The sequence below is a fragment of the Ixodes scapularis genome, unplaced genomic scaffold (assembly GCF_016920785.2).
Source record: "Ixodes scapularis isolate PalLabHiFi unplaced genomic scaffold, ASM1692078v2 PGA_scaffold2__306_contigs__length_199485367, whole genome shotgun sequence".
Taxonomy (NCBI): Eukaryota; Metazoa; Arthropoda; class Arachnida; order Ixodida; family Ixodidae; genus Ixodes; species Ixodes scapularis.
In genome coordinates, this window is record NW_024609857.1 from 110,716,768 (window position 1) to 110,788,856 (window position 72,089).

At 46.0% G+C, this 72,089-nt stretch overlaps 1 protein-coding gene and 1 pseudogene across 1 annotated transcript; both read right to left on the minus strand.

Moving 5' to 3' along the window:
- Window positions 1-4,345: 4,345 nt before the first annotated feature.
- Window positions 4,346-18,885, minus strand: LOC115312508 (phosphopantothenoylcysteine decarboxylase subunit VHS3-like). Its single transcript, XM_040212923.2, has 2 exons — window positions 18,696-18,885; window positions 4,346-4,533 (listed from the first exon to the last, which is right to left on the minus strand). The coding sequence occupies exons 1-2, from the start codon at window positions 18,883-18,885 to the stop codon at window positions 4,346-4,348; spliced, it is 378 nt and encodes a 125-aa protein (XP_040068857.2).
- An 11,526-nt stretch (window positions 18,886-30,411) lies between these two features.
- On the minus strand, window positions 30,412-33,421 carry LOC115312518 (annotated as a pseudogene).
- Window positions 33,422-72,089: the final 38,668 nt, after the last annotated feature.

Here is a 72,089-nt window from a genome sequence, read left to right on the forward strand (position 1 = left end):
GATGGTTGCCAAGTTTGGGATGAACTTCCCATAGTAGTTTGCTAACCCCAAAAAGGAGCGCAACTCTGCTTCGTTCTTTGGCTCGGGTGCATCTCGTAGAGCAGCCACCTTGTCATCCAGTGTCCGTAGTCCCTCGCTGCTGATGACACGGCCTAGGTAGGACACCTCCTTTTTGAAAAACTCGCACTTCTCCTTTTGAAGTCGGATGCCATTCTTTTTAAGGTGTATGAGAACCTCCTTCAGGTTCTTCAGGTGCTCCGCTTTTTTTCTTCCTGTTACCAGGATATCATCAATGTAACAGGTGGTGCACGCCAGGCCTTGTAGTACCTGATCCATCGTTCGTTGAAATATTGTTGGAGCTGAGGCTACGCCAAAAGGAAGCCTGTTAACTTGAAAAAACCCCAAATGCGTGTTCAAGGTTAAGTACTTCTTTGAATCTTCGTGCATTTGAACTTGTAAGTACGCTTTGGCTAGGTCAAGTTTAGTGAATAGCTGACCTCCCGCCAGCGTTTCAAACGGCTCTTCGATTCTGGGCCAAGGATAACTGTCCACATCGATCACGGGATTCATGGTGGACTTGTAATCCCCGCAGATCCTGATCTCGCCGCTCTTCTTGACGACTGGAAGAATTGGAGAAGCAAGCTCACTTGTTTCTACCGAAGTCAATATGCCTCTTTCTTGTAAAGCCAGCAGCTCCTTGGCCACAGCATCCCTTAATGCGTGCGGTACTGGCCTCGCCTTTTGAAATTGTGGAGACATTCCGTGTTTCAGTTTGAATTTTGCTTCAACCCCTTTTATGAATACCAGCTCATCTGAGAATATTTCTTTATATTCATTCATCAGACCTTCAATCTCTTACCTTCCTATTTCTTCGGAGCAATGTATTGCTTTGATGTTTGCCCAGTCCAACTTTATGACTTTTAGCCAGTCACGTCTAAGAAGACGACCATTTGCATCTTCAGGTTGGACTCCTTGTCTTCATGCATCACCGTCACTTGTACTTAAGCCAGCGGCTTAATCTTCACTCCGTTAAATGCCTTCAAGACGTCATTACTCCGTTGCTTTTTCAAGTGCGGAAACTTAGCCTGGTACTCTTGCAATGGCAAAACCGATATGTTTGCTCCTGTGTCTATTTCGATTCTTATAAGAATTCCACTCATGGATAGCGTTATTTCTTACAGATCGTTTCGCGCACTTCTCAGCTCGTGCATTTCTTTCTTCGTCAGAATATTCCACAGTTACAGCTTTCATCTTTTTCTTTTCGTTACGCTTACTGAAGGGTTTAGACACTTGTCCTTCCTACTGTGGAGCTGAGCCTTTACAAACTCTTTGCAGGTGCCCTACTTTTCCGCATCTTCTGCATTCCAGGCCCTTCCAGCGGCAAATGACTGAGTCGTGATTCTTGTAACCACAATGTGAACAACCTTCTCTTTCTAAAAGTTTGCTTCCCACCTTAAGAACTTCTGCGCTGGACGACCCTGCGTCGTGTAGACTTTTCGCACTGGAGAATGCGGCTTGCATTGCTACCGCCATTTCAAGCGCTCTCTTGAAAGTCAAACCCTCTTCTGAAAGCAGCCTTTTTTGTATGCTGTCATTGCATAAGCCGCATTGAAAGCGGTCTCGAAAAGTTTCACTCAGCGCTGTTCCAAATTCGCAGGTTTGAGTGCTGCGACATACTCAAGGATGGTTTCGCTGTCCTTCTGGTCCGTCTTGTTAAAGCGGAAGCGTTCAGCAATCACAATTGGCTTCGGTGACAGATGCACCCGGAGCATCTCGACAAGTTCCAAATAGGTCTTACTTGATGGGGCTTCCGGCGCTACGAGGCTCCTGAGTAGCGCCTTGGTCCTTGCGCCGATGATGCTCAGGAATGCCGCCACTCGTCTCGGTTCCTTCACGTCGTTGGCAATAAAGAATTGGTCGATTCTTTTTTTTTTTTTGGCACACGTTGGCCAGTCTTTTTCCGCTTCATCGAAGGGCTCGATGCTTCCAAGCGTTGACATGGCTCTTGTCGTAGCCCTGAGCGGCTTCCTTGAAGTCAGTCTTAGACAGAGTACCTCGTCGCCAGTTTGTTATGTTAGGACGTCAATGATTGAGACCAGAACCATGCCCATTCCATAAGCGTTGTGCCCCGAGATGCTGTCTCGATCTCACGAGCTTTCCCAACACTTCTTTTTTAGTTACCAGTGCGTATATCAGGAACATCACAAATGCCGTCCATGGCACCTCTCGGACACCGTGTCTTACGTTATGTGGGGTCAGCGGTCTTCGTACAGTTCTTCTCATTGTTGCCGGTAAAGCAGCTACTGATAGTGGGGTTTCCAGGGCGTCAACTTTGAAATGCACTTTGTTCACATAAGGTTTGCATTTTGGGAAACTTTTATACATATACCTTGTAGTCGTTATTGTACGAATGAAACTTTATAAAATTCTATGAAAATTTTGGCAGGGTTCTCTTTATGGTGCCTGACTTACAACAAGGCTGTCCAACTTGATAAACTTTACTGGTGGGAAACTTATTTTCATATAAGAATGGTTAACTTCTTCACAGTGCTGTATGTATGCAACAGACTCCAGATGTGTTCAATAAAAGTAGCGTTTCCTAATATTGTGTTCTCTGTGTATCTGATGAACTAGGTTGCATTTGTTTTGAACGCTTGCAACATTTAGGCTATACAAAATACAGTCTAAATTCTACGAGCATTCAAAACCAGTGCAACTTAAATCCGACAAGCATATCGAAAAAGAAGTGCCCGGTTCGAATAAAAATATTTCAGAAAATACACTAAAATAAATTGCTACTTGGGGTTGTAAAAATGGTACTTTAAAGTCGACTATCATCATTTCAAACTCCAGGAAGCCACAGATTTTAGTTTGAAATATCACAAGACTGAATTAAAGAAAAATATATACTTGATTAATAAAACTTAAAGTCAACATTTGATGCCGCGAACTTGTGCCGAGAAACAGAAAGTAACAAAGACCTTTGACAGTGATGGAAGGACAACTGCCTCAAGCAGCCATTCGAAGCTATTCTGTAAGTGCGTGGGTATCTAAAAGTTTCGGAGCTCGAAGAAAAAAAATTCTCGAGTCATCTTATTCCAGTCACGCAAACGAAAGGAAGACAAAAAATGTTCAGCCTTTCCACTCTCGTGAAGAACAAAGACCAGCGGAGCTGTACTCGATTCACTGCCGCAACGCGCACGCGCCCGTTTCCCGCTTTTTCTCGTCCGACACGCCGCCGATCGTGGATACGTCTCCGGCGACCCAGAGTCTGTCGTACACGGCGCACGTGACGCCAAACGTGTAATCCACAAACTCCCTCCGAAATATCGCCGTCGCGCCCGGGAACTGTTCAGCCGGCGTGGAGTGCAGTCGTCGCCGAGCCTCGCGCTTGCGCTTGACGTCCGTGGCACGATCGTCGTCCGTGGCTTTCCAGGCGAGCTATGTGCTCTTCTTTGGCAAGGGAATCTGAAGCGCTCGACATAGTGGAAGCCAAGGCGACAGCGGCTTTGCGGCGATTACGGACCCATTCGCGCTGCTGCGTGCGTCGCTGCTCCTTCCGCAGCCAGTCTTCTTTACCCGAAAGGGCACGCGGCCGACCCATCCTAAGTCCAAACCGAACCTGATAAGAGCGTATGAAACAGCGCGCAACACAGACGAGGACGAACAAACACACGTAACGAGCACTGCGCTCGTTACGTGTGTTTCTTCTTTGTCATCGTCTGTTTTTCGCGCTGTTTCCTACGACGAATTCCTACCAACGCGCCGCCCAACTATCCATTCTTCTATGATAGCTGAAAAGATTGGCGCCATCTACGAGCGACGGCGGCAACCATAGTGGTTGTGTGCTTGCCGCCGTCGCCTATAGATGGCGGTAGCTGTCCAGAGGCGTTTCTGTCGACAAGTGTTTTATACCGGACACGATACTCGGGAACCTAGCCCTTAACATCTCCGCTGTAAAAAGGACAAGTGCTTGTGGGGATCAAACCCCAGACAGCACCATGGGAGTCGATCACGCTGCTGACTCGGCTATTTGCACGTGGCATTACTCCCCTCTTGTTAAAGACGCTTTGTCTCTACGCAACACAAAATGAAATTAACAGCTCAAACAAGAGAAGGTCAGTCTACAGGGTCACTTAAAACAGATTTTCGCAGTCCTATCGAGCATACCTAGTTAAGTTGAGTCGGACGACGTGAATCGCCTTTGGGTCGCAGAGGGTGGCGTGACAATGTTCATGTGCCATCGGACAACGACTTACAGTTAAGGTCTCATGTAGCAAATAACCTCGAGGCCGAAGCAGCACTTTAACAGTTCCTTGCTGCGACGATGAATTGGTGTTGAGATTCACACTTGGTAGCCAGGCTGGAACTGGGCGTCGTGGCGACAAAGATTGCAGCAGACTTCCTTTGTTCGTTGAGTGACGAACCAAGCGTCGTCGTCCTGTTCGTCTTCGTGTTCGATACCATACTTGTCGTAGGTATCGTCATCGGGTTCGTCATGGTTGTCGTTGAAGTCGTCGTCCTTGGGTCGCCCTGGAAGCCGTAGTCGGGATCGTCTTCCATGTCATTGTTCGAGTAGCCGCCTATGTTATCGTCATTGACATCATCAGTCTCGTCATCAAGGTCGACAACACTGTTTGTCGTCGAGGCCATAGTCAGGTTGGTTGTTGACATTGTAGCCGGCGTTGGTCTTTGGAGTTGTCTTCCGTTTCATCATCGGCATAAAAGTCGTCATCATGTTTTTGTCGCGTTCATTGTCCGGGTCGTTTTCGAGGCCATAGTTGAGGTCGTCGTTGATGTCACAGTTGGAGTCGTCCTCGAATGATTTCGAGGAGATCGCCTTCACGATCGTCGTCTTCAGAGTTATTGTGTTCACAAGTGGTACGCTTCATGGGCATAGATTGCGTTACCACCAATATGTCATGAATGAAAAACAAACTTGATTAATAAAATTTAGTCAACATTTAATGCCACGAACTTGTGCCAAGAAACATAAAGTAGCAAAGATGCACATATTTTGACGTCGACGGAAGGACGACTGGTTAAAGGAGCCATGCGAAACTCCTTTTGTAAGCGCGTAGGGTATCTAGAAGTTTCCGAGCTCAAACAAACAAGATTCTCGAGTCATTTGAAACATTCCAGGCATGCAAACAAAAGAAAGATAAAAAATACAAGCGCTGGCGGGGACCAAACCCCAGCCTGCGGTGTGGGAGTCGAGCACACTGCTGACTCGGCTATTCGCATATGGCAATATGACTTGAGACGAAATACCAATTCACTATAGGGATAGATACTCATACCAAGCAGATTTCTTACACTTTCCTCTACACAAGCCTATTTATTCGCCAGGCACACGCATAAACTATAGGTAAAGTTCGAAGCAAATAATAGTTTTGGCCAAATATTTTCTAATCAAATTTCGAATAGCTCCTCCAAGCCTTTTACTACCATTGTACCATGCCTAAATGAAAATTCAGCTGAACTCGTGAAGGTTGTTCCCAACCCTCCACTTGTGCACTTCTAAGTTCAGTTAGTTTTAATATAACTATATCTATGAACTGTGGCCTCAGAAAGTCCAATGCCTTCATTGTGGTGGCATGTAAATGACAGATTTGACATTACATTAAACCTAAAAAGACACCCGGTTATCCTAATCGAAATAATTTATATATCTGCTTGCTATAAGCAAATATCTTTCCTTTAATCTTGAAGTTAACCCGCTCAGAAAAATTAAAAAAAAACAAGCAGGAATAACGAAAGCAGGTTGTCAGGACAGTACTGCTTGAATAACCATGGTGGGTTAGACTGGGTTAGTCCCATCGAGTGCGCTTTTCACCGAGCACCCGCATACTGCGAAAAAGCAATACCCTCGAGCTTTGCGGGTACTGCTTTTTCGCGGTACACAGGTGCTTAGTGGGAAGCGCACTCAGCAGGGCTAACCTGCCGCGATGAAAAAAAAGTGAAGTAACCAAAAACGATGTTCGAATTAAGCAGCTTATAAATGCATTAAAAACATAGCCGGGCTACCAAAAATTTAGAAATTCGTTTGAATGGGCCGGAAGTATGAAATAACCGAGTTTGAATTATCGCAAATCCACCGTAATAGCATTGACTACTCATCTGGCTTGTGTACTCGCCACCACACTACAATATTTGTATCAATTGCGTTTTATTGTAATTTTGTTGCCCTTCAGTTAATTGCTGTGAGCAGTAATCAATCTAGTAATCAATTTCATTTTCTAAGCCTGAGGTAATGATCCTAGTAATCAGTTACTTTTTTTAAGCCCGCGGTAAACTAAAAACAAAATTTGCTCTACAAGATTCACCCACCTGCCTGGCAATCTCAACCACGCAGAGAACGTTCTTCGTTTCTCGAGCTCGGGACCGGTACGATCTGGCTGTACGCGGCGTTAGTAATAAGCTTAAGGTTCGGGAAGATACAGCAGACAACAGGAGAGGTGGCTTCTTTCCTGTGCTCAGTGTATGGGAAACAAGCTTCTGGGCAAAAGTATGCCAAAGAGTGTTTCACCGGTGAACAGAATTCTAAACACAGTTTCGTCAAATGCTCACTTATCCCTTGAAAAAGTGTATTGTGGTTTGGAAAAAAAAATTCTGTCGAGGAAAGAACTTTTTTTTTTTTATCTGGCAAGAAGCCGGTCTTCAATAACACTGCCACTAGATCCTGTCCAAAGTCAATGCCTCTGTCTGTGAGCACCGTGGTCTTGATCGCCCTTACTATTCACTGTGGAACTGAGCCATCTAGGTTTAATTCAGCTCAGTGCTTTAAAGCTTCATATCGTGAGCCTGCAGGTTATCAACACTAATACTGGATGCAGTTTCGAGTAGCATCTGTAACCAGTATGAGATTAAATTGCAGCTACATACATGAATGAACGCTACTCTGTACTTCTAGAAGGTTCGCGTTTACTCTTACATCAGAGGATTAAAATCATTTGGAGTAAGAGTAAGCGTCTATCTTCCAGAAGTATTGAGTATTGTTCGTCCATGCATGCGGCAATGTCTCGTTCATCTAGGGTCAGTTTCTTGTTTTGGTATGTTTACATGGCTTCTTTCAACCATAACTCTTTGATATCAAAGCTGTACTTGAAGCGCACTTCATAAGAAACAAGAAACAGGTGGTATTTTTTGATTTCAGATGATAAAACATGACACAACGATGAGAATTTTGCCGATTTCTGCGACGCAACCTAAACCATAGGTGGTACGGTTCGACAGGGTACCCAAATTCACAAGATATTCTAAATTTTCCTAACAGATCATGCCCACACGACTTAAGGTGTTTATTACACTGGGTGTTTTAACAGACTAGACCAACAATAAAGCGCCTAGCCTCATAGAGGTTTGAGGTAATATTTCCAGTGCTCACTCCTTTGGCCTCTGTTAGTGTTGACTTGGTTGCATCAGTACTTCCAACTTTTGTGAATTAGGAAGACATTGTTGGGGAAGAATAGCATCCTATATGGGAGCTTGTTCCTCTTGTACCATTCCGCTTTCAATAGGGCATCCGAGCATATGAAACAGATAATACAGCGGAAGTTGAAGATGGCTAGATTAATTAAGTGACTTACATTCACAAATAGCCAGAATGTTGCTGTCGTACTAAACAATGCCAAATTAAATTATTAGCTGTGTTCCTGCTGAAGTTTCATTGGTGTGAAAACTCAAGACTGCGCTGGGCGTGCTGCAGCCAGATTTTTAACCACAGCGAGTCTAAAGCAGCTTTATCACGACATGCGGAGAAACAGAAGGTTTGCCAGAAATGTTCGACTTAACCCCAGAGAGGCGCCGGCTGCTGTATTGTTCGACCAGGAGTTTGCGGTGCTAGTGTGACTGCTGTATGGCCGCTTGTAGGTGTGGCATCAGGGTCGCATCTGCATAGCCTGAGGCGTCCCAGCTCACACTGTCACCTAGGATTCTCTTTTATGACTTTCAAAGTATGCATATACTTTGCTTACTTATAATTTGGCAATGTGATGGAAGTTTCACATCCTTAGATCAGTTGAGCGTTTCTCTTTCACCACGTAATCGCGCTTCTGTCTACGCACCCACGCAGGGAGCACGTTTTCACATGACGGAATAGGCTTGTGACTATTCCAACGAATGCGTAACTTCCACTGCACTGTCGGCTGAGGGGTGAACTAAGTACTGGCAATTTTCACCACATGTTTTCTAACCTACTTTCACGGCTTTGTTTTGAGACCGCCAAGTGCTGTGAATATTTGATTTGCTCGAGAGGGCTAGTGAGCGAACTTGCCGCCACAGCTTTCTGTTCCAGCCACTAGGTGTCGTCAATTTTTTAGCTGGAGTCGCCAACTGTGTCGGCGTTCCTGCAATAGATACCAACGAAGCCGTCGTTGACGCTAAAGCTGCTAGAACTGCGATTCAACAGCAGTTGCTGATGCGGGCAACAATTTCACAGCAGATTCTGGTGGTGACAGGCAGTATTGCAGAATGAGCACCCCCATTTTATCCAACTCCATTCCAGAGAATTGTATTTTCTAATACTAATTACATTCCTTTGAACTTCTGGAAAGGAAACACTGGGCCCATCCACACTCCTGGAATGGCTGAACTGTTCCATTCCGTTCCTCTCAATTCCTCTCAACCACGAAAAATGGCACTTGACAGCTAGTACTAAGTTACCAGAAAATAACGCCAGGATAAAGCTGGCGTTGACAAACGCGTAGACAACTGCAAAATTATGCAAAATACAATCCGTAATCATTGATTCTACCAAGTTGAGCGGTGGTCGCACATAGCGCTAGTGGCAATTGGTATAGTAGCACTGCAGATATCGATTGCACCACCAATCTAAAAGCTTCATAACCGACAGCAAAACATTAACTGATCCATCTTCTCCACAAAAGAACCGTATGTGTCCTCCACTTCTAGGAGATGCATGGTAAGTGAAGAGTCACGTGCATTAACAAAATGCGGGCAGTGCGACATTGTCGCTGCTGGTGGCCTGCGACTGGTGCTGTAATCACACATGGTCCCAACAGCCATATTGTCGCGTCTTACGGTGCCAGGAACGACACCTAGTCCGCCTACAACTCTACAGTTTGGGTTGCTTCACTGGGGTTGCCACTTTCATCCTCGAAGGAACATAAGCTACACAAATAACCGAGCCATCAAATACCTAAGTGAAATGATACCGTTTCAGAAGCCCCTTAGACCGCATCGACGCAGCTCGCATTAGAACAGAGCCTATTCCATTCCTACTCTATTTTGGGAAAAATGCACCTACTAATTCCATTCCCATTCCATTCCAGTGCTGCTGCCATTTTATTTGCATTCAATTTCAGGGTCGTGGAAGTGCGGAATCGTTTCAACTCTGGAGTGGCAACTTCACAACAATTGTGACGGTCCCCAAGGCGCCCAGTTCAGTGCGAATACTGTCCTCACAGCCCATCCAAAGCTGTTATCACAGCAACAGACTCCAGTACGACGAAGTAGTTGGATCCGGAAGTCTGTTGTGCAGATTTCTACCATGCGTTGTTTCCGGTATTTTTTTATTTCATATTTCAAAATTGACAACTCTTCTTTGTTAAGAGGATAACAAGCATTGTAATCTCGGTATTGTTGCCAAACCTGCAGGTGCTACCACCAGTGCACTTTTAAGTAAATAAATGTCACAGCCGTAAATCAGCAGTGAGTACTTACCGTAGGACTTGGGTGTTTCGTAAATATTCATTTTAATTGCGCGATCATGACGTTCGTCTTCAGTTAGAATGAAAAAAACCAAAACAATATTCGACATGATGGACAATCCTGCACATCCGCGGCATGTCTGATCTGAGCGTTTGTTCTTTTCATCTGAAGTGTGTCTCTTGCTTACTACGTGTAGCGTGTACGATTTTGAGGACGCAAGAGATGCTGCAACCGACTCCGAGTTATGAAAACATTCTGCTTATTCTCATGTCGTTAAGCTCGTGGCAACGAGTATGAGTAGCATTGTCATCTTTGGCGGTGCCGAGGCTGAACCAATAGGCTGCTACAAAGCTCCCCCTCTAGAACCGTCGCCTGCAGCTCTGCAGACTGCGGGAAAGGGCATGATTTTGTTGAAGTGATCGCGGCTCCAGAGAGGTGTTGTTGCTGTTGACATGTACCGCAAGCAGGATGGCGTACTAGAGAGCAGGAAAGACAACGTTCGGAAGCCGTGCATGATAGTTGATGCCAAGGTCAGGCATATAGGCAGCAGACAGAGGGAAAATCCACCCTGTGGTGCTTTCAGTCCGGCTCGATCAGTTCGGAGTGTGCAGCCTCGGACTCAACGGGGTATGCGGACCGACTGAGGGGCCAATGCAACATCCACTAAGATGACGTACCGAGCTGAGAACGAATGCCTGACGTAGCAACGATGAGGAGACCCTGGTCAGCTAGCGACATGCCTTGTGAACAGTGTGGAAACGTCAATGAATGTTCACTTGCCGAGGCAGTGGGGCAAGCAATGTGGTCGCAGCCATTACTGGGAGATGGCGGCGGTAGATGCGACAGAGCAGAGGCGATGGCGGAGGCGCTGCAGATGCGGAGGCTGTGGAAGTTGAAGATACGCCTACTGCATTTTCGCCCAAAAAGGAAGGGGCGTTGCCTTGCCCCTGGCCAGGAAGAACATTCCCCTGGATAAGAGGCGCCCGGAGTAGATCATGATTTCCTGGTCACCAATTTGTAGCACATTCGATGTTGAGAACGGAAGAGATGGTGCGACAGACTCTTAAGTTTAGCTGTGAAAACATTGTTTATTCTAGTACCGTCGAGCTCGTTCCGAAGAGTAGCTTGTTTTTATACAACGCATTCATTAGCAATATAGTTGATCTAATTGTTTTGCAACACTAATCTAAAAACCATGATTTGTTCCGAGTGTATGGCAAAGTATGACCCAACCAATCCGACAATCCTTTCGGCAGATGCGTCGTCATTCGGGCTTGGAGCCGTTCTCTTAGAAGAACAGCAAGGGGTGCGACGGCCTATTGCTTTTGCTTCGCGGTTTTTGACCAAAGTTGAGATGCGCTATGCGCAGATTGAGAAAGAGGCGGTGGCACTGACATGGGCCGCCGAAAGAATTGATGAGTACCTAAGGGGCTTAGGCACGACGTTCGAGACCGACCATAAGCCTCTAGTTACGTTGCTGGGACAAAGTCCTATAGGTGTGTTGCCACCTCAAGCTCAGAGATTTCGAATGAGGATAATGCGGTATGGATTTAAGGTTGTGTTTGTACCGGGCAAGTGCACTGCAGCCGCCGATATTTTGTCGCGGGCACCTCTTAAGCAAATGCCAATGAAAAGGGAACGTCTCACGGTTCAAGAGGTGTTAAAGTTCTCTCAGGGATGTTTAATCGGCCTTGAAACAGGGGACGATTTGCTGTCACGTGTAAAAACAGGTCAAACTACAGACGAATTATGTAATACACTGGCTCAGCCGTTTCGAAAATGCTGGCCGAAGAAACCGGCCGTCCCTTGCTCCCTTCGGCCTTACTGTCAAGAGACGGTCGGCATAACTGTGCGTCATGGGTTTTTGTTAAAAGGTAGTAGATTAGTTGTTCCCCAAGCACTTCGTGATAAACTGTTATCTCGCCTGCACGATGCTCACCAAGGAATAAGCAGATGTCGAGTTCTTGCACAAGAGTCTGTTTGGTGGCCTGGCTTCTGCAAGCAACTGGCTGTGATCGCACAAAACTGCAATCTGTGTACCGGGTTTAGTTTTCAGAAGGCTGAACCGATCTTGCCAACCATGACTCCATGTTTTGCACGGGAAAGAGTAGGGGTTGATTTGTGAAAAATAAGAAACTCGGACTATCTTGGGGTTGTAGATTATTTATCAAGCTACCCAGAAATCTGTGTTCTCCCTTAAACCGGCGCAACTGTTGTTACAGACCGGCTTAAAAGCATATTGGCTCGTCATGTGGTGCCAGGGACTGTTGTCTCCGACAATGGTCAACAGTTTGCATGTTGTAATATTGAAAAGTTTACGAATCTCTACGGTTTCCAACACGTAACTGCGAGCCCGAGGCACCCTCAAGCCAACGGAGAAGCGGAAAGGATGTTGCAGGAAATTAAGCGTCTGGTGCTCAAATCGGCCGACCCTTACTTAGCTCTCCTAGCCTAGAGGGCCACTCCAGGGATTACCGACCAAAGCCCGTCAAAACTTATTACGGGAAAACGTCTACGGACACGCGTACCAATGCTTCCGCAGCTACGCGTTCAAAGGAACGTTGACTTTAAAAAATTTGGCGGTAAAGGATCGTCAACTAAGAGAGATGCCGCGCAAAAGCCTCGATAGGCGCCATCGGGCTAAGGAGCTTTCTGAGTTGAAGGTGGGCGACAAAGTGTGGGTGTATGCCAGAATGGCAAGGGCAATGGCTTTGCTCCAAACAGCAAAACCAAGGTCTTACTTGGTTGAGACAGAACCAGGGGTGAAATTAAGGCGAAACCGCCAAAACTTAAAAGGTACTGCCAGCGGAGGCAGGGGACGACGAAGGGAACGATATACCGGACAGTGAGTGTGACGTAAGGGTCGAAGACTCGGAAGCCAGAAGCGATATAAGCTCCGATCCTTCTCCAGTGACTATGAGGACACCGACGGCCGTCGTGACCACAAGACCGGGTAGAGTAGTTAAGAAGCCGATCAGACTGGGGTTTAATGATTATGCTTCACCCTGAACAGTATTCGAGTGCTAACGTGTTTATTTTGTCACATGTTTTTATTTTTCTCCCAAGAAAAGGAGGTGTGGTATTAGTGTGATAGCAGTGTGATAACAGTGTGACAGATGACAACGCTATATCTGGCGTGCTATGGTTATCGGTGGCGACTGCAGGATCACCTATAAAAGGGCTGACAAAACAAAACACGCGGCTTCCTTTAATCGGACAGCCCGTGCCAGTGGTTCATTGGGGAGGTTTAGAATAGCGCGCGCTAAAGCTTTGCGTACGCCAAGAATTACGTCGTCGCCATTGCGCATGCACCGAACACCAACGACGTTTTGCGCTTTGTGTGCGCTATTTTAGCATACGGTATTTCTCACAAATTGCGTGCATGTGCAAAGAATCTTTGCGCTCCTCCAAGGTGAATTCGTCATGAGAAGTTGGCTAAAGCCAAGACGAGCAGAGTTAAAAAATGGCGGCTCCCAGACCCATGGCTACGGTCGCTTTGGCGGCGTCGTGAGCGCGACGTCGGCGGCATCCTCGCCACTGCAATTTTTAATACGGGACGACATTGCACTTGGTTTGGAAAACCCATTAAGGTGGGCAACAATCACCGCTACTTGATGCTTGCGACGCGAGAACACTTCTCGGCGAAGGTACGGTGTGCGAAGGTCAGTACACGAGACCTCCCTTTCCGAGGCGACGCAGGCAGACACGACCGGTCGATCGCTCGCGTCGCATTCTGACGTTTAAGCAAATCTAAAATGCTAATTTGGACCAAAAAGTTTTTTTTTTTCTCGAGTTACAGCATTTCATGTGTGAAATAACAATTGTGACCATCTTGGCCGCGCGGCAAGCGCGATATGTTTGGGCTTTTGCGTCGCGGCGGAGAAACAGTAATCTAAAGCTCTCTTGCGTAGCCTGCGCTAACGCAAGCGCTGAATCTATCGCTAGCGTGCGCTAAAATTGTGTATGTTACTCTAAAACTCCCTAGCCTTCGTTACTCGCAATCGCACGCCGATAGTACGGCGGCGCGACATCTCTAGCCATGAACTGCACAGCGCCATCACTTGCTTTCGTGTTGGCCTGTTTCCCGACTGCAGGAGAAAGAGGTGAGAAAGGGAGAGAAGAGGAAGATGAGGGGTAGAGCGGAGCTCGCGAACACGGAGCAGATTGATGGCACATCGTTTCGGTCTGGCGCACACACACATTCGTACACAGCAGAGCCGAGACGATGCTCGCCTCTGGCGGCTCGCCCAACACGGCAAACAAACACGGCCATCGTAGAGAGCCGTAGTCTGCGTTCGTTCCGGGCCCGGAACCCCCACCAGGCCACATCAACCCCGGCGGGTGTGCGTGTTGTTGCGATCTGGGCGATTCCGTTTCTTGGGCCCGCCTAAAACCCCGGAGGGATATGCGCGTGCGTATACGTGCGGAAGAGATCTGCTGCGAACGCGTGCCGTCACGACGAACGGAGCAACGTCGTCGCTATCTCGCCGGTAAACACTGCAGGGCAGTTGAGATGGATGGGAAAGTTCGGCCACGCATGAATTCGAAAGTGTTGGTTCTGGTTGTTTCTTTATATAGTGCTTTTTTTTTTCCTTTTCACCATGGAAGGGACATGGGGAGTAGGGGTCGCTTCTGTTTATGAAAAATGAGAACCAAGAAAGTTTTGTTTTTTTATGGTTTCATAGGATTGTGGTTTAATGGAAGGAGCCAAATGTATGGACGTTTCGTGTGCCAAGTTCTTGTATAAAATTCAACGCAAAGGTCGCAAGCTTTACTATACCTTAATTGCGAGTGTACGAAAGGAAACTTCGTGAAGCTTTCTCCAAAGTTAAAATTAATATCAAGATTTCGCTCGGCGGCTTTAAATGAATCTGAAGCGGTATATCAGAAAGGTAATCACACATGCACTAAGGTTTAAAGTGGTGATGTAACGATGGCGATTAAGAGGACGCATGGCCTTCTTTGTATAGAATATTTACTTTTTTATCAATATAAAAAATAATGCAGTCTACAGTAAGAATTATTACCTGCGCTCAAAGAAAGAACACTTAAATTCTCCAAGTCGTGGATATAGTAGCTTTTACATAGCCCAAATATATTAAAAATGTATTTCAGTATACTTTTAAACGGCATTGTGTCCTCGGACATCAAAACAATAATGCGTCCATTTTTTGTGCGTTTGTTTTCGGATGTAGCACAATAAAAAGATTGTTAGAATAAAATGTAAGAGTTTCGGAATTACTTTGGAAAATTATGCTTATTAATAGGAAGCAATATTCACCCACGTTTTATTTAACGTTTCGGCATTTTGTTTTCTATTTGCAGAAAATGCATAACATTTGATGCCTACAAAATTGTCATAATTTTTCAGCAACTAAAAATATATTTGCGAAATGCGTAGTTTTTGGACTATACTGTAAAAAAACACTGTATTCGTAAGAGATATTGGCGCACGCATAAGGCAACACCGGATTTTGTGACTTGATGTTCAAAAGACCTTTAATATTTTGGGTAGCTTTAGGTGAGCAATTGCAACAATTGGTAAACCTTTAGCAAGAGGTGTACAAACATGAATGTAGACATCAAAAAGCTTGTAAAGTAACCTCTTCTTAGCAAGGCGGGAATTGCAGTACAAACTGGTGTTGATGGTTGAGGTAGTATTACGTAGTCGCTTCTAGGTGAGTACTTATTTTATATCTTAGAGTGTGTCTCTTATTCAACACACTCATCTTGTCTATAGGCAATTAAAGACCAGGTGTATTTTTGTTTCGGTTTAATAATCTAGTACCTGGTTTGCAAATGAATTCCTTATTAGCATTAGTGACAAATACATAGTTACGGCGTTGGATATTAAAAAGGTATGGGTGGCGCCACGTTCCAGTACCCTTATGAATTCTTTTTAAACATAGCTGTTTCGCGTACGTCGTTGTTGAGCGGAGTGCGTCAGGTGAACGATTTTATAAGGAACATCTGTGAAATTTGTTTTAAAGTCCCCTGCCAATCAAAAACGTAACTTCATACATTTTCTTTCTTTTTCTTGAGAATGGAGAAGACCTTAATCTTGTTTTTATCTAAAATAGATTTGTAGGTTTTTTCTAGCATTTAGTTAACTTGGAGGAGTTGCTTACTTGAATAGCTGAAAGATTACGTTCTTGAATACAGCATGTCAGCATGTTGACTTTTGCCAGAAGGCAGAACCCAAAACTTAACGTTTTCTAAAACGAGCAGAATCATAAGTTTGGCTTCGTGTTTTCTCCGACGCAAGGCAGAACTCTAAATGATTACACAGCTCGCTGAAGAGCAGATGTATTTCAAATCTGCTGGAAGTCACAAAGCTAATGTGCCCTGTTGAAAATGTGCCGAGAAATTGGGATCGCCTCGCTTCATACAAAAAATTAAATGAGGACTTGAAATATGGCCAAATGGAGGCTGACCGATTGATAGTTTTATCTCAGTTGAAATTTTTACATTGTTTTATATCCATGCTTAATAAATTCGCAGTCATTTTCGGCCAGAAAATTAATCTCAAAACCAAAAAGTTTTGGCTAAATTTTATTTTGAAAGATTTAAGTGATATTAATAAAGCTACAGTAAAGGCGTGCTGAGTAAGAATTTCGGCGTGCATATGATAATTCCAAAGCTATTCGTCGTCCAAAACATTGTATATATTTTGCCTGAAGAAAAAAAACGCTTAACCTTTTTGTTTTGTTTTCTTCTCCAGCTTAATTAAAAAAAAAAATAAATTCGGAATTCTCATTTCACTCGCAAATGAGCGTAGATTTAAGCCGAGGTCACGTTTCTGTGCGTAAGCTACTTTCGACGAGATAGGGACACACAAACATAATAAAAACGTAAAACCATGACTCTTGAACAACCTAGACAAATATTCCAGTTTATTTTTTTGCCACTTGTTTTATTCTATTGGCGCATTTATATCTATTCAAGACATGTTGCATATATCATCGCAAAAATTAGCAGAAGAGCTAAGAACTAGAAGGAAATGTTTAACCTTAGTGAATGTGTGCATGCAGCAGAAACAAAAGTAGCACCGAACGAGTCATGCGACGGCGAAAAAGGCACGACTTACCCGACGCTGCCAGTCACGGATTATTTTATACACGCTACATTGAGATTATTTCGGATAAGAAAACTTGAGAATATCATATATTCTATAGTCTTTGTCACATCAAGACGAAAGCAAGTTTAACACATTGCTCATACGCCGCGCAAAGAACAACATGCCCGCCCCCCCTCAAAAAAAAAAAAAAAACGATTTTACTATGTTTATTGTTTACTTCAAAAAATAGAGTGTGCATCGACGAACTCTCATGCTCAGCCTAAACGTAACGATAGCTTCGAACCAGACGCCAAAGCTACAGCACTAACCGATGCTTTATTAAAAATGTTATGAAATTTCTTTTTCTTTTTAATTTTTCAATGGGAAAATTGAACTTTTTGAGGTAACTGGCGCCATAGTGCTCTATGTACTCAGGAACTCTGTAAGCCGCTATTTTCCCAATTAAAATTTCTGAAAATCGCATAACTTTTGAATAGTGTAACGGTTAGTCTTCAAAGTTTGGCATCTGGTGCGGACCTCTAGCGCCACATTTTGGTTGGAGAATGCGTGTTCAGTGATATGTATATTTATTTTTGCAATGCAAATAACCTGTCTGTTTCTTTTTTTTTAAGGGGGGGAGGGACGGAGCAGCTTGTAGTTCTTACGAGAGTTAGTTGTATCGGGAAGAAACGATGCTTTTGGCGTTTGGAACGTGTACGGTTTGATAAGGTAGCACACATTAAAATCTAAAATGCCCCTAATTACAACGAAATTCTCCACATTAAAAGTGGAAAGGAATAATGCCCGGCAAGGTGCCGGACCTTCTTTTACTGTGGTTCTTGAGGTGAAAACGAAACTACTGGAACGTCGGGAACGTTCTATAAGAAGAGGTAAGGTAATATTAAGTACCCATATTTCGGAAGTTGACTCCGCGTACCTCCTCGTGGCAGCCGCGTGCTCTGCCAACTGGGGCATGCAAAAATATTGATGACGTAGGAAAGATAGCGCTTCTGTGGAATACTTTTTTCAGATGGAACAGCGTATTACGCACGTAAGGATGACGACTCCCTGTATTGTGAACTGCATGTATACAATTCTATGGCAGTTTTGCTCCGGAAAGCTCGTCGGTTAATGTTAAAGGCAGACGATCAGCCAGAAAGAAGGAAACTCCCTCAATTCCTCATTTCTTATTCCAGAAAAAAAAAATTTGATCCTCCTTTCTGGCTGCTTGTCTGCCTTTAACATTAACGGACGAGCTTTCCGGAGCAAAACTATCATAGAATTGTATACATGCAGTTCACAATACAGGGAGTCATCATCCTTACGTGCGTAATACGCTGTTCCATCTAAAAAAAGTATTCTACAGAAGATCTATCTTTCCTTTGTCATCAATATATTTGCGTGCCTCAGTTGGTAGAGCACGCGGCTGCCACGCGGAGGTACGCGGAGTCACATTCCACAATCTGGGTACTTAGTTTTACCTTACCTTTTCTTATAGAACGTTCCCAACGTTCCAGTATTCTCGTTTTCATCTCAAGAACCACAGTAAAAAAAGGCCGGGCATTATTCCTTTGTTGTTTTGATGTGGATAATTTTTTTTGTAATTAGGGGCATTTTAGATTTTAATGTGTGCCACCTTATCAAACCGTATACGTTCTAAACGTGTACGGTTTGATAAGCTGGGCCCCCATCCTCGTCGCCAATTAATACATCTTTTTCTGTTAAATGTGCGTTTATTTACACTATGTACAGTTTAAGTCGGAAACAAGCTAGCCATTGCTCATTGCGTTTTTGGAATCAGTCTGTCCCTGCTATCGCGGGTGCGCGCGTGCTCTTTTTGAGCCGCGTCTTCGTCTTGCTTGACCGCGATATATATAATATCCCCCTTCTTGATTAACGTACAGTACATAGTCTTTAAAGTGTGCTGGCTGCTTGATCCGGCGACCCCTTCGGGTAGTCCTCGGACCGGGGTCTGCCTGCACGTCCGCGTTGTCGTCCACGTCTCTGTCCTGGACGTCCGTATTATTGTCCACGGTGTCTCTGTCCTGGACGTCAGCATTATTGTCTACGGTGCCTCTGTCCTGGACGTCAGCATTATTGTCCCCGGTGCATCTGTTCTCGGGCTTTGTCATTTGCGACTCGTCTATGTCCTTCATGGTTGGGTAGATTAAGAATGGAGAAGCTTTTTCTTTGGCCTCTAGAGTTTCCAAGTGTGATCTTCTGGGGCGAATTATGATCAACGTGTCGACGCTGAAGTTTTCCGTCCTCCATTCTTGTTTGAAATGATCGAATTCCTAGCGGTTTCACGATTACCGCGGTAACCCATGCTGGTCTTCCACCGAAATTTCTCACGTAGACGGTTTAACCTGCAGAATAACCTGGCGTTACTCCGTCCGACGGAACTTCTCGGTCTTCGCTTGTCGACGAGCTTTGCTTCATGACATCGAGAGTGTGGCGATCCGTCGGCCGAACATTGCTTCGGCGGGTGTTTTCCCCGTGAAGGTTGAAACTGTCGCATGCTGCCTGAACAAGAACCTGGTGATTCTGCCGTGGACTGTTCCTTCCTTGAGCTTCAGGAGGGCCTTTTTTGTTTCGCCCACCATACGCTCCACTTGCCCGTTTGTGGCGGGATGATATGGGGCGCTCTTGCAGTGTTTGATGCCGTTTCTCGTTAAGAACTCATTCCTTTCGTTCCATACGAAATTTGGTGCGTTGTCGGAGAAAAGGATTCTCGGAACTCCAAAAGTTGCAAAGGTGGAGCGAAGGGCATCGATGATGCGTGTATGCGTCGTGGAGTGCATCGGCTTCACCTCCAACCACTTCGAGTAAGCGTTGACGACGATGAGGTACGATATCCTGTCGATCGGTCCGGCAGAGTCAACGTGAATTGTCTCCCAGGGTCGAGTGGCAAGTGACCGGTCAGGCGCTTGTACCGTAGATTTGGCCTGATGATGTTGTTGGCACGTCTCACACGCAGCTGCTGTTGCTTCGATGTCTGTGTCAAGCCTCGGCCAACAGAAATGGCTCCGAGCAGTACTTTTCATGGCCACAACTCCCAAGTGGTTGCCGTGCAGCATTTTCAAAGCTTGTTCGCGTGCTGCTTTGGTAGAACAACACGTGCCCCCCACGTCACACTGCCGTTTTGTGTTGCCAACTCGAGTTCTCTGCGCTTGTACGGTGCGAACTCGTCTCCTGCCCAGTTATTGGTGGTTCCGTCTTGTAGCCCTTGGTAGACTTCTGACAAAACGGAGTTTTCCTTGGTTAGGCGCGCGATGCGTTGACCCGTCAAGGGTGGGCACTCCATTGCTTCGAGCATAAGTACATCTCCTGGTGGTGCAGCTTCGTCATTCATATTTGGCAGTGGTAGAAGACTGAGTGCGCCCGCGTTCTGGTGCGCCTTGCCTTGTCGGTAACGCAACTCTTAGTCGTAGCAGCCAAGTAGAAAGCACCATCGGGTCATGCGTAGTGACAGCATTAGCGGAATTTGTCGACCTTGGCTCCAGAAAAGGCTTGTGATCAGTGTACACGATGACTTGTCGCCCGGTGACGTACTGGTGGAAATATTTCATGCCGAAGATGATGGCTAGTCCCTCCTTATCCAGCTGAGCGTATTTACGTTCGCTTTTGCCCAGTGTTCTGGATGCGTAGGCAATTGGAGCTTCCTCTCGGGCGTCGTCCAGCTGCGACAGAACTGCCCCAACATCATATGGTGACGCGTCGCAAGACAGAACAAGTTTCCGATTGTCATCATAGTGCGCGAGAAGAGGTGCTGAACTAAGTAGCACCTTCAGCTGTTTGAAAGCCTTGTGCTCTTCGTTCCCCCAGCGCCACTTGGCGTCTTTGTCAAGCAGTCGATGCAGCCTTTCGGCGGTGGATACCCTGTTCCGAAGAAAACGACTGTAGAAGCTCAGCATTCCAAGAAAGGCTTGGAGCGCCTTTTTGTTGCTCGGTTCTGGGGTTTCCGTGATGGCCTTTACCTTGTTAGTCTCACGCCATTAGCGTCAACGTAGTAGCCTAGGAATTCTATCGCTGGAACCCCGAATTCGCATTTGGCTTGGGTGACCCGAAGTCCGGCTTCCGCGAGGCGTTGAAGAACGGCTTTCAAGCGTTCTAAGCGTTCCTCTTCAGTTTCCCTTCTGACCATTATGTCGTCAAGGTATGCTCCCGTGCCTTCGATGCCTGCCAACAGCGTGTCCATGAACTGTCGAAACAGCAAAGGCGCAACCGAAACTCCAAAAGGAACTCGTTAAACGCGAAAGAGCCCCATCGTTGTCGTTACAGTCAGTAAATCTGTTGTGACGTCGTCCACTCACAATTGCTGGTACGCTTGCTGTAGATCTATCTTCGAAAATATGTTTCCTCCCCGTATGATGGACAACAGGTCTGGTGCTGTGGGAAGCGGATATGCGTTTGCCTTGAGTGCCGGGTTGACCGTGCACCGATAGTCCCCACATAGCCGTAGTGTACCGTTCTTTTTTCGGATGTTGACATTTGCAACAAAGTAAGGCGTGTGGAGAAGGAGACAAGAAGTCTTGTGTTGCTGAAGCCCAAAAAGGTATTTAAAAGCACTTTGGGTAAACTACTCAATGAAAGGGGTGACATAAAAGCGGGAGAAAACACATACCGATGCACGGCATATTAAGACTTCGAGAAACCACTACAAAGGTGGTTTAGACATGTTGGGGCAAGCAACGTTCCTGTATTGGGATCAATCTTCTAAAAGATTGAGAGATTTTTTTTTACTCTTGATGTGGAGGGTCTTTTAAAAGAATGTGAAAGATTCCTTTTACCTCTTGCTGTGAAGAACTTCACTGCAAATGAATAGCTGATTACCTTAAGGGCCACTATGGCATAAGAAAAAAGACCATATAAGCGGTGGATAGCTGGATGCAAATGGCTTTACTTTTTGTAAAGGAGAGTCGTGCCAGTGTATGTGATTGGACTATTGTGGTGGCAGTGCCAGCGTCGAAGGAGGAAATCAATGACTCAACGATCAAGTTAAGCCGAGTATGAAGCCAAAAATAGTTTCAGTGCCTAGGAAATGTACCTTCATTGGCAAAAACACCCCTGGCAAACGATTCACGCTAGCCGGACAGTTCTAATGGCAGGTAACGTAGCAAGGCCCCCAGATTACAGTACTTTTGAAAACTAACGCGGATGGCACCACAGAAATGTATCCTTAGGGATGGGAAAGTTCAGAAGGCCAAATTGCATGAAGAACGGCCGCAATATTACCATGATGTACATATGACACATGAAATCATTGCTGGATCGGAATCTCTTTGGCTAGGTCTTTGGTGGCTCATGGACTGAGAAGCGGAGTTTACGGATAAGCATCCCAGACTGTGCTTACTTGGTGAAATATGCCGCTTAGCATACCCAGTTCGATTCTAGCAGACAAAAACGGCATCCAAGCTACAGCCGTTAGACCTTCAAAGGTGGTCTAGATTGTGTTTAGCATTTATAAATGCCCAGGAACTTCGGTCAGTTAGCCCATCCCCAGGCTTTCAGAGATGGTCACGAGAGCCAGCAGCTTGTCTTGGGCAGCTCACTGTCAGCCGCTCTGTTCCTCCATGCACAGTGCCACCTTCATGAGCTCCCACTCAGACTTGTACGTAACGCGTTACAAGTAATTGATTACTTGTAATCAATTACAGTTAAGTGTAATTTTGTAACGCTTCAATTACATTTGTCAAGCTGTAACGCTTGGAGTAATTCAATTACTTTTTTTTCTGTAATCAATTACAACATCAATTACACAATTACCAATTACATTTTTCATCCCACAATTTTTTTTCTCACAAAAACCAGCATAGTCACTCAGCCATGGAGCAAAAATGATTGACATTTTTTTAACATCTAAAAAAATAAAACTAGGATTAGTCGGCAAATCCTTTTTTCTTTTACGCCACGCTCTTCTACAAGCGCGCCACCAGCCTTGGCTGGGGAGTTCCGGATCTCGTTGCAGATTGCTGATAAAGTCGACGGGAAGCGGGAACTCGCTATTGACTTTTTAGTGTGCTTTGTTCCTTAGGTCGACGCGTCAGCTACACGACAAGGTCCGGGTTTGAAAACAAAAAAGGGAACAATAACCAAACAAAATTGTGTACGCAATATTTTACTGTGTATTTGTGTATTTCTGTCATCGCAATAAAAAGTAACGTGAAAGTAACTTGAAAAGTAATCAATTACTTTGCAGTAATTGTTCAATTACTTCTGGGAGGCAGTAATCAGTAACGGTAATCGGTTACTTTTTTTATTGTAGTAATTGTATTTGTAATCAGTTACTTTTTTTCAGTAACGTGTACAAGTCTGCCACTGAAGAACTAAAGAAACAGAACCCGGAAATTGTTATAACTGCAATAAGAAAATCTCAGCAGCAGATGCTAAAGTATGGTGCCTGCAATGCGCCTCCGACTGGTGTGTTCAGCGTTCTATGCCACCCATGCATAAAAAGTGGTCTCTAAGCAAGAACATTAAATGACGCCACAGTAACCCGCACGTCCTGCTGTCTGATGAGACTACCCTGGCGGTTGGTCGTACAACTTCTGGCAAAAACTGTATGAGCTAAAGGAAAGCATCATTTTTCTCGAAACATCAAAAATTCTGGCTGCTAAATCTTCCGTGGAGTCCCAAGCTGCCGGATATTCTCCCCCCCCCCCCCCCCCCCCGCCCTCAGCAGCAGAAACTACCCCAACAGCCATGATGTTCACAACCCGTAGAAATATCCCATAGAAAGTACGTTTAGAAGCAACTAAGGAAGCTATACAGACAAGCTCACGCACTAGGAACCCATTCCACAAATCTCCATGAGCAGCAGCTGTCCATCTAGAGTATAGAAGTTTATATTGTTCATACATTTCAAGATTAGGTTGTATCTTTGGATTCTTCCAACACTACCCTATTGGAAAAACCAGCATGAAAATCAAACTGGTCAAGCTGGTAATTAAGGTGGTCAAGCTGGTAATCAAGGTGGTCAAACTGGTCAATGTGGTAATTAAACTGGTTTAGCTGGCAATCAAGCTGGTTTAAGCTGGGCAAGCTGGAATTTAAGCTGGTCAGTCTGGTCTAAGTAAAAACCAGCATGGTCTCACTCGAATCTGGTTTTAGATTCAATCTGGTGTAGCTGGGAGCCAGTCTGGTCTTAACTGGTCAAACTGGTTTTCCATGGAGCCAATGTGGTCAAGCTGGGAGACGAGCTGGTCATGCTGGGAGACAAGCTGGTGAATCTGGTCGAAATAATAATCGTGGTGGTCAAGCTGGTCATGCTGGGAGCGCGCACGCCAAGGTCGGCTAGAGATAGCCGAACTGGCATTGCTGGGAGCGCGCGCGACAAGGTCGGCTGCTGGAACGAGGCCACGTCCTGTTCTTTGTCCTCTCGTTTTTGGTAGACCACCGGGCGCGTCAGGCGCGCTGCAAGCTACCTTTGTGTGCGAGAAAAGAGAGAGAGAGAGAGAGAGTGGTAGAAACGGAGAATCGAAGACGCGTTTGGATAGCTTGGGCAGAGGGCAGATCGAAGGGACGGCTGTGTGCGCGTTGTTTGGAGACTAGTTGAACGACGGTGCAAGCGAAGCGGGTTTTGAGAAGACAGCGAGCGGCAGTCCGTTCAGTGCGGGAAGATGTCAGACGTCCCGACTGCGGCGTCGCTTCGTGTCTTCGAACGTGTGTGTGCCCAAGAATGACGGCGGTGCCGAGGAGTATCGCCAATGCCATCCAAGCCACACGGATTTCCTCGCCTCTGCCGACCACGCAAGTTGCCGCTTCGCCCCCATCGCTGGCGGGACCCAGGTTCGCTTCTCTCGTCCGTGTAGTATTTTCGTCTGCTATTGCCTGTTTTTGGCCTGTGTCTAGTATTTTTTTCGTGTTGAGAGATAAGCAATCTGGTTTTATTAACATTGTAGACAATTTGCACCGAGAATCTGTGCGTCGGTTAGTACTGTGTCAGCGCCGAGGATGTGTAGCATTTGAGTTCATGTGAGGCTGCCGCAAGTACGAAAATAATAAATTGGATGCCGAGTTGGCTTTTCTGACGAGCTTGGCTTTTTTATTCTGTGTATTAATTTAAACAGGTTAAACTGGTTGGGAAGTTCACCAGCATGACCAGTTTAACAGCATGACCAGCATGCCAAACTGGGCATGCTGGGGCAATAACCCAGCTTGAAGCTGGGACCAGATCAACCATCATGACCAGTATGACCAGATCAACCAGCATGACCAGCATGCCAAGCTGGGCATGCTGGGGCAATAACCCAGCTTGAAGCTGGGACCAGCTTAAGCTGGTTTTTTCAATAGGGTAGTTTCCAAGCAGAGATTTACATTGGCAGGCTGGCTGAGTTGCCAAGTAGAAAGGTCCATGTGTCACACCACACCTGTCTTTCGCTGACATTCAGAAAAAGGCTGAATTTCCCTAATCGATGTTGATTAGGGTGGAAATCTTCAGATTTTGCCAATCGCCAAATTCCTCAACATTACCGTTTTTCCAGTTCATAGACACCCTGCACGAGGTTGAGTTGGGTGCTAATAGTCATTAACAACTGCATGAATCACGTGTGCACATATGCGGTAAGTATACAAAAGCCCAATTTATTCCAGTAACCCAAAACACCATAAAACTTCCGTAAAACACCTAGCGTGCACCCATGTCCGAGTAAGCGGTCAACCCTCACTTTTGAAACATTTCAACTCATCAAGGGACACACTAAATGCCTATTCTCCTATTTTAAGCAAGTTAAAAAAATATACGTAACAGACATCATGCGCCCTGTCGCCATGGGCAGTTATCTCCACTATTGGCAGAGAGCATGGGGTTAGAACAGGTAGAGCGGCAAAGCGGGAGAGGAGGATGAGGGGTAGAAAAGTCAAAAAGAGATAGCTAGCGATATACTTGGTGACAACTTTCTGTGGCACTGAAGCCAAAGCTAGAAAGCCAAAGCACGCCGTTTCACTGCACAGCCGAATATAGTTCAACCATAATAGTTTGCTGGGTGTAACTTAACCAATTAAAAATATATAAATTGTTTTGCTTAGCTTTGATTTTAAAAAAAATAGCATAACATTAGCCAGGATATGCCAAGCTTATAGCATTTCCTTTTTAGCTTTTTGTGTTTTCTTGATTTAGGTTCACCATAGGTTTTCTAGTTCCCTGCAAAACAAAAATAGCGTTTTTATCATGTGCACCTTCGGTGTTGTGTATCGTCAATACACTTTGTTAGCTCGCCCCTTTGTTTGCAGTGTAGGATTTTTACGAAGTTTGGCAACCAATAAATGTCCAAACAAACTGAGCACGTCGTGTGCAACATGTGCGACAAGTGGGACAGTGAAAACCGGGACCTCCAGTTGTTTCCGTATACCGGTTGGTTAGCGAGCAGGGGTGGGGATAGAGCCTAGAACCCCTGGTTTCTTCGCTACACATTTTTTAAGCTATGGTGCGCCATCGAACCCCTTAGAGCCAGCCGTAACGGAATACGATCCAAATAAAATGTGACTTAGCGCTGTTGCGTGTGCGTGCTTCTATTTCGGTATATCACGCCCGCGCGATGATTTTTCAGCACCAGAAGAGTTGACGTATCAATGACCTCAAAAGACTGCGGTGCTAATGAAATTCAATAATGTGGCAATTTGGGCCAGTTGGTTCATAAACGTAGACAAGTGCCGAAAAAATAGACAGGGACAAGAAGTTGACACTAACACTGGCGCGCTTGCAACTAGCATTTATTGAAAAAACAGTATCTTAAATAGCCGTGAAAAACGTCAGTCGTGACTACAACCGGTGTAGCCCTCTATCATGAAATTTCTATCCTTTTGCCAATAAGGTTATTAATGTGCCACGTGTACACATCGTGCCTTTGGCTTTCATCTCAAAAGCCCCGTGCACCTTTCTAGATATATTATTTTGGTGTCTGGCCAAAAATTGGTGTCATCAAATGACGGGAGCAAGAACAGCGGCTGCAGTGCGTGGCCGCTGCAGCCACTAACTTTTCTTTTGCAAAAGACAAATGCAAACAAAACACCGCAAAAAAATTCACAAACTGCACGGCCGGAGTTGTGTACGAAATTCAAGTGTCATATGGTTCTGTATAAAGTGGTGAGACAAGCCGACGTTTTCACGATCGCACCGCGAACATGACGAGGCAACACAAGCAACCCCCATCAGGACATCTGGCCGGGCACTGCACTGCCTTTGCTCCCAGTCATTTCACGACCCCAAATTTTTGGCCAGATAGCCAGATAAAGTATCTAGAGAGCTATACAAGACGTTTGAAATCAAAGCCAAAGGCACCAGGTGTACAAATGGCACATCCATAACCTTATTGGCAAAAGAATATGAGTTTCTTGAAAGAGGGCTACACCGGTTGAAGTAATGACTAACGTTTTTCACGGCTATATAAGAAATTGTTTTTTTCATTCAATGTTAGTTCCGAGTTTTCCATTGTTAACATCAACTTCTCGTCTCTGTCTATTTCTGGGCGCTTGTCTACGGTGAAATTTACCTTGTAAGTCTGTCCTAGTGCTTCAGTCAAAGCGTTGGCTTAGGTTTAAAACATGAAATGTTGGGAACGAGACGTGAATATGCCGGCGTGTTCAGCGATCACGATTCAACCCCCTAAACTGCGATCCTCGTACCAAAAAGACGCACGGTAGCAACTTTGTGGTTGACACGCCAAAACCCAAACTGAAACCTAGACCAAAAGAAGTCCAGAACTACATGGTGCGCTAACATAGAGCCATTAGCACTGCCTGCCTCCCCCCTCCCTAGCTTTCTTTTCATTGCCACAGAAAGTTGTGCCCAAGAAAAGATCGGTTGCTATTTTGTTCCCCCTCCCTATCTTCCTTTTCATTGCCACAGAAAGTTGTGTCCAAGAAAATATGAATTGCTCTTTTGTTCTAACTCAGAAGAGTAAATTGAAGGCAATAACAAAGACAAGCCAGTGCATAGTCGAGCACATTTTAGGATGCTTCTTTGTAAAGAAAAAGAGAAAAAAAACAACCATACGGTGTTTGTGGAGAATAACATAGACGACAAAAACCGGACGACACGTTTCGTGGAGAAACGTGTCGTCCGGTTTTTGTCCTCTATGTTATTCTCCACAAACACCATAACTTAACCAGCACGCTCCATTTCGACGAGAACTACCATACGTTTTGTTTTTACGCGTTCGCGCAATCAACTAACTCCGCAAACGGCTGCTATTCGTAATTCCGTGATCGGACCAAGCAAGAGACCACCTGACCATGTACACCTTCGCCGAAGTACCTACCAAGCGCCCATCCCCCAGCTCTCCATGATTATCTTCAATTTAGAGTGGATGCTTCTTCGGTATTTTAGAGTATGTAATGGTAATGTTTGTTTAGAAAAAACAGAACGTCAGAGAAATACCAACAGGGCCCTGCGGAAGCAGTGCATGGGTCCTCTTTCACCTTTTACAAATCGTCCTGTGTCGAATGGCAGTATAGAAACGGCTGGGGCTGATACGCCTACAGGCCGTTGTTGGGTAGATAGCTGCTATTTAGACTGGCGGCTCATCGGTCGCTTCTAGTCAGCTGCAGTTTTTTCGTCATCATACAGACTTCCTGCAACACGATGAATAAGACTCCAACTGACATTCTGGCACAACAACAACAAAAAAAAACAGAATTTGCCTCATGGATCAACAAAATAACAAGTGCCAACATATTGATTTTCTTGTCGTCGACAGTGCAAACACCATGAAGACACCACCATTAAAGTGAACAAAATAAGGAAAATTACCTTCTGAATGAAGTAATTTTATTCAGAACAGTGATCATGTGGAGCTTAGATACCTACTGATACCTTAAAACAACTTAAAAACCACCTAGAAATAGCACAGCTCGCATTTATAGGTACATGCATAGCAATCAACAAGCCTCTTGACGTTCTAGAGTGCTGGGATACAGATAAAGTATCAAAACTGGGGATGTGATCGAAATACTTTGGTGCAGTACAATGTGCAAGTTTATCCTGAAGCTACTGTTAGTTACATGCACCTAAAACGTGTTAAAGCTGGTTCGCACTGTCGCAACCGACCATGACCAAGTTGAACAAAAGAGGGTTTCAAATTGCCGAGGACTGCAATTGCTGCTGCGCAGCCCTGTCATAATCCGTCACAAGAGGCTTACAGACTGGTTTTGTCGGACTGAGCCCTAGTCGGTAGCAACAATGCAAACCAGCCTTTAGACTAAAATTGTACCCAGCATTGGGTTTTGACCATGGTTCCAAAAATGTTCTGACAGACTCCCTTTATCTTTACCAGAACCTCAAATATTTAAAAGTCACTACACATTCTATACCAGATCAGAGCATTTTATTCAAATCATTCAACCTCTTTCCTGAGCCATGTAAACTAGGTGTGCACCTGCGGGTTCTAGAAGTCACGAATATGACTGGGGTAAGTTAAAACGCCACTGAGGCAAACAATAATAATCTTTATTAGCGACAGCAGTAGTACTCTGGGTAACTCGCAAGGCTAGGCATATACGCAGGGTCCCGTAAGCGGACAAAAAAACGAAAACGGTGAGATTAAAAGGGTCCTGTCAACACTTTTAAGCACCTCTAGGCCCGCGCATCTCAACACTGATGACACGGACAGCAGGCCAGCGCGAGTAGCACGCCGTACGCGAGCGCCATGACGCCCAGCTATGAGCGTGTTCTATCAACCCGCTGCAACCCGCCAAACGCTAGCGCCATACCGGCACCCAAACCGCGCCATTCTGCTGGACGCGGCGCGCGCGGCGCGAAAACCCCGGTGAGCGCTGATCGAGAGCTTTGAGATACCAGGCACAATTCAACGCTGTCGCTAGCGTGAACGAGACGACACGTCAAAGTAAAAACCATCTAATTCTTCACACGTGTCGCCCTTCCGAACACAACCAAGGCGTTTGTTCTAAGATCCGTATCTAAGCCTTTGACAGCACAGATCAGTTTAGCGCGACTGGCACCACTTTACAGCGTGTCCAAAGAACTCGCAGATAGCAACGCGCACTTTCGAATTAATCTGATCAGCATCTCTACAGTGCTCCGGTTTCGCAGAACCTTTACGGGATTCTCAAGATAGCGGCGAGGATTTACGCGAGATTTCAAAGAACAGCCTCCACAAAGTATAGCGATCCTTTGCCTAGAGGCAGTCAGCATCCCTCAGTACTGTGACGCGACGCCGTCTCCAGCCAGCGACACAAAATCTTGGAGACCACTCAAACGTCGAAAACAGTTAATTATCATCCGAATTACGGTGGTAACGAGAGCTACGCTGTTCGGAAGATCATCCAACATATGTAATAGGTGAGGTGACTGCCGAACCGATGTTCGCTCAGTTGGGTTGAGTGACATACTTTATTTGAGAAAACGGACTGTTTTTGCTGGCAGGATGCCTGCATGTCACAGCCGATTGGGGGAGAGTGGATTGGGAGGATAGGTGTGAGAGAGAGAGAGAGAAATCGCTCATCGTCGCTACGCCGTTGCGCGGTGAGTGGCGCTGTCGTAGTGTTCGTTTTTCAGTTCAGTTCGGATGGGGCATGCCAGCCAATGATTTAGCACTGCACTGCAAGCACCGCCAGTACACGATGTCAATGCATCAACACTGCATTGCAAGCACCGCCAGCACACCATGGCCACCTTGAGGCACACACTAGGGCGCTAGGGATAGTTGGTGGGTAGCCTTGGGTGCTCATATAACGTCCCTAAGGCCGGTGTCACTCAAGAAGGTAGCCAGCGCGCGGAGCGCACGCTCTATCTTGGCCCGGGGCAGTCTGGGTCCCAGTAACTCGTCCAGACTGTCGCTGGGGCAGCCGAGGGCACCGTGCGCACGCCCCAGGTTGGCAATGGAAGATCTGGGCAATGGCACATCAAGTGCTCTGCGTCTCCGTGGGCGCCGCAGTGCCCGCAGCTGCTATCGCGGGCAGCCCTCCACCTCCCGCGCTCGGCGGGTGTGAAGTTGGAGCCGGTACGCAGGCGGTGTAGGGCGGCCGCCGCGCCCCTCGTCAGCCGCCTGGGAGGGAGCAGTCCTTGCTCGAGCTCGGGGTGGCTCAGCGTGACCCGCCGCCGCACAAGCAGACGTGCGCCCGCGAATGGTGGGACTGGGAAGGGCGGGGGGGGGGGGGGGGGGGGGGGTATCCGGGTTCGTCGTGGGCCCGGGCAGCCAGTTGGTCCGCCCTGTCGTTGCCGGACGTCCCGCAGTGCGACGGCAGCTATGGAGCGATGGTTCAGCCCTTGCCCTAGAGTTCACCCACGCGCGCCACGACCTCCCTGGCCAGCTGCGGTGAACGGTAAGGGGCGCGGAGGAGGCTAAGCGCAGCCCTCGAGTCCGCGAGCACGACGAGGAGATCCGTCTCGTTCACGTCGAGGAGGCGCAGGCCAAGCTGCAGTGCCGCGAGCTCCGCCGTGGTTGATGTGGCGTGGAACGCCAGGCGCTCCGCCTCGGCCCTCCCAGTGTCCTCGCGGAACGCCGCTGCCGTCGCTGTCTTGGTAATGTCGCGCACTGAGCCGTCAGTTAAAGGGCAACTCCGGCCAAAATTCGAAATGTAATAAATTACTGGTATCGCTGTAGTGACACAAAATACGACCCCAGCCAAAATATTACGTCCGTAGGACGCCGCATTCTCAACTAATGCCGATAACAAAACTGCGACCCGCCGCGAGCTGCTGCTCCTTAGAGGGCGGCCAGCGGGTTGCCGATCGCTAAAGCAACATTGGGCCGAGACGTCCGTATCGTTCTCTTTTTTTCCTCCGGTCCGGACGTTCCGCGGAGTGCGCTTCTTTGAGCCGCTACCACCGCTACTTCGGCTTGTGATTGGCGTGTTTAGCCGTTGCTTTTATCTGTAGCCCGTGTAGCTTCGGTATAGCCTTTTGTTTATTTACTTGTGAGGACTTTAAGACTCGTTTTAGCGAGCAACTCGATGCGCCTAAGACTGCCCAGCTGTTTCTCGAAAGATGCCGAGTGCAACTTGTAGCGCTGTGGGTTGCTCAAACATCCGCTGTGCAACACGGAGGTGCTTTTTCAAAAGTTTCCGACGGACCGAAAATTGGAGAAGGTGCGGGTGAACGCTGTTCGACGAGTGGACTTTGGACTTCGGCTTTTACGCGCCCGAGCAAAAAAGAACGAAAAAACAGACGTGTACAACCCAGCACACGTGTGTTCGGGCGCCGCGGCCCGCGCCGGAGAGCCTGAAACCTTCGTGTCTGGGACTGACCCGCAGCGCGAAAGCGAGAGTGCCCCAGTACTGTACGTCACTGGCAGCGGGGCGTAAAGCAACGCCGCTCCATCCTCAGAGCCCAGATGACAATTTAGGCCTAGCGACGAGTACGGAAGACCGCAGGCACGGCGACAGTCGCTGAGTACGGCACCGAACGAGTTCACTCGTCGTTTGTCACTATAGCTTTTGGTTATACAAGCAACGAGTACGGCATAGCGCACGCACGGCGTCGGCCGTCGAGTACGGCATCGAACGATTTCACGGGTTTTCCAGTCGCTAGCTTTTGGGTATACGCACTAACTCTTGCTACATATGCTGGATAACTACCACGTATACATAATTAAACAAAATCAGCTTAGCTCCTATCTTTAGACGGCTAGCGCAACAGAGGTATAGGTGCCGCTCGGCCTGCGTACTCGTTGAACGAGAACGATCTTGACGTCACGTTCACATAGCGGCTGATTTCCAGTGTTGCCGGGGCCTCGAGCGGCTCGTTTCGGTTTTGTTGGCCGCGCCCCAAACAAAACTCTGAGGCGTCGATATCTTTAAAACTACGCACAATAACGAGAAAAAAATTACACCTTGCAATTCAGGGACGCAGACTGCACTAAAAACAGTCGTAATCCCAAAATAGAAAGTATGAACCGGAGTTGCCCTTGAAGAGGCGTACCAGCCGTGGTAGCGCTCGTCACAGTGATGATCTGTGAGTTGGCGCGCCACCGCTGGCTGGAGGTTCTTCTTGGCACTAAGGTTGCTCACCGACAGCTCGGCGACCACGACTGGCAGTTCATTCGGCGTAGGAGGTGCCGTGAAGCGGTCCTGGAGCGCCCGTGATGTCCCACAGCCGCGTCAAGGTGTCGGCGAGCAGTGCCCGTCGCCCGCTGATGCGTGCGACGAGAGATGCGGCGCTCCGTGTCTCCTGGATCCTGACGAGGTGCCCCATCGCCCGCTCTCCCGCCGTGTTCCGCACTGTGTTCACGCCGGCCTCAGCCAGCGTCAGCCTCGATGAGGCGTGTCTCGGGACACCGAGGCACACTCGTAATGCCACGTGCTGCGCCTGCTCGATGCGCCCCCACTGGTGCTCGGTGACAGCGAGCAGGGACAGCGCGTACAGGACCCGGGCCAGGGTAAGGCCGCGGTGCAGCTGCAGCATCATTCACTGCTCTGTTCCCCTGCGCTCCCCCCCCCCCCCCAACCAAGGAGGAAAAGGATGTTGGTGGTGGTCCGTGCTCCTCGCAGCGCGTCTCTCACCGCTGGCTCCCAGGTTACCCGGTCGTTTACTCTCAGGCCCAGGTACGTGGCCTTTCTCCGTACCTCCAGTGGTCGGCCGTTGATGATGAGGTCGAACGTTCGATGCGGGCTGTCGCATAGGGCCACGGATTTAGGTACCGAAAGCGTCAGGCCGAGCCGTGGCCAGGTGTTCTCCATGTCGGTGAGGGCGCGCTGGAACATGTTTTGGAATAACCGACGTCCTCCACCCTCCATGGTCGCTGACCCAGATCGCGAAGTCGTCCTCGTAGGTCGCGATCTGCAGGGGCACCTTGTACCGCGGCCCAACCCGCGCCGCCTGAGGGAGCGCCGTGAGAGCCACGCTTTTCAGCGAGGCTCTCGCCAGTTTCAGTTCCAGTTTCTGTTCCTGAGCGCGCCGCGGACGCTAACGAGGGGGGTGCCCTGCGGAACCCCCCTCGTGAGCGTCCGTGGCGCGCTGTAGAGGCCTGCCGCCCGAATCCTGGCCTCGCGCCCCTGGAGAAACGCCCTGACGTAGCGAAGTGCTCCCCCTCCCCCCCCCCCCCCCCCCCCCCCCGGCCAGTCGTGTGAGGGAGTCCACGATGGCGCTGTGGAGCACTCCGTCAAAAGCGCTGGCGTTTTCGAGGAATGCCACCCCCGTGGCCCTCTTCTCGCTTTACCGTTCTCCAGGGTCGTGGCGTGGTCCGCGATCGCGTCTGCCGTGCACTTCCCCCCCCCCCCCCCCCCAAAGCCGGCGTAACAGTCTGGCAGGGCTCACACCGTTTTGAGGTGGTGCACCAGTCTGCTCACCCGATCGCACGAGGTGAGTGCGATCGGGCGGTAGCAGTTTAGCTGGCCCGCCGGCTTGCCTGGCTTTAGCACCGGGACGACGGTCGCTATCCTCCACTCCGGAGGGAGGACCGCGGACTGCCAGGCCTTCTTAAGGTAGGCCAGGAGGTCTGGACGGACGCCGTCGTCCAGGTTCCTCAGGGCGGCGTTGGTAATGCCGCCCGGGCCGGGGACGGAGCGCCTGCCGGACAGGGCCGCGATGCCGCGTTGGACCTCGAACATCTGCAGGTCCCTTGGCCCCAGTCCATTTCGTCCGCCGTCGGGGCGGGGGGGGGGGGGGGGGGGGGGGGTCGAAGCGTGAATATTGGTGTGGACGCTTGGCAGGGATCGGTGGCAGAGAGTGCGGGGCAAGGAGCGCGTCGGCCGCCATTTCGACAGCGTCCAGTGTCAGAATGTGCAGCTGGATGGAAAGTGCGATGATAGAGTGACGCGGGCTGGGTCGGTTGACCAGCGTCTTCGCCATCCGCCAGACGCTCGTAGTGCACCCTCGTCTGTTGAGGGACTCGCACTTGAGCGCCCACTGTTCCTTCGCCAGCCGCCGTCCGACCGCTTGAAGAGGGCTTCAGAGCGTCGGAATGCCGCCCTATCCTCAGGCAGCTTTGTCCGCCTTGCCCTCCGTTGCGCGTGTCATCGCTGGACTCGCAGTAGGAGCCACTGAATGTCTGGGTTGGGCCTGGTTGTCGGCACTCGCACCGTCCTCGTCACCACGCGGAGCGCCTCCACGATGATCTGGGAATCGAAGACTCGTACTTGGGCTCGGAGGGCTGCGACGTCGACGCGGTTTTTCGCCCAGTCGACGACCGACATGTCTTGGAGGACGGCTTGGGGGGCCTTTTCACGATGATAGGCGCGTGGTCGAATCCCCAGCCGTCTGCCTGCGGCTTGGCGCAGAGGTGAAGCACCGCCGACGCCATCGTCAAGCCTATCACGCTCCCCTCTACGCCCGCTCGAAGGAACATCGCCTCGCCGTTGTTAGCGACGGAGAGGTCCATGTCGTCGAGGGTCTGTTGCACCTCCCTGCCCCATTTCGTCGTCCTCGAGTCCCCACACGCCTCGCTCTGCGCGTTGAGATCGCCGCCAATGATGACAGGGCGTTCCCCGCCACCCAGCTCCACCTCCATCCTGCGGACGACGCTTGGGTCCCACTCGCCGGTCAGGTAAACGTAGGCGGATACCAGCAGCTAGCCTTCAGCTCCCTTGCGCACCTCGACGCCCGCAAAGTCCGCCCGAGAGCAGCAGTACGACTGCGTGTCTATTTGTCCATGGTCTAGTGTGTTGGGAACGAGAACGGCGGCCCAGGGATGGGCGCCGTTTGCACGTTGCGCGGTGTACGTAGACTATAGTGGGACTCTGATGCGTTGTGCCGGCATTCGAGGCTCCTGAAGCAGGATAACTTCGAAGTGTTCAGTGAGGAGTCTGTTCTTTAAATCGTCTAAGTGAAGTTGCAGTGAGTTGCAGTTCTATTGTAAGATAAAAGGTACTGCTGCTCTCAGGCGGGCCGTTCTGGCATCACTGGGGCGTGCTGGCATGCGGGTTGGCAGGGGGAGCGGCGATTTGTAGGAGCTTCATGAGGGGGGACCCCCAAGAGAGAAACTTGTCGGGAGTTGGGTGGAGGCTCACCATCTAAGCTACCTGCGCGACGGCAGCGAAGAGGCCGTCGATAGCCGCCTGCAGCTGGGCCTCCACCCGGGCGATGTCTTCAGATGGGATTCCGCTCGGGGCGGGGCCAACCTCGGTGTTCCGCAGGGGTGAGGTGGTGGATACCACGCTGCTGTGGGGGAAGGTGCCTTGGAAGTGCTGGGCTGCCCCAGGTGCATGGACGCGCCTCGCCGTCCTTCTTGAGGCTTTCCTTTTTCTCCCACTTAGCAGGGAGCCGAAAGTTAGGCGGTATTCCGCAACACTCGATGTTGACATCACTGCAAAATTCTCAAGCGTCGCCTGACCATCGACCACCTGCGGAGCCTCGGGAACCGGCCGTGTGTGTGGCATAGTGGTCCTCAGCCGTTGTCGCTGATGTTCTGGCGCAGGACTTTGTTGGACGGGGCCGCTGGGTTCCGCGGAGGCTGCTGTTGCTGCGGTGGTCTTTGTCGCTCCTGACACTGTTGGCCCCTCGCGGGAGATGGGTCTAGTTCCGTGCGCTCTGTTTGCGTTTCCGCACTCTTTCTCGGCGGGGTGTGCTGCTTCTAGCTGTGCCTTCGCGTGTTGTTGTGCGTTGGGCAGCGCCGGGAAGTCCGTGGGGGCGAGGCCGGGGGTAGGGGGCACGTTCCATGCATTGTTTTGCGGTGGGCGTGCCGAGGTCTGGTGGTTTCGGGAGATCTGGGTCGTCGCAGCTCTCGCGGGGTTCCTCGCCGTCGCCCTCGCCTATTCCCAGCTGCAGTCGGTAGACCGGACTGCCACGACGACGCTCCGCTGTCGTAAATACGTGGTGCAGCCCGGGCTGAAGGTGTCATGCCGGAACGGACAGTTTGGGCAGTCGGGGGTAGCCGTGAGCGGGAACTTGCAGCGCGCGTTTTTCCCGGGCAGGTGGAGCAGAGGAGCGGGGAAGAACAAGCTGCTTTCACGTGGCCATACTGCCAGCATCCGAAACACTGAAAGGGTTCGATGTCTTCCTCCTCAACCGAGGGGTCGAGCCCCCAGTACTCTACTGCGGTCAGGCGTTCGCCGTAAAAGTGCACGCGGGTGGCAGCGCCCCCATCCCGGCGTTGTATCGCGACGATGGGAGTGTCTCTGCGAAGATGCCGCCATATCTCTGCAGTACACCACCCGGGTGGGAGGCCGCGCACTATCCCGACCGTCTTGCCCCTGGGGTAGCCTCCCGGGCCGTGACTCGGAGACTCACGAAGTCAATGACGGCGAGAAGGGCGTCTACGGCGTCGGTGTCAGTGACGTCGATCGCCGCCACATTTCTCCGCGGGTTAACCCTTATCTTGGCCCGGTTGTCCCCGCTCCTGAGCTGCATCGCTTGGGCGACGTCCCCTTGGTTGCGCAGGGTGAATCAACCGCGCGTCGGGGCAAAGAGAATAGTTGCTTGGCATGCTTGTTGAGCCCCCGCGCGCGGGGAGGCGGGTTTGTTCTCGCTGTCTTGTGAGGGAGAAATCCTGGCATTTCATTTCCCTTCTTTGGCGCTTCTGGGGAGAGTCTCGGCGACCGTGAGCGGCGGTCGACATCTTCCTTCTTGGCGCCGCTCGCTCAGTTTCCTCCGTTGGCTTGGTGGAGGGGGACAGGAGTAGAGTCTTCTCTTTCGTCCCCGCCGTTGGAGCTGGTGGTGGAGGGCGTGGTGACATTGAGTCACGGAGGAGACCGCCGCATTGTTCTGCGGGCCCCGCCTGTGACGTCGATGTTCGCTGTGCAGCTACGTCACCCACGTCATCGTCGAGACTGTTGAAGCTGTTAACCGTGGGGATGAAGGAGATTATGGTGGAGTGTGACTCATCCTCGGCATCTGGCTCTTTGCTGTCCGCCACCATCTGTTCGTCTTGGACGGCCGTCGTACAAATGCCTGTGGCGTCACTCGCTACCGGGTTGCGGGGTTCCATCCTGAAGCTCTCGAACCCCAGGCCGTTGAGATTGTGCTGGATGATTTCCGGGAGCCGTTGGAATGCCCAGGCGGCCTCCTCGCCGGATCGTTCGAATATGAGGCCCAGGAGGGTCTCCGTGCTCGGGACCGTCCCTACGGTCTGCACGCGTGTCGTCGTACGGGACAACGGGTGCACTAGGGGTACCTCGGGGGGCGGCTTCAGCTGTTTGGCAGCAATGTCGCATGGACTGTCCCCGTGACAATTTCGGCCGCGGACATCGTGGCGGCCAAAATGTCGGTGTCGGTGGCGGTGTTGTCGCTCTCGGAGCCGGGGATATGAATGTCGAAGCATCCTCCGAACGGCACCCGCATTCCGGGCTCGGGGTCGTCCGGGGACCGCTCAACCTCTTCACTTGGCTCCACGTGAGCTTCAGGAATCGGGACTGGGGCGATGGGCCGCGGTGGAGACTCTTTGTCTTTGCACCTCTGCAGTTCTCGGCGGGTGAAAGCCGCGACTGTGGCACGCACCTGTTCTGCAGTCGTGAGGGCGTCATCGTCTAGTGGGGGCTCAACCTGGTCGCCGTCGGTGACCATCGGCACGGGCTTTGGGCTCTGCCCGCGGAACCTCCATACGGCTCAGGCCCCTCGCTTCTCATCAAGAGAGCGGGTGCCGAAAGAAAATCGTAAATAAATAAAAGAAAATAAACCTAAGGTAAATCTACAAGAGAACAACTAACGCGAACGTTGGATTCACAGCGGTCACGGTAGCAAGTGTCGAACGAAATAACGAGCGAAGAAAAAAAAACGGTTGCTCTCGACCGTGAACACGGAAGCACTCGTAGGAGTACGACGTACGACTACACATGAAAAAGAGTTAAAAAAAAACATATATAAATACTCTTCGGGCATTCATTATGAATATAAAATCAGCAAAACTCACCTAAACTCTGTTTTGACTCACGCACGTTGAAACAGGCCTTTGTCTGCACGGACGGACAAGAATCCAGAAGCTGCTTGTTGCCTTGGATTGGGACGAAGCAATGGATTGAACTACGACTGAAGCACTGATGAATATTAGTTTTTGTAACGGGGGCTGGACCAAGATGAGTGACGATTAGGATGCCTGCCGAGTATATATGCGTGTACTTTTCAAATAAACTTTAGTTGAGAGTGCGCCCTGTCCTGCTGTCGTTCTGTCTGTACGTGTATTTTTCTGTGCTTTTCCACCGTGCATAAAGTTTCGTTTTCGACTCCACTCTATTACAGTTTATATTTCGGCGGCCGGTGTCACTACCGTGGTCACTACTGGAGTTATCGTGTCTGTACGCAGTTTGAAGTCAATTTTTTGGGGCGAGCAGACAATGTCTCAGCTTCTTCTCCTGTTATACTTTCCGTGATAACCTTCGTTTGCTGATTGAAATCTACATCAACTTATGCCCATCTCGTCCCTCAAACACGGTGTTCGACATCTTAATTCAACTTGATTTTTTTTTATTTGTGAATACATGCAATTGCTTAATCCAGTGGTTGTCAACCATCGATGTTTCGCGGCCCCCTTGTGGATCGACGGAGATGATGGAGGACCCCGTTCGTGGTGAGAGGAAAGTGTAGGTATAGGTGAAATATAATAATGATTTAATAAATGAACATAACTAAGGGCTAGTGTAAAGTAGACCTCTCTTATAAACATTCACGCGAAAAAACTCGCCCGAAAACTGAAACATTACTTTTCAACCTGAAAAAGAAAAAAATACAACTTTTATTGCCGGGCTTGACTGATGAGGCAGGGCTTTGCGGACCCCTAGAATGCCTTCGCGGACCCCAAAGGGTCCGCGGACCCCTATTTGAGAACCACTGGCTTAATCAATCGCTGGATATTTGACTTAAGCTTTTATGTTTTGCTATAAAAGTGTCTGTACTTTTTGTTTTGGTTTGACTGGAATAACAGCTGGCCGTGTATCGCGGCTCAGTAAAGTGTGTTGTTTTGAGATGTTCAAGATCACGTACAGCCGACAATACGCCAGTGACGGCGGGGGGGGGGGGGGGGGGGGCTTAGAGGGTCGAACATTCCCCCTCCCCCTCCCCTCCCAGCTTCCAGGCAATTATTCCTGGCTCCGTCGCTAAATGCGCTTAAGAGAGACACTACGCTTTTTGCCTGATAAACGTGCACACAAAACGAAGTAAGCGTGCATTTTGTGTTTGGCGTGGGATTTGATGAGCATGGCTATGAGTTTTGAGATGAAGCGCGTTAGTTGTAGTCGGTGACAGGTAGTAGAAGCTCCTTCCATCTCTTTCCATTTTTGCAGAGTGAACGCTTGAGAGGAGGCGACACCCTCCCCAGCGTTTACTTTAACCTTTCAGCAACTGTGGTGTTTATCTTCGTGGAACTTTAAAATTGCTACAGCTCGCAATCCATACAGCGGTGTAATTAAGTTGCCAAGTTGCTGTGCGTGTGGTAACGGAATAGTTGTTCCCCTCCGAAGCCATAGCTACAAACGGTTTTCAGCGCACTCGATCAGCTCATTCAGATAACTACTGGACGATTCAAGGAGCGGTCAGGCTTTTTAAATCTACCGCGAAATTCGGTTTCTTAATCTATCGCGCTACGACTTTGTACAGCGTTGTCCACAAATGGTGCCTTTTTTTTTTTGTAAAATTTGTAAAAAGCGAATTTACCCGAGGAAAAAGTAAAGAAAGAAAAAGTCTTAGCTCCTATGGAAACGCAGCGAAGCCACCAGTCTTCAAACAATACGGCGCCGTTTCGCACGGGAGACAAGAGATGGCGCAAGCGGTCGCGACGCCAACTACCGCCAACGAACGAGCATACAGCGCCGATTAGCAGACAAACTTTTCTACCCAAAAAGCAGCGCGCGTCCCGCAGGCGGTGACAGTCGCAGAAACAAAAACAGGCGCGGTAACAAGGAACTGGAAAGCAGACGACATACGTACCACGAAAAAAACACAAAAAACAGTTTAAATAACCCGACAAACCATTTTTCAATCAATTATCTGTCCGTGCAATGTGTTTTATTAGTAAAGGATGATAAAATAATGCGTTTGCAACTGATATGAAAAAAAAGCTGGCGCCGCTTTTGAGTCGAAAGGATCGTCTGCTACAGACGCCGGCTCTCGGCGCCGTATGATTGTTCGTTGACGGCGTTCGTTGCGCCATCTCTTGTCTCCCGTGCGAAACGGCGCCGTATTGTTTGAACACCGGTGGCTTTGCTGCATTTCCATAGGAGCTAAGCCTTTTCCTTTCTTTACTTTTTTCATAGGTAAGTTCGCTCTTTGCAAATTTAACAAAAAAAAAAAAAAAATTGCACTATCCGTGGGCGACGCTGCACAAAGTGGTAGCGCGATAGGTTGAGAAACCGAATTTTGCGGTCGATTTAAAGAGCCTGGCAGCTCCTTGAATCAGCCACTAAAACAAGAGCACAAGGCGTCGTGTTGCCTCTCGTTTTCACGCGCTCACCCCAGGTTGGACAGAGTTCGAGCCCTCCAGAAGTTACGCTAACCTTGATAACGTAGCACAAATTAGTTCTCATCACGTCGACGCGTGCACCGCCGAAATGTGTCCCACGTGTCCTATACTTCGTTTCACAATTAGTGCTAGCGAAGCCAATGTGAAGTCAATGTTAACACTTCATGAGCTCTCCTTTACTCGCATTTATGGTGAAAGAGAAAATAAAAAGTCCTAGAACAAAGTAATTATTGCCACATATTTCCTGTTGTGTAATAGATGGCAGGCTAAATCTCTGTTTTGACCGCTTGAATATTGCAATTCACATCTCCCAAGACGGTAAAAACAAATTCCGTTGTTCATAACAAGCTTTTTTTACAGGAGGATGTTTATGCTAAAACTATTTCGTATTTCTAAATCCTGATACGCATCAGTCCACGTGGAGCTTATCCAAACGCTGATCAAAATCCAGCTTGCTTACTTTTAAGAAGAAAATAAAAATATAAATAAACATTTACATTCGCGGTATACAGCCCCCTCCCCCCCCCCCCTTTTTTTATTTTCTTATTTTTTTATTTTTATTACCAGCTCCACCTGCCTGCAAACGTTTTCGAGCGCTTTATGCGACGCGTGGCCAGGGCTATCGTAGCTTTGTGGTGCGAACCGCATTCCACGTGTGGCGGCGGTGGCGGATGAGTCAGATGAATCGTTCGCACTTCAAATAAATACAAAAATGACCGCATCTCCACGTGGTGAATGATGTTGATTGGGGCGAAGCTCTGGTGGCGCTTGTCAGCGTAGACGCTGAGCCGCAGCATGCCGAGCCTTTCGTTCATTTTCATCTATGTCAGAAAGAGAATGTGTCGTATGGAACGTGGTTATATACGCATTTGAGTATTTTACCGCAGCGCCCTCTCGTCTATAAACGTTGAGCCAATGCATGCAAGGTTTAACGCGATTATATACGCATTTGGCCGCAGCGCCCTCTCCTGTATAGGCGTTGAGCGGCTACATGCAACGTTTCATCCATGACATCCCCAACTCTTGAGTTACTACCACATCTCAGAGCCCCCTACTCGTCCCGCAGTCGTGGCCGAGTGGTTAAGGCGATGGACTAGAAATCCATTGGTGTCTCCCCGCACAGGTTAGAATCCTGTCGACTGTGCAAGCATTTTTTTCCTAATATTTTTTTTGTTTTACACGAGCACGTGAGCGCGTGCTCACGTGAGCTCACGAGCACGATCACGAGCACGAGCACCAGCAAGATCGATGTGAGCATAGACGCCGGACGGAAAAGGCTAGATCCTAAGGAGCTCCGCTCCTAAAAATCTGTTTCGCATACTGCGGCACTAATTTTTGAAGCAGGTGCAGATATAGCAGTCTTGCCTCTTCTTGAACTTAGGAATACAAATGAGACTTTTTACGGCCAGCCAGCAAGTAAGCCTTTCTCGTGTCGAAGTCTCGCGTGTCGCGTTTAATTTGACTAACTAAAGGCTTAGCACATGTCGGTTTTAACAAACATTTTTGCTTGAAGCTTCTGAGGCAAGTTCTCTCTCGCGAATCAAACGCAGCACCAGGCTGCAATTGCGTAGCATGTAAAACTGATTTTTGTTATTTTTTCTTAAGTTGGAACAATCAATTTGGCTCTAACATCAAATCATTCTTCTTAGTTTGCAAAGAGCCTGTGGTCTGAGCGAACGGAAAAGTGACCACGCGTGTTCAACGCCGCTGCAAGGCATGCAGATTCATTTGTGTAGCATTTTTTTTTTTCACATCAGCTTTCTTGAAGCGTCGACTAATGGCGGTTAGTTAATTTCTTCTGGAATGAACACCGGCCTCTGGAGCCGGACGGAATGTGTTCTGTTGTCTTTTCTAATTTACACATGGAGTGCAACAGTTTCTTGTTTTTGGCGCTTTTGTGGAACAACAGACCCGCCGCGGTTTTACGGACATTGGTTGCGATGTACCGTCGGCAGGGGCGTGTCAATAAAGCCCGACGAACGCGTCACGCGGACAAGCGCCATATTAAAAACAAAAAGAGGCCACGGGTCCTGGCCGAAGGTCCAAGCGCAGGTACTCGTGGACGAAGCTATGTCAAGGGTATTGTGATAGTGGCCTAAGATTCAAAATTAAGCACAGAGTAAAAACGCATTTTAGGTTGCGAGTACTTCAGGGTCCGATGAAAAGCAAAAATAGCTTCAGCTAAAAAATAATGAACGACGGTAATTGCCCATCGTTCCTTGGCGCGCTGAATCTTGCAAAAATAAACGATATTCGAAACCACACCCCGGTAGTTCTGTCGAATCCTGGGGCCAGTAAATACAGTGAAGCGCCACAAAATGCTTAAACGTTGGTAGCCGCCTGTCGACCCTGGTCCGGCTCGGACCAAGAAAATACAAAGAACGCCAAAGAAATCACTTCCCTGGCAGTTACGTAGAATCCCGGGACAAATGAACACACTGAAGCGCAACTCAGATTTCAATGTTGGTGGCCGCCTGTCTACCCTGGTCGGCTCGGACCAACAAAATGCAATGAACGCCAAGGAAATCCCTTTCCTGGCAGTTCCGTGGATTCCGGTGTCCGGAAAATACAGTGAGACGCCAGGCTGGCAGTTTACTGAATTCCCTGGGCAGTTGCGGTCCAGTCTACTACGCCCAAGGCCCAATCCTGGCCCCAGCTAGCCCAAGCAAGTGTGCTGCCTGTGGCAATGGAGTTTATTCTTTGATTGCTTAGCTCTATTTTCGACCCCACTAGCACCTTAATATATAAAAGCGCATATTCCAGCGAGAGCATGCCACTGGTTCGGAAAACACAAGCTATTCGGTCATATCCGCTAACCCACACGTCATTTTCCTGTTTGTTTGTGTTTTTTTTAGAGAAAGAATTTTAGTACTGACATATAGGAAACGGACAAGCTGGGGAATTTGATGCATTTTGATACAAAACAAACTCACTGCACGAAATTAATGTGCGCTGTACCGGAACCCTGCTAAGTTCATCGTGTAGCTGAGAACTTCACTTGCTGATAAAGGTGTCCAGATATTACATGTAAGATTGCAACAAAAATATCTGCTTTACGTGCTTCCAGGTATTCATTTGATTTTCTGTATTTTGTATCAATCAACCGCCACACTTCGTTTAAAGAAATATCTGCTTTACAGATAAAACGGAGGGGATATGTTAAGATCTATTATTTTGATAATTTACTTTAGGCATATTTACAATAGCCTGAGGACAACAATTTTTATCACATCCTGTATTTAAGATGTAAGGTTGCTTGTTTGTTTTTGTTCCATGGGTTATGAAGTTTTTTCCTTCGACGATTGGTTTCTTTCTAAAACAAAACACTCCACACCATAAAAGAAAATATATTAAAAACGCTAGCGTTAAAAAGGGTACGGATACTAATATTTTTATGATGCCAAAAGAGACGACATCCTTAGAAAATATTAAGGTCTTGCAAAAAAAAACTTTATAACACTTTCTATTTTCTTAAACGAGACCAATACCAAAAAAAAGTTCAGTGACGCCAAAGTAAAAGAAAGAACATTTCAAAATCCATACGGTGTCCGCGTTCTTTTCGGTAGCTACAAATTTATTCTTCCTCTTTCCCTTACTTTATATCTCAGTAAGTCAAAATATCCTCGAGGAAAAAATTAAAGCCGTTTGCAACTCCCTCTAATGCCGAATTAAAGCTCAGCTCTTGAGGAGGAGGAGAGGGTACGGAGAGGAGGGTATGCCCCTCCTCCTCCTCCGTACCCTCTCCTCCTCCCCTCCTTCTGGTTTCCTCGTCCCCCTTCCCCTACTCTCTTTATCCTCCTCCCCCTCCTCCTTTCTCTTTCTCCCTCTCCTTCATCCTCCTCCTCTCTTTTTCCTCCGCTCCTCCTGCCTCCCCCTCGTGACGTCACTCGCGACCCTCGGGACGTCACTTGTGAAGGCCTCGTGAAGTGAAGGTCGTGACCTTCACGAGTGACCCTGATGTCACGTGTGACGTCATTGTAGGAAACGTCCCATAATGCAGCGCGCGGGATCCTCATTACGTCACTCGTAACTCACGTTTGACATCATAATGGAACGTCCCATAATGCAACGCGCGGGTCATGAGTGAGACCCAGGCGTTGCATCTAGGCACGTTTCCCATAAAGCAACACACGGTTGCGCCGACGGTGACGGCGACGCCACTCAAGCCGGAAACTGGTGACTAAGAGCTGCGCTCTAAAATAAGTAATTCCCGCGGCACTCAGTTTTATTCACATCTTGTAATAAAAGTTAATGAAATGGAGTGCAACGGGAATCACTTCTTTTAGAGCAAGAAGTACAAGAAAAGGAAACCAAAATTTACCAAGTTTGTCTGATTTAAGGAAGTATCCTTACAAGCGAATTACTTCCGCTAACAGATCAGAGGGAACGTAAAATAGTCATGAAATGGATTCCAAACCACAAATTACAATATTATAAGCACAAGCGAGATGCCTGGGGATATATCTTATAAGGGTCACGTGACGTGTTGCTTTAACGTGACAACATCTCACCCGAAGGGTTGCATGTGTGATATCGTATTCAATTTTAAAATTTTTTATTGATTTTGAATATTAAATATTATAACCTATTCAATTTCGATCCCCCTCTTAAGAAGATATCGCAGGTTCACGGGCCCTGTGTATTCCCATAGTGAACTTTGTGGTCGGACTGCTCAGAAACCACTGGGCGGATTGACTTTGAGATGTTTTTTTTTTTTTTTTTTTTTTTTTTTTTTTCATTAGAAAGAGAATTAAAAAAAAAAATCTTTGCAGCGCGGTCGAACATTTTCCGGTTTTGGGGTCCGAGAATTTCTACGGGAACTTGAATTCCTTCAAACTCCGTACTTTTTTAACCCGCCATTTGTGAGCACTTCTGAAGAAAACTGAGGCCGTAATACATTTTCTGACACGGCGTTGCGAAAGGTAACTTCATCTTAACATATTTCCGTCAAGATCTTCGTTCCATGTATTTCAATAGTGAAATAGCAGGATCAAGTTTGCCCTCCGGTCAAAGGCTGAAATTGGTTTTCCCCAACTGACCTTATTATCCATCTGCGAGCAACCTTTCATAGTTATTTCACAACCCAAGTCATCTTGTGTTTGTGCGCAGCGACGGACTACTTGCATGAACCCGTTTTCTTCAGTCGGGTACAAGCTTCCGGGGTGCGCGTTTTGGGGGTTATATAAATCTTCTTGTTTCGTGTGTGTTTTTATTTAGGGTGGTGGGCAAACCGTCCAGACGTTGATGTCGCAAACGCCGTTTATGGAAGTGTAAAATTGACGACGCCGTTCTTATTTTGGTATAGCCGTGCTTTCTTTTTTTTTTTTGTGATTGTTTTTTTTTTTTCTCGGTGTAATGCTGCGTATTGTCTGCTCGCGTCAGTGGCATAGCCAGGAATTTCTTCGAGGGGCCCTTAGGTGGGATTATGAGAAGGCGGAAAGGGGAGGGGGGGAGAAGGGGGGGGGGTGAAGCCCCATAAGCCCGTTCCCTGGCTACGCCACTAGCTTGAGTCGGTCCTCTTTTTCTCTTTTTGCATTGTTTGGGCCGCCGTCGTCTTGGTTGCTCAGGTTTCGCGCTATTTTATCCGAGCCGTCCCGACATGGCGCCGCATTGGCGGTGAGCTATGTGTGTAGCAGGGTGTCGGAACGGAATGAAAAGAAAACCGAAAAACGAAAAGAATGATGTATTTGGGCGGAATGAAACGCAATCTAAACGTTAATTGAATTTTTTTTTTTCCGAAGTGAAACTAAAAATATATTTTTTTTTGCAGCCTTGGGTTCAAGAACGATCAGGTATTTCAGTATCTTCTGGTCTCCAAAGGAACGAGAAGATGCCCTCGAAGTGTTCCTCGCGAAAAAAGAAGTTGAGGCCCGCGCAACCCATTTGGCAAGTGAGCTCGGCCCACTGGATATAGCTCAAAATGCTGTATAAATAGTCGAGCCTTTGGAGAACCACCAATGTATTAAGATATTGGGAAGACCGAAAGGAACCACAATCGGAACTGTACACTTTAGCTCAAGTAGCCCATTGTATATCATCCACACAAGCCAGCGTGGAGCGGGCATTCTCGGCGCTTGAGTATATTTTATCAGAACAGGTCTTACATTTCACAGAGTACACTTGAGAATGTTTTTTTATGTTTTTTTTTTTTTCTGGGATCATGCTCAGTGCTTCGGACCGCTCTTCTCACGGTGCGTTTTACCTCGATTCTTTCATTTTAATGACCTACATTTCGATAAGAAAGAGCGTTTTTTTTTCCTTGGGTAATTTTGGTTTTGATTTTTTTTTGTGCACACGTACATGTTTTTTTTTTTTGTTTTTTTTTTGTTTTGTTCTTGAGCAGAATTCGAACGTGGCATTCGTTTTTTCAATGGAACGAAACGGAAACCACAATTCTCAAAACCGGCCTGCTAGAAGTCAGCAGCCCATGGCGGGCACGCGAATCCACCGTCGGGAAGATCGATAGACCCTAGCGCTCTTCACCCTATTCAACCGCAACATCAACCCCTCACCCTCGTCCACAAGCTCTACTTAAACGAACATCATCATTTTTTTTTCAAATTCATCGGTACAAAACTTTATCATCTTGAAACACAGCAGAACTGGGCTAGTTGCTAAGGGCCCATCTTGAAACAGCGCGAATGTTACACGGACGGAGGAAAGAAGCTCGTTAACAGGAACCGCGCGCTCATATTTAGCATTGCACTGCCGCGACTCGTCTGAACACTTCTACTAAAAAGTGCCATCGTGTTGTATAAACATAGGAACCAAAAGGCTCGCGAAATTGCAGAGGCTCACAGAATAAAAAGGAGGGTCCAACCTGTGTGAGTCAGGCTGCCTTGACATTGATGGACTGTGATTTAAGCAATCGGGGAAGATCGCCCATGGGATTGTATAACTGATAGAACCAAATTCTGTGACGTGCAGGCGCCATTCCATCATGATTAGAGTGTTATGTGTTTTTAATGTTTTTTTTTTTTTTTTTTTTGCGGTTTATCCAGAATAAACCTTCAGCTGTCAATCAGCGCTTGTATCGTCCACTTCTTTCCTCCGTCCGTGTAACATTCGCGCTGTTTCAAGATGAACCATTTCATCAGTGTTGGACACGGCGCCCTGGACCTTCACGGTATGTGCGACTAGCCTTTCTGCTCAGCTGTGGCTCTCCTGGGCTATAATAAATATCATTATAACTATAAAAAGAAAAACAGATATTTCGTTCCGACACCCTGGTTTGTAATGGTCGTTGAAGGCTTAACTGATGTTTATGTTGTCTGCCAGCCGATTGTGAGGCAGAAGTTCGTCACGTGGTACCAGTAAGGTAAGAGGTGATAGGCCTCTTCTGTCCAGAGGTAAAGAATTCGAACGTCTACAATAACCCGAGAGCTGCGAGCGAAAGAGTGCGATTTTTGGTATGGACTTGTGGGCTCCTCCACACGTAAACGATTTCCTAATCCCAAATTTTGTACAGGTAGTTAAATTTGCATTCTTTGTAAAAATAAATTTTGCCAAATAGACCTTCGTCACCATCATCATCTAAAATCTCTCCAAGTTGTCCCCGACGCTCGGTTGATTGTTGACAACACTAAAATAAGCATGTCTTCTGTCACACTCAGTGAACTTCAAGCGCATGGAGAGTTCCTAACTAAAGATATTCGAAATGTCTATTGAGAAAATGTTTTGAAGATTCAAAGAAAAATTGAGAAAAACTGCGTTATGCAATGGAATGTGATGTGTATGTTTTGAAAGTCCCATTTGTCTACATCGCTGTGAGTGTGCACGTTTTGTGTACACGTGTACGAATATGCATATGCTTTCGTACACGTTTTTACGACTATGCATATTTTCGTACATGTATGTAGAAAGGTAAAGGTTTGGCAACACTCTGTCTGATCACGAAGCGACAAACAAAATAAATACTTTAATCATAAATTTAATAAGCAAAATTCCGACGCTATGGCCGCACAATACACTTCGACAACAGCACCGTGCTGGTCTCAGAGAAGAATTGGAGAAAACATCTCTTTGGGAGTTATGGTTCATCCAACGAACAAAAAGGAACTGAATCGCCCTTTGGGTGTTTTTTTCAGCTTCGGGTACTTTTCTCCAAATCTGCGTTCATCTGTGTTTGTATACGAACGAGGCGGGTTCTAGCCCGGACTCAAGCGTAAACGACCTGGTCCCGATTCGTCAGGGTTTAAGGTTAGTGTTCCATCGACGTCAATCTGTACGCGAAAACACGCAGTGAGTTTCAAAATCCCCCTTCCCTCCCCCCCCCCCCCCCCCGCAATTAGCATTAGGACTGTTCTGTAAAGCTGGAAATATCTAACATATGTGAGGCGTGGCAGCAACGATCATCGCGTGCAGGCTACATCATTGTTCGCGGAAACCGGGAGATGATAAAATAAAGCTTGCACGAAGCGTTTCAGCGTCCTAGGAGACGCTGAAACGTCCAGCACACGAAGAAACAGTTGCAAACATTCAACATACAAAACATCCTGTCCCAACATTTCTGAACTGAATAAGAATGATAGTGCTGGAAATAAAAAATCGAACTAAATCCTGATACCAAGAAAACGTTGAACACTCATAAAAAGAGGTACAGACACGTATGCGCACCGTGTGTCAGTGATTTTTTCCTATAAATTCTTTATCCATTGGTGTTAAGCTTTAAATACAGTTGCACGTGGCTGAATTTATTATTTGCTTACACACCCTGGTGCAATAGAAGAAAAAATTACTTCACTCAGCGCTCAAAGCCACTTTCAGTGTGGCAAGAGCGATTAGCTGAGGACTCCGTTGCGGTATCATCTGCTTTGTAATAAAACTGGGAAATAAAATAAAATGTCGGTGCATTATGAAGTAATTCAGATGATGCAAGACTGTTTTTTTTAATTTATTTTGTTTTTGTAGAAATGATTTAATGTAACATTGGCATGTGAATTTGTCAGGGCATGGGCCGAGTCAAGACTTTTTTTTCGTCGATCATGTTTTTTTGTGAAGTGTAAAATAAATTGTGATATTATTGCCTTTGTAGTATGATCCTCACGGAAAATAAAAGCATTTCGTAGAGCTTTTGGGCACAGAAAATTCTAAACCCGCGCTAGTATTAGGGCAACACTTCTGTTTCCCCACATCCAGTCCAAACTCACGAAAGACCCACCCACTGAACACACGAAGGCGCACAAAGCCCCTCCCTGAAGTAGCCTTCGTCTTTTTCTTTCTGCCTAACACAAAAACAATGAAATAATCTCCCCTACAGATAATCTGGACACTTGGCAAAAAGTTTGGCGAGGAATTCGGTGGCCCTTACTGGGCGGCGCCAAAGTCAAGCATGTCGTCAGTCAATCACGACCGCCGAATTCTTCGCTGCTTTTTTCGATGTGTCCAAATTAGAACCCCTAACTGAATACGCTTGTGTTGTGTTTTGACAGTTGTTTTGTTCGGTTAATTTTTTTCGTTGTATAAATTTACCTTATGTTTAAAAATATGTTTCGTTCAAATGATTCTTTGAATAAAAATAAATCTTACATTCCATATTTGTGTTTCAGTCCATTAATTTTGTTACATCAAAATGAATATGTTACATTTGATCGTTTCATTTCACTAGACTCGACACGTAGGCGTTGTCCTGCCTAAAACTTGCGAACATGTCATGCACGGAGCATTCCCGTTGTTACTTTTTGGGTCATTAGGTGCGTACCTATTCGACACACAGCATTTTTTTATTATATTTATACGCTCAAACAAAGCGGTCAAGTACACTTCTTAAAAAAAATACCAAATGATGGCAGCTTTCTAGACGGTGGCTTTTTACTAGATGTTTCTCCCGGTTCGTAGCTAAAGTTCTACAAATTAAATTCATTTATCCTATGGTATCTGCTGCATGTTTATGTGAAGCTTATGGCATTCATTCATTCATTTATAAGGTATTTCTTTATTTATTGAATATTTCGTTATTTATTGATTGTATACCCAGGGCCCGAAAGCATTAAAGAGGGGTAGCAGATGTGTAAATATGAAGTTTTACGAACCAGCGCACAGGTAGGCAGTTACTCAAAAATCCAAACTCAAAAATACACTCACACAGCGCTGAACTATCAACTCATCTGTATTTAGTCAAACTTCATCTTCTGTGACCCCGAGGAATAGGATGACAACCCAACAAACGAAAAAACGGAATTCTGAGAGACAAGGCAAAGGGACGAAAGACAAAAGGCAAGAAAGAGGAGAGAACACTAGGAAAAGATAAAATAGAAGACCAAGAAAAGGAAACGTGAAAGCCAAGGTGAAGGGAGGAAAGGTAAAAGACAAAGAAAAGAAGAGACTAGGAAAAATCAAATAAAACACCAAAACAAAAAAGGAAAAAAAAATAGAATAATAATAACACTGCAGGATCTAAAAGTTACATAATTTACAAAAAAATAATTACAGAAATTTATCAGAAAAATACATAAAGCAGGTGATATGCTAGCCCAGAGATGGGCAGTATTTCAAATACAAGTATTTGAAATACGTATTTCAAATACTTCGTGTATTTCGCATTTGTATTTAATTACAAATTGGGTAATGTATTTGACGTGTGTATTTAAATACTAAAACGTGGGTATTTCAAATACAATTGTAATTAAATACAATTTTGTGGGCGAAAATACATCCCTTAAATTTATTGTCACTGTACAGAGCAGGAAGAAAACTACGTTCTGCACCGAATGCAGTGTCTCTCAATCAAGCACAAGCGTTTAGTGACTTTGTGATTACAGTGCTAGTCCAGGGCAAGAATAATGACGAAATCGACGTTAACGGGCAGACTGGCTAATTAAGTGCCTGTGACAACTTGCGATGCTTTCCAGCCTCATTTCCATCCATATTTTTGCCTGGAACATTCTAAATGCACGGATCGTCCAGATTTTTGTAACTGGTGCGAGTTGCAAGGATAAAAAATTCTCTAGCTAGTGCTGCGCGTCTTGGTCGTCTTGGTTCTTTGTTGGTCTATACGAAAATGTAATCGACAAAAAAAAACAGCTTGAAGCTCTGTACTTTTTTCAACTATTACGTCCAAGCTGATTACATTTCTTTTTGTGATTATATTGCTATTACTTTACTAGAGCCTCGCACACTACCTCCCGAGTGTGGGATGCAAAATTAAAATGAGATCCCCAGAAACCCGTTGCAGGTGCCCTGAAGTCGCTGACGCAAAGTTTGAGGAATGTATTTGGAAAAGTATTTGGAGGAGACCAAATACATTTGGTTGTATTTGTATTTTATACTTAAATGCTTTTTTGGAAATGTAATTAGATTTGCAATTAAATACATTTTTGAAAAAGTATTTTGTATTTGTATTTCGATACATATTTGCATGCATTTTGCCCATCCCTGTGCTGGCCGAATACACTCTTGGTATGATGTATAATCTTGGTATAATCTTGGCACATTTCTTTGTCTTTTACTTTCTTTCCGTTTGCCTTGTCTTTCATTTTTCATTTCTTGATCTTTTATTTTCCTTTTTCTAGCCTTCACCGCTTTTCTTTTTCTTTAAACTTTCCTCCCTTTGTCTTGTCTTTCACTTTTCCCTTCTCTTGTTGGGCTGGTATCCTATTACTTTAGGGTCGAAGTAGAGGTAGTTTGAATAAATACTGACAAGTTTATAAATCAGCGCTTTGTGAGTGTATTTTGTGTGTTTGGTTTTTTGAGTAACTGTCTACCTGTGCGCTGGTTTGTAATTATGCCTTAACAAGTCGCCCAATCTGCAGTATAAATATAAAAAATAGGCAACAAAACGTTCGAGAAATAAACAAGAATAATAAGATAAAAGCAATCAAGGGGTCTTGACTTAAACAGCGCAAATAAGTTACGTAAGGAAGAGACAACAGGAAGGACAAAGTCACTCCAAAAATGGCTAATAACCTTTCGAAAGAGTTTGGTTTTAGTGATGGTGATAATTAAACCAGAGAGGTGGTTGTATTCTTGTGCAGTGCGAGGTAGGAAATCGAAGTGAAATGTCGAGATTACTCAGCATGTGACACGAACTTTATTCTCGTTATTAAAATGGCGTGACAACTAAAATAAAAAAAATTAATATCTAATTACGTAAAATTAAATTATAATAATCAATTTTATGGAATTAATATAAACGTGAAATTTTACACCGTAGAGAAACGAGGGAAAAAAAGACTATGACTATAGACTGGTTTACATTAATGTGACACGAGCAGTGTCCTGATAGTTCAAAAGAATGAATCACGCTTATCTTTTTTGGTGGTTTCTAACGCAGTCAAGATGGTTTTCTGGCTGGAATCCAAAAAAGGGGATGCATATTCTAGTTTTCACATAATTGTTTTCTGTGTTTTTTTAAACCGCGAGTTAAATGAAATAGGTGCCAATAGAAAGGTGCGAATTAGGTAGCCCAACATGCAGATAGCACGAGTGGCAATATGCTAAATGTGGGTTTCTCATGAAGGGTTTATGATAACTGAACACTAAGAAATTTCTACAATAACACATTTTTCAAAGAGTTGTAAGTAAAGTAGCAAAACGCACTCTTGTTAGTCTAACGATCCGCAACTCACGCCAGCGAGGAGCAAAATGTATAGAATTAAAATGCGAAGAAATCTTATGATTGTGAGCCTTTACGCTAGATTGCACGAATATTGGCAAAAATACAAATTAGATGTATACAGACCAATTGAAAAATAATTAACGTTAGCTAAAATTATTAATGGGCCCAGCACTCACAGGAATGCAAGAAGTGACGATTGATACACGAAAAAAGAGGTATAACTACACCCGACCGCAGTTTTTTTTTCCCCCACTTTTTATTGACTCTTACAAATTTCGATCAGTTCATCAGAAAATATTGACTACATCACTGTATGATAGGGTCGATGCTAACTTTATCAAGTTTCAGTAGTAAGAGCTTGTAAATCGCCGTACAGAACCGCCAAGCGAAGACCAGGAAATTGCAGGAACCCGGGAGCCCCGGTTAACGAAGGAACGAATGTTAGAAATTAAAGTTAGGAAGTTACTTTCACGTGGTAATATTTTAAAGAATCCGTGTTGTGATGTGCTAAAGAAATTATTTGAAAGTCAGAAGTCCACGACGTCTAAATTGATAATACTCTCGATACGTTTACATGGAACGCTCGTTACACTGATAGGAGCGTAGTCCCCTCTCAATAATCAGCATTCCATGGAAATCTGGTTAACCGAGAAGAAAAACTGGCGCTCTGGAAATGCGCGTCAATAAAAAAATTTACGATATGTGAAATTTCAACGAATAATAACAGAAATGATGGTGGCCGTACCAAACTTCTTTGACTCGCTTCTTAGGGTCAACAAGTCAAGCTCACGCTATTCCTTATTCAGATGCCGATCTAACACAGAACGCTTCGACATAGTCTCTAATTGCAGTCTGTTCTCAACCACAGTCTGCAGTCTGCAGTCTGTCATTCAAGTACACATTAAACATCTTTTTTACCATCGAACAATTTACAGTAGCGTACCTTCCCAAAAAGCTACGTTTTGGGTAGGGAAACAAGTCAACATGGGTGCTGTCAATAATAGAACGCGATTCGTTACGTTTATGTAGCACAATCGTATTGTGAGTGAACCAAGCGAAAATACTGTATAAATATGACAAACATATATTGACCCTCGACTAATCCTTTTTTCGCTAACGTGTCAGAGATGGCCTTTGTCGACAGTATCTAGAATAATGAAAGCATTAGAACGTCCCACTCTTTCTCCGGGGAACGACAACAAAATGTTTTGGCACGTGTTACGACGTGGCAGAGCCCGTCGCGAGTAAGACAGGTATCCGGTGGTGGCTGAACGACCTCTGAGGTTTATCTCTGCTCTAAAAAAAAAACGAGGTTCGAACGCCGCGTGCCAAAGCGAAAAACCACACGATCAAAAAAAAAAAAAATATACGCACGTGCTTTCGCACGTGACGAACACGATTACAAAATACGCAAGAAAACGTTCGTAGAAAACAATAACATGGGGCTGCGTTTTCTACAATTCTCTCTTTTGTAGAAGTGAAAGCTGTCGATGGGCTTTCGGGTCCTGCCTGAACGCCGCAATGTCACTTCTTCCTGGAGTTCCACTGGGATTGCCGTTGGCGCGTCTCGATGTTGGCCTTCATCGTTTGTGATCGCCGAAGGTGATGATGTTGTCGGAGGCCGCGTACCCACCTGCTGGTCTAGCAGGTGATCTTCTTCCGGTATCCTTCTTCGTACTTGGTCAGCGTGGCGATGTACCACCTTTGATGGCGTTCAGACAGTCAGCATTCGCGACCCAGAGGTGGACTTCACTTGGCCAGGCGTCCAGTTGTCCCCATCCCCGTAGTTGCGAAAATACACAGGATCCCCAGGAGCCACATTCCGTCCGTGGCAATCATTCTTAGCGTCCCAGGCAACCGTTGGAAAGCAGATGTCGATCCTCGATCGAATTAGATGGCCCAGCAGGACTCCCGACGGGGATCTTCCGGAGGCTTGTGGTGTTCTTCTGTAATCGAATAGCATCCGAACAAGGTTAGTTTCCAAGTTCTCACCTCGCATCTTCGTAATCCCGTTTTTGACGGTGCGCACGGCCCTTTCTGCCGGACCGTTGGATTTCGGGGGAAAGGGAGCGGTTCGAAGATGCGAAATGTTGTTCATCGTGACAAACGTCTTAAGCTCCTAACTTGTGAACTGAATTTCGTTACCTGATACCAACGTGCGCGGAATTCCAAAGCGACTGAACAACGTACGTAACGTTGCTATCGTTGATTGAGTGGTCGATTGGGACAATGGTATGGCTTCGATCCATTTGCAGTGTGAATCGACAACCATTAGCACCATTTTCCCCTTTATTGGCCCAGCAAAATCAATGTGTATTCTTGACCGATTTTTCTTGGTCTCGGGCCAAATAACTGGCTCTTTCGCACTTGGCATAGGCATAGCTTGAACACATTCCCTGCAAACTGCCGCCTGGCTTTCAATTGCCCTGTCAAGACCAGGCCACCAGAACTTTGACCGCGCGACCGCTTTCATTGAGGATGCTTCCCGGTGGGTTTCATGAAGCAGGCTTAGCAGTCGTTTCCTCGCCTTTGCTGGAATCGCGAACCGGTGACCCCAGTACACGAGGTCCTGTCCTACTGAGAGTTCGATCTTCTTGTCATAGAATGGTCGTAATTCGACTTCTAGCTGCTTTCGGCTCGTTGGCCATCCATCTAGGATGTATCTTTTAACTTTTAGGAGCGCGTCGTCGCCGACAGCCAGGTCTTTCAGCTCTCTGGTGGTTACGGTCCCTTCGTCAAAATTATGCAGTGCTAAAACATACTCCGGAAGCTCCATTGAGCTGCTTGATTCCTTAGACGTCGGTAGCGGTAGCCGGCTTAAGGCGTCTGCGTTGAACATCAGTTTACCAGGGCTGGTAGTCCAGCTTGTACTGGTAGCCCCCAAGCAGCAGTGCCCAACGCTGGGTCCTTGCAGCAGCCATGGCGGCGGTCGGCCGGCCTGGCGTTAGCAATCCCAGGAGTGGCTGGTGGTCGGTGACCAAGGTAAACTCTCTGCCCAAAAGGTAATCGCGGAACTTGCTCACACCAAAAATGAGAGCATGTGTCTCGCGTTCCAACTGAGAGTAATTTTTTTCCGCAGCAGTGAAGGTACGTGAGCGGAAACCGATAGGCCTGTCATCCTTTCCTACACGGTGAAACAACACGACGGTGATGCGTCACACTCCAAGCGCAGTTATTTCGCTGGGTTGAAATGTGTCAACACGTTTCCGGTTGTTAAAGCTTTCCTTGCTTTGATAAATGCCTCGTCCTGTGCCGGGCTCCACACCCAACGACAACCCTTCTCTAAAAGTTGATACAGCGGCGATAGCAGTGTGGACATTTGTGGTAGGAATCTGCAGTAGAAGGTCAACATGCCGATAAATGAGCGCACTTCACTCACGTTTTTTTGAACACGGAGCCTCAGCGATGGCCTCAAGGTTCTTTTCTGTTGGGTGCCGTCCCTCTCCATCAATCTGGAAGGCCAAGGTAGGTGACCGATTCCTGCCCGAATCTGCACTCGTCCTTGCGCAACTTCACCCCGTGCTCTCGGAATCGCTGCAAAAGACAATGCAGTTTTGTTCCATCGTTAGAGCTTTGTTCCGAAAGTATGACGTCATCCAAGTAGGCTTGCACATCTGGAAGACCTTGGAGGACATATTCGATCTTGCGGTGAGAGATAGCGGGCGCTGAGGCTATTCCAAATGGTAATCGGTTATAGCAAAAGAGGCCACGATGCGTGTTGATAACCGCAAGCTTCCGCGATTCCTCATCGAGAGGCACTTGGTTATACGCGTCCCGCAAATCTAGTGTGCTGAAACGGTCGCCGCCATTCAGACAAGCGAACATGTTCTCGATAACCGGGAGCGGGTGCTGTTCTAGCGCACCAACAGGATTCAGTGTCACCTTAAAATCCCCACAAATACGTAGGGTCCCATCTTTTTTTAGAACTGGCACAATGGGCGTAGCCCATTCGGAGTATACAACTGGTGAAATAATGCCGGCCTGTTCTAGCCTATCCATCTCCAGGGATACTTTCTCTCGTAAGGCAAATGGAATAGATCTTGCCTTGCAAAACTTTGGAGTTGCTCCATCCTTGAGGTGCAGATGCGCACGTGGTCCCTGAATGAGTCCAAGCTCTGGAGAGAAAAGGTCTTCGTGCTCGTCCCGTAGACTCTGGATACCTTGCTGCTGGCCACAGCGAGATTTCGGGATTGCTGTCAGGCTCCAAGCAGAAACGTCACGTTAATTCACTTTCTGAATCAAGTCTCTTCCGCACAAACATTGACCTCGGCAATCCCCGACGGTCAATGTACCTTGGACGGTCATCGACTGGTATACCACTTTCATGGTTAACTCTCCAATAACTGGAATTGATCCCATGTAGCAACCCAACTTCGCTTGAGGCTTTTGAAGTCTTGACCAAGTATTGCGATGTCTTTCGGACATTTTTTTCGTTATGACACAGACAGGTGGCCCCGTGTAAATTTTCATGACCAGATCAATTCCACCCCACGCGAACGTGCGTCGCACTGGCGGCACAAGCTTCATTTCTTTTAGGGTTACCAGATTCCAAGTCTGTGTGTTCAGGCTGTCGTCATCTTCGTCCAGGGACTCTACTGCTCGTAGTTGGTTGTTTTGTCCCCTGGCACTCTTAGGGTTATGACACTTGCGAGCCAAATGCCCTTGCTTGCCACACTGGAAACATTTTGCTTTCTGCCACTTACAGTTGCTACTGCTGTGATTGGCATTACCGCAGCGTTCCAAGCCTACTGGTGAATGCAGCGATGTCCTGGCAACGGGAGGCATCAAATGCTGACCCTTCAGCGTGTGTACTTCAAATGGCCCACTTTCCCGCGACATTTTTTTGTGCGTCGGCTTCTGCAGTTTCTGCTGCCACGGCTAGTGCTTCGGCGTCCCGCAAGCTCAGCTCTCGTTTGGCCAGCAACTGTTTCAGCAGATCCTTTGATCTGACGCCGCAAACGATTCGGTCTCGTAACATCCTGTCCAATGTCGTCCTGAAGTAGCAGTTATTGGAAATTCTCCTTATTTCCACAATGAATGCGTGCGCTGATTCTCCTTCCTCTAGGCATCGATTGAAGAACTTGAAACTCTCCGAAATCTCAGTTGGTTTCGGGTCGTAATAATCCCTCAGAGCACGGACGGCTTTGTCGTACGTTAGCGAATTTGGCTTCCTGGGCACCACCCTTCCGCTAAGCACTTGTATCGTACTTGTTCCCAGCACTGACACCAGCATAACCCTTTTCTTAGCATCATCCACCACATCGTTGCCTTCAAAATATGATTCTATCTTCAAGAAGTAACCGTTCCACTTGTCTTGTTCTTAGCCAAATTGTGGCAGATGGTGGGCCATGCTTAGAGCGTCGCCGGTTATCCTTGGAAGCCCCGCGTCGCCAGATATCGTCCCTGCCGTTGTCTGCTCATCACCCGCCTCTTGGTTCATGTGCTTGAAACTCGTCGCTACTGTTACGACGTGGCAATGGCCGTCGCCAGTAAGGCAGGCGTCCGGTAGTGGCTGAACGACTCCGAGGTTTATCTCTGTTCTGAAGAAAACGAGGTTCGAACGCCACATGCCAAAGCGAAAAGCCACGCGATCAAAAGAAAAAGAAAATATACGCACGTGCTTTGGCACGTGATGAACATGATTACAAAATACACAAGAAAACGTTCGTAGAAAGCAATAACATGGGGCTGCGTTTTATACAGCTCGAGAGGCATTTTTGTGCGGACGGACAAAACAAAGTACGTCGTAGAGCTGCGAGGCGGAAAAGAAACAAGAAAGAGGAGGTGGTCCAAAAAATCCACGCGAGCATTCAAACGACGAAATCGCAGGTATAGTTGAGTCGCCGAAATCTTTCTTTTCACGAACCTGCTGGCGACCTTCGGGGGCTCATCAAACAAAAGGCGGGGAAAAAATTAAAAAAATACCCCACACTTTGAGGCTGTTGATCATAATCTTGTCCCAAAACATGGCTACGACGGGACGACCGACATTCTTTAGGTCGGTCGCAGATTCTCCTCGGCTCGCCGCGAGCTTGGTGTATTAGCGGACATCCGTGACCCGGAGCACGTGACCTCAAAACTCTATAATGTTTAATCCTCATCTCGGGGAGAAACTTTGTCGTGCGAATACACCATCAGAGTTGGACGCGTTGATTGGACACGAGGTCCAACCGAGCACTGACGCAGCACTCGTATCCAATCCTTGTCTGCGCTCGATCTCGCTGTGATGCCGTAACACTTCTGGTGCACAAGCTTTGATTATTCTAGGTGGTGTGCGTTTTTTATTGTTAATGAGCGGGTTTGAATATACGTGAGTGACGATAGGCAAGTCAGGCGGACTTAGCCCGCATACTTTATTAGTTGCAGGATTGAATGCTCAACACTTGTTGCTAATGTATAGCTTATCGTTTCGAGGCCTAAAAGTTCCCTCGTTTGTTTTACCAAACCCTAATCTTTTCTTTTTTTTTTTGGAGGGGGGGGGGGCGCATGTTATTAAATTGGCAAGGTCTTCGCATACTGCAACACTGTGTGTTTTTAGCCGTGCTCTTGCTCGCAGGATCTTCTCTAGTAACATGAATTACGCAAATTTTATAATAATAGGGCAGCACTTTTGTTGCCAGAATCTCGCAAGCCGATGATCACTAACAGTTAAGTCACTCGTCACCTCCATGTTAAGTAACTTTTAATGAATACTGTAAATTAGTTGATCAATCTGGGCCCTAGTATCTCAATTAATGCAAGCAAACCCAAAAATTATCAAATTATATAGAAACGTTTTCTGCCTTGTTAAGAAATACGTACCATGCAATATTTTATTTCTAGGCTTTTATAAGTAACACTTCTCGCCTTTAAATAAACCTGAGATTCTAGTTGCAAGCATTAATTTCTGCTCTACCAGACGTCATTGATTTTTTGTTTTGTTTATCGGATTAATATCTCTAATATTTCTGATTACGAGTTTTGAATGTGTACCATGCATTAAAAGTGACAAAGATACAATATATTTGAGTATTATCATTAACAGGAAACTCACGACGTTTGCTTCAAATAGCTCATGAGAGGACGGGAACACTAATGTTTAAATATTACTAGTTCGTTTAATATGTAAGAGTAGGTTAAATTAGTATTGTACACGTTCCTAAAAAAAAAGGAACGGAAGCTCGTTCCTCGTTCCTTCTGATTTTCGGAACGCGTTCCCGTTACAAGTTCCATTTGTCAAAAAGGAACTCGTTCCCGTTACAGTTTAAAAAATGTAACGTATCGTTACATATACGTTACATTTGTATTTTTTGCTAATTACCATATTTAGTTAAATCAAGCAGTTTTTTTTATCTATCCCATTAATAGTCAACATACGAGTTTGTAGTCGTGATGGAAGGGCACCAGGAGTAGAAAACACGCGGAAGTAGGGTTTCATTTGTTGATATATTCATGTTAAAAATCTCAGCTATTAACCATGTCCATCTTTGTAGTGGACAATTCAGACGAGCTAAATGTACTTTTACCCAAGATTGCACGAGTGTTTTACAACAACCTCACACGCTTCGATTTAACAGAGTCCCGTGTTAGAACTTAACAACAGTTGCTTTTCGATGTTGCTGTCCGCAAGACGAGCAAGTGAAGGAGAGGGTAGGGCTTTTGGAAGGTCAGTCTTGAAAGCTACAAATACCTTGTTGTGAAGGTTGGATTTGTTGTTTAGTCTGAAGGTAGGGGACAAGAGAAGGAATAAAGGTGTTTTTTTTGTGTATCTTTTAAGTGAATAATGTTCGGGATACAAGGGTGAGTCCGATATCCGGCAATCTGTGATCTTGTTGTAATTGTAGGTCTCGTTATTGAAGTTCAAAAATGGCTGTAGTCGGAATAAGATTTCTAGGTGTATGAGGATTCGTGGAACCAAAGAAAGTAGCTGAGTTTGAAACAACCCACTTCCTTTGTCTTTTTCTACGACTAAAAGTTTTGCTTTTTGTACCGCGCAGTTTCGGGCACTCAAAAAAGTATCAATGCCCACCAGCTCTCCTGCACCCGAAACTGTTAGCAAGCGAAGACCACACAAAATAATCCATAATATTAGTAGTCAAAAAGTTAAAGAGATCCTGCACGTCGTAAAGATATTATTTCTGTACTTTCATACTTTCCCTGTGAGAAATAAAATAAAAATTACCCCACTGGACGAAAAAAGGAACGCCGCTACTTCTTCCGTTTCAGTAAAAATGTAACGCGTTCCCGTTCCAGTTCCAGCGATGCAAAATGGAACCGCGGCGTTCTTTCGTTCCTCCTAAAAGGAACGTGTTCCAGGAACGCCGTACCTTGGAAGGCCATTCCGAACAACACTGGGTTAAACCAACCCGTACGAAACAAAAACATAGCTGCATGAGCCGTCCGCATGTTTCAGGGGAGCCCACCCCACCCTCCCCAAGTGCTCACGTAATTGCAGATCTCTGCAGATTGCAGAACTTAACATATTCCAGATTATTGCAGAACCTCTGCAACATTCAGCATTACAGGTTTTTGAGACGAAGGTTTTTCCAGCTACATTACGCTTTTTTTTCCTCGACTTGATTCTTATTTTTTCTGAAAAATTAATTTTAGAACAGTCTAAATACAGGCAATCGCCAAAATACTTCAAGATATATTACATCAAAACGTTTCAAAATAGTATTTTTGTCCGTACACATATTGTTACTTATGATTAGTTTAATATGCACTGCCCAACTATTTTAGACACCTTTTTTCTCCTTTCTTTTCTATTCTTCAATTGATGGCTTAAACGGAATAGTCAAAGTCGCCATAAAATGGTTAGCCCTTAAATAGTATTTAACCATGACGCTACCTAGGTGCTAGAAAGTAGAGAATATATCAATTATATATTTCTGAACCTTTATGTCAAAATAAGCAGACGAGCAATAAAGGCAGAAATAAGGAATGAGTAAAAGAAAACGCTGATGGTTGGAAAATAAAATACAACAAGAGCTTGGCTGCACACAGCGCTTTGTGCCCAACCATCCACGATTAGATCACGCCAATCAAACGACCATGTTGTTAGAGATTTTAAATCTGAAGGCAGAAGAATTAGGTAAAAATATATTGTATAAATCATGTAAATCGTTTTCAATATCACGGTGATCTTTGACCGATCCACTCATTGGATTTCCGCCAACATCTCAAGGGCAACGAGAACAGCAATAAAGTGGTAATAGAAGTCGGAGGCTTAGTAGGAAGTTGTGTAGGGTAGTCTTTGGCTATGCTCCAAGACGCGCCCCAAGCTGGCCTCGGTCGTCTTACCACGGTTAGCACTTGCAGTTTTCGCTTTGGCGGCCTAGCATCCACATGGTCTCCGGAAAGTCACTTTCTGAGGTACGTTGACGCAACGAAATGGATGGGCGGCAGTGTACTATGTTTGTCACAACGAGAGAGTAAGCTGTCCATCCCTGATTAGGCTGACGTTGTATATGGGACTGGGAAATTTATCGATTACCCTACCGATTAATCAAATAATGCTTTAATCGCGATTAATTTTTTTTAAATCGGTTAATAGATAACGTTTTGGAGACCCAAAAAACGTAAAAATTACATGCTGTCACCATGCAGACGTAGACGATACACCGGTATGAAGGGCCAACTTTAGATCAAAATTTAGCCTAAAGTAAACTGTGGGGCAAATTTGTAACTCCTGACAAGTGCAGAAGGTTACGCGTGTCAACTTCAACGCCGTTCGAGTGTCCGTTTAGCAAAACGTATACTATTGTGAACAATCAAAAAGTGACCCCGGAAAATATCAACGAACCTCTTTGCCTCATGCAGGTGAAGTAATAATCTGTGACTGTGGGTGCCTTTCAATATGATAACTATACGTGGAGGCTCATTCATAATCAAAACTGTACATCGCGCCCTTTACCGAATATCTCGCAAAAGCAAACAAAGAAAAATATATATATATATATGTGTGTGTGTGTGTGTATTATGCATGGAAAAGAACGAGACCAATTAATCAATTAATTAATTGATTAAAGGGTGGTGATTAATCAAGTTAAAATATTTTAAACGACGGCCAACCCTTCACTTGTATACATCATCATGCCTTTAATATTTGTTGTATTTACATTGCGAATGTAGTTTTATTGCGTTCTACTTTTTAGGTATCTTCTCTCTTAATAGATAGTTTAGTCTTTGTGCCTGTGGCCTCCTATTTTTTGCGCTTGAAACTGGTCTTGAATAACCCGCGTAACACTAAGCAATTTTCGCTTCATTTCATAAATTTAGATAAACTTGGCTAAACTGAAAATAACGTAAGAGTAGACGTTCTGACTCCGGTAACCTTGTAAGTGAAACAAAAAAGCGAAAAGAGAAGCATAATAATTTAGTCAATATGACTTTTTTTTTTGTATGGGGAGCGTCAGGCTTTTGTTAAAAGTGCTGTGAAGACTTGGTTATGGTTAAGATTTTTTTTTTAACCTGCAATTTTTTTTTGTTGTTTTTGTGTAAGTATAGCTGGTTTTGTGGCAGAAGACCTTGATGGCTTTCGCTTAACTGCACTCTGCCTTGAATATGGTCATCCTTCACAAAGAAGGAAATTATTTATTATTATTAATAATATTGATATACTTATTATTAGTAGTAGAAGTAATAGTATTTTAAGTGTGCCAACACTAAGACCGATTGGTTGTCCTTGGACACTATAATAAACACTGATTAAAACATTGAATAATCAATCGATGTTTCAAAACTGATTGGAACACTGATTGATTATTATTATTATTATTCGCTGCGGAGATGTCTCCCAGCGTGGACGTATGAACAATCTGCTCGCGTGTCTTCTACGGAAGAAAAAAGTTCCTGCGATGTTCTGGGTGCAAACTTGTGCGCACACGATGTTCGTATGCTGGCCGGACAAGGTCAACACATTTCTTCAGTCTAGGGTGAGCTCCTTTCTTTGTGAGAGTTGTGCGAATATCGACGGTGCTGCGAGGCCTAACAGGAACGGCGTCGTCCGCAATCACGCCAGCAACGCTGCGGACCTTCACCGCACCCCACGGCCTTCTCTCCGGCTCGACAACTTCCCAAGCGGTCACCCGCGTCCCCCCCGTTGACCTTGGCGCCGGCGTAAAGTCCTTGCGGAGCCTGCTCCTCGATGCTATGGATTAAATTTCGTTCCCGACTGACGAGGTCGCTGCCCTCAGAGATAAAAACACACGCTTCCGTAAAAACAAAAGCGCGGCAACGAGCTTCAGGCGGGTGCCATTGCCCTACTGCGGTCTGAGGTCCGGGGCCTGCGTGACGCGCTCGTTCAGCGCCGACAGCCAGTCGAGTCCGATCACCGACGGCAGCCTGTAGATAGGGCTACGGGAAGGCCTTTGGGAAAATACACTTACTTTGTATCCCCTACAGAGCTCTCTCCCTCAAGCATCTCCTACGAAGGTTGTTGCGGCATCTCTCCCTTAAAAGAGCCAGAATAATGCTTTGCCGAAAGACGACGTGCCTCACAGTGACATCAATTTTTCACGACCAAAATCTCGGACCACAGCGCGTACCGGGGCGTCCGAAACGTGCAAGCTGATCGTTGCCACTTCATTAACACTACACAGAGCCTTGTTCGTCACCAAGCTGAAACTGGACACCAGCTGCGTCGACATCAGTTCTCATCTCTCTTCCGTCGGAGTTGAGAAAGTGGAGTGCCGGAAACTGAAGACGCGCTACGGCTTTTACGCCTCCTTCCATGTGTCCGTGGCTGCCGGAGACTTCGACAAGCTTTCCGATTCCACCGCGTGGCCCATATCTTGCCTCTTTAAAGCTTTCCAAGGCGCCCTTCGCGAAGAACTGCTCCATGCACCCGAGGCAACCGCCGCCGCCCTCTCGACCGTTGAAGAAACCAAGGATGAGTCACATTGACTTATTCTATCAAAACGTTCGCGGCCTGCGTACAAAAGCCGATTATTTTTTTTTAAGGTTAACTTGTCGAATTACTCTATATTTTCTTTAACTGAAACGTGGTTCTGTTCTAGCGTCGGTTCCTCCGATTACTCCCCTGCTTGTTTAGAGGTACACTTTCCCTAACGAAATTTTATCTCGCGGAGCAGGACGGGAGGCCGAATGTTGGTCGTAGTCGACAGTCCAAGCTTTCGCACTCAAGGAGACGCGAAAATATGAGGAACTTTCCTGAGAGTGTTATGGGTCGATATTGAGTCTGCAAAGGGAGTACGCGTGTTAATTTGTTTATTTTACCTCCCTCCCGAGATACCACCAGATGAATTTTATAGTTGTCTTGTTGGCATAGAAAATACAGTAATTGACTTACATGGATGCGGGGTCTTAATTTTAGGGGACTTCAATGCTCCCGGAATCAACTGGCCTCAGTTTAATGTTTTTACGGACACCTTTTATTGCAGGCAGAAAGGCACCCTTTACTTAGACTTTTCTTGCTTAAATCTGACACAACACAATGTCCGTGTTCCAAAATTTACTCGATCTTACTCCAGGGTAAGGGTTGTATACCCCTGGCGTTCTAAAACCTACCGGCGTCCAGCGTTTTTCATTCTGTGTTGTCACGTGATACAATCCGCCAGATTAACCGGATTCATTTGGGTAAGATTTGGAACACAGCCTAGGATGTTCTAAATTTTGAGATGGCATTGCGCAACATAAATGGAAATGCCCTTGTTCTAAGCGCCTTTAATATGTCATGGATTGCCAGTTAAAACAATCCCATCAACTCCTCGAACTCGCTTTTAATAAAAAAACGCCAAGACCTTCAGAGCATGTTATCATTCCTAGCACTTTCCCAGCATAACGTTATTAATACCTGCAGAGGAGACATTCTGGATCTTTGTCTTCTATTTCCCCTTGAAATGTTTACTTGCAAGACTGATTCTCCTGAGATTTCATCATCTATTTCGTTGCGTGTACCAGATTACAGAACTGTATCTAGTAGCGCATTTTATCCCTCTGCGGCAAATATGTTGAACTCTGTCACCCGCATGCAACTGAAATACAATGACGTTGCCCAAAAAGTAGACATATTCAAAGACAGCATTAGAGGTCTTCGCGCGTCATTAAGGCTATTATAAGGCAGTTGATAGTGATCTTGATTTTTTTGTTTGCTACGGCTGCCCCATGAGCGAATTGGATTGTACTTCAGTGGATTGATTGGATGTGTATTTCTCTGCATTAATGTTTGTCTTGACTTATTTTGTGTTATTGCTTTCGTATAGTTTTTATGTCTTTCTGCGCCCTGATTTCCCTCTCTTATTCATAGACTTTATCTCGGTGTTTTCCTCGTGTTTCAACAAAACGGCTATTGGCTGTTCTTGAACACGCAATAATAATAATATTGATAATTATTATTATGATGATTATTTTTATTACACGCAAATTTTACGTGCCTGAACTCTTTATTAATATTCCTTCTGAAATTCTAAAAGCGAATTCACTGCGTCAACTGAAGAGAATGCTGAGACTTCACCTACTCGGATGAGATGTCACCTAACGTGTACCCATTTGTTGCATGTGTGTAGTATTTGCATAATGAGTAATCCAGTTTTGAACATTTCAAACTTTTTCAGATTGTTCTACTGATGTGTGTGTGACAAACTTTACGCTGCTTTTGCTCGTAGACAAGTCAATTCTGTTTTATATAATTTTTTGGGCGGCATTACACAAGCCATTGTTGGTTTTAATTGCCCCCCCCCCCCACTTTTGTATGCTTTCATGAATGTGTCCTGAATAGAAGTTCATTATTAGTTTATTATTATAATTAATAATATTACTATATTCAATGATATTCCTAACCACCAAGGTGATGCTTTAGGTTTATGTCTCTCAAACATGGATTGCGTGCGTCTAGTCCGAGGTGATGTCCCTAAGGGTCCTCTGGATAAGTATCATCCTGCCCTTGACTTAGTGCTTTCTTTTTATGATTCCTCCATTCGCGCTCCTATTGAAGCTTCTCCTCCACGCATCTTATACGATTTTGCATCAGGAGACTACATCGGGATGTTCCATCACCTCTCGAGTGTTGATTGATCTCCGGTCTTAGAATCCTCTGATGCAAATGAGCAGGTAGCTCTCTTTACGAGATAATTTCGAGACCCCATGGACAGAATCATCCCTTTGAGATCTTTAAAGAAACCTCGCTTTTCTAAATGATTTTCCAATGAACTAAGAGCACTACTAAAAAGAAAAGACTTCTTGCACAGTACGTTTAATAAAAGTGGTCTCCCAAAGTCGGAGGTATTCAAGAGTTGCAAAAAATAAATATAAGGTAATGTTAAACCGTGACCGCCTGGCGTACCGTGACTCAGTGCAATTTGACCTTGTCAAAAACCCTAAGGAATTTCGGAGGTACACTAATCACGTTCTGGGAGGGATATCGGATCCACAATAGTTTTGGATCACCATAAAAGAGATGTGCAGTGCGTACCCGAGCTCTTTGCAGGTCATATTTGTTCAGCCTACAAAAACAGTAACGTTTGCTCCTCCGCCACATTGAATCACTTGAATGAATTTGGTGATGTCGACGAGAAATGTGTAGAGCTAGGTTTTAAAAGTGAAAGTTACACTATCTGCGGGGCACAATGGTATACCATCTGCAATTCTCAAAACTTTTCATGATATGCTCACACCTACATGATGTGCAATATTCAACAACTCATTAAGGTCAGGCGTATTCCCCGAAATGTGGAAGATTGCCGTGGTCGTTCCGGTTTTGAAGTGGGAAAAGAAACGTGATGTTCTCAACTATAAACCAATTTTCCTTCTCTCTTCATTTTCCAAACTCTTTGAAACAGTCATTCATCAATTTTTGTCTTTGAAATTTCAAAACTTAACCCTCCCTAATCAGCATGGGTTTATGACCGGCAGATAAACAACTACAAATCTTTTAAGTTTTATGTCTACCGCATCCCAGGCAGTCTGCGACAGAGGTCAGCTAGACGTGGTCTACATTTGACCTAAGCAAGGCACTTGGCATTGTAAATCATACGATCCTTCCATCAAAGCTTTCCGCCTACGGGGTTCGTGGCACAGTATACGACTGGTTTCAAAGCTATTTGTCAAACAGGAAAGCGTACGTTCGAGTAAACAATATGAACTCGTCATCGTACGGGGCAAGTTCTGGCGTTTCTCAGGGATCCGTCCTAGGACCGTTCCTGTTGATAATTTTTTGTACATGACGTCTCTGATGCTATTTCTTATTCTTCGTTCCTCCAATACGCTGATGACATTAACATTTACAAAGAAATAGTTACGTTAGATGATTGCACTAGGCTTCAGGGGGATGCCTGTTCTTTCTTAGGGGTGGTGCTCAATCAATAATCTTTTCTAAAACCTTGCTAAAACTAAGGTTATGAGATTTACTCGGAAGGAACGGAATACATTTTTTGCATATAGAATTCTTAGTGAACCCTTGTCCCGGGTAGGTGCAATGAAGAATCTGGGACTTATGTCCGATCGTAGCCTGCGATTCTCTAGTCAAATAACTAGGCTCGTTAACTCATTCTGCTTTTCTCACGTTGTACCTCTCGTTATGCATGCCCCAGTTAGAATATGCCTAAATTGTTTAGAACGGAATCTCTAACGCTACCTCATTGGAAATTGAGCGAGTTTAGAAAAAGTGTATTTCGATCTTCCAAAATCGCTACCTTATGAAGGATCTTCATTGTTCAACTTATGACGAAATATTAACGTGCTGACTTGCTAAGCCTGCACCGGCGTCGGCAAAAGCCAGGCATATTGTTTTTGTTTAAAACGTTGCATGGTTCGATTAATCCAGCGAGCCTCCTTTCTGAAGTGTCCCTTCGGGTTCCACGTGTGTCTACTCGAAATCAATCATCATTTTATGTTTTCATAAATTTTAGTTTTTTAAGCCCAATTATTAGACTGAGTGTTATAACCAGTACCCTGAGAAACTCGATATTTTTAACTCGTGCTATGGGGCATTTGTTATTTTAATTGAACACCTGTCCGGCGGGTGAATAATTATTGCGGCTAACTTTAAGATTGATTTCGGAGAGCACAAACATTGTTGGGTCGGTGCTTGAGCTACTGCTTCGTATATTTTTCGTTTTGAGTGCCTCTCAAACTTGTTTTTACATTACTGCGATTTCTTATCATTGTGCACAAAACCTAGAAATTGTATTTTGTTATCATTCAGCTCAGTGTATGTCGTGTACTGTTATATGCAGTTACTGTATAGTGCATTGCCCTCCTGTATTTGTGTGTTTTATAAATTCATTTCCGTCCAGTGTGCCAGTACCAAGACATCAAGGTTGTTCCTGGGCACTATAATAAGCATTTATTGATTGATTATTATTAATAGTAGTAGTATTTATCATCGCTCATGTGAGTCGAGCCACTTCAAAGTATAGTCAAATAAAGCTCCTACTTCATTCTCTGCTTCTCCAGACGAATGCGCGGGAACAGAGGATGCATTTTCGTAGGAGTTCGCATCACGCCTCTATCTATGTTTTTGCCGCTTTTGAAGCCTTTCTTTATACGAATTTCTAAATTCCTTGCAAAATTAAACATAGCAAAAAACAAAAAAAAACAAGCGAAATCGTGTTGCTTTACGTGGCGGACTAAAAAAATACGCAACAAACTCGCGAAAGTGAGCAACTATCTCCGACACGTGAAAGGTAACTCTAAAAAACATTTCGTTCGGGAATATTTTTTTCTCTTTTTGGGAAGTTTCAGTATTTGCGAATAAACATCACTGCAATAACTATGCACATGGTTTGGTACACGTGAAGAGCTCTGTTTTCGTACAGTCTTTCATTTCATTTCTGAAGGTAGCTCGTCCTTTTTTATAGTTTTACACAGATATAATCTGGAAGTAATGGGAAATCCTTCATCCGATATAAACTATTTATATGAAAAAATATTTCAAACCCCTTAACGCCGAAGGGCACTTTGTATTGTAACTGAATACACGGCTACATAGATTAAGGTTGTTTTCTGAAATAAAGGAAATGTTGATTCTGCATATACCACGTGCAATTCGTGAACGTGGAACCTGGAACTTTACAACGACGTTGAAATCAGTCTTCGTTCTAAAAACATTTTACAGTGACAATTTTTTTTTAATGGCGTAACAAGTATTGATGCACAACATTAAAACTTACGACAAACTCTTTAAGCAATGTCCTCGCTGTCGTCGTCTGCTTCGCACGCCTGAGTAGCGGAAGGACAGAAAATAACTGGGTAGGCGGCGTTAGCCACGTGACTTCCAGTAACTTTCGTCTCAGAGCCTCCATGGAGTGCTTTCGTTTCGAGCAGTTGAGATTTGTTTTATTTTATTAAGAACATACGTGACTCTGTAGCGAAATATTGATTGGGTAATCTCGGACACCATACTAAATCGCCTGGCAAAAAATATTAAAAAAATAGGGGGAGGGGGGGTCCCTTAAGCGCGACAGTTGCACGACATACGCATTATAAACAGATTGAAAATCAGAGTGTAGTCAAAGCTATAAGCTCAATGGTATGATGAAAAAATCTGAAGAAAAGATACAATTCATATATCGGGAAAAAGATACAATAATGTGTGCAAATACATTAAACGTAAAATCTTAGTGACCAAATTAGCAGACTAAAAATACATAACACGGCATAGAGCAATGAATTGCGAATATGTACAATGAATACAAATGTATTTCACTAAAAAGCCCGGGGAAAGTACAATAAAAAATATTTAGTAAAAATAGGCAAACATTGAAATATAGTGTGCTCATTACGAAACGGAGACATTTTACACTGTCGTCTGAATTGTGCTACTGAGACTTCAAATTCTATCTTAAGGTGTTATCAGTTTATTAATGTAGTAGCTTTAAAAGCTAATCTTTGGCGTCTATAGTTTGTTATTATGGTAGGTGCTTTACGCCTCCACCGTCACAAATTATAGGCCTACATGGGTGTTAGATTATTAATTAGCGTGCGTAGCGGCATGTTCCAGGCTGCGTTGAGCTCCACGTCCTCTTTTGTTTTCAAAAACCTTATAGCGTCGTGCTAAAACGAAACCACGCACACCTCTCCCACCCCCGTTCTGTGTTCTAGCTCCAAGTTTCACTCGTTCTCTGGTGAAAACAATCGGTAGCTGCAATTATACATTCATCTTTCCAGTGCTCACCGGGACTGAAAAGGACTTAGTTGATGGATGGATGAAAAACAGTTTTTCAAACTATATTAATTGTGGCGATTGCTCTATGGCATATGGACCCTTAGGGAAAGAGTCTAGTTAGAAAGGATTGTTTTTCTGATGTTTTCTTTTCCTGAGAAAGGGATTACAGATTTCACCAATGGCTGATGTCGGTATTCACCCCCCGTCGGCTTTATCCAACCTTCAAGATTCTGGAGCCCTTCTTTCAATTATAATATTACTTCATTTCTGTTTTTTTTTTTTTTCTTAAATGGGGGGGCAGTTTAAATAGGTCTGTTCGATTCGACCAGAAAGTTCTGAACCAGTTCTGTCCGAGTTCAGAGGAGTGCAGGAGCCGTGCAGCGGCGGTGCAGAACCAGTGCAGCCGCCGCGCTAGGA

Bases quoted from the DNA above. Each gene is read 5' to 3' on its own strand.
- LOC115312508 (XM_040212923.2), bottom strand. From the start codon at position 18,885: ATGAAGGACATAGACGAGTCGCAAATGACAAAGCCCGAGAACAGATGC. The intron at 4,534-18,695 runs GTCCGAGGACTA...TACGGCTTCCAG, and splicing joins GGACGTGCAGGCAGACCCCG to GGCGACCCAAGGACGACGAC.